The sequence below is a fragment of the Ctenopharyngodon idella genome, chromosome 17 (assembly GCF_019924925.1).
Source record: "Ctenopharyngodon idella isolate HZGC_01 chromosome 17, HZGC01, whole genome shotgun sequence".
In the NCBI taxonomy this organism is placed as follows: Eukaryota; Metazoa; Chordata; class Actinopteri; order Cypriniformes; family Xenocyprididae; genus Ctenopharyngodon; species Ctenopharyngodon idella.
In genome coordinates this window covers 20932488-21004576 of record NC_067236.1, presented here as the reverse complement: position 1 = coordinate 21004576, position 72089 = coordinate 20932488, and positions in this window count along the sequence as shown.

Below are 72089 nucleotides of genomic sequence, written 5' to 3'. Positions count from 1 at the left end.
TACATATTTATGTAATATTAAATATAATGTATTGACAAAATTCATATAAAATATAAACAATTATATTTAATAATGTAAAATTAATAATATTATATTATAATTTGTTTTAATTTATTTATTTATTAAATTTAAATATTTATATAATTACATTATATAATTAATTGACTAATTAAATATTTATACATTATTTGACATTTTACTTATTTATTAATTTAATAATAGATATAATTAATTAATATAATTAATATAAAATATTCTAAAATGTAAGAAACAATGTAATAATATAATATTATAATTTATTTTTCATTATCTTATTTAATATTTATACATTTGAAATTTTACATATTTATTCATTTATTAAAAAATAAATATAATTTATTGATATAATGAATATAAAAATATTTTAAAACTATTATACAATATAAAAAGTACGATTATATTATAAAATATTATTAACAATAACACAACTCTTCCTCTTTTCTAAAGCAGCCCAACATGGCCTCACCCCCTTTGTTGTGTGTTCTTGGGGGCGGGGTTTATGTACATGTTCGGGTTTGTGATGTCACCAACCCAGGAAGAAGCTCGTTGTAGTCCCTACCAGCCATTTGTTGTAGTCCTCAAACAGTGATTTCTTTAAAAGAAAATATCTTCCTTTGCATTGAACTTTGAGCGTCATAACTTTGCAGATGTTGTTTATGCTCAAACAGCAACATTACACACTAACTAAAGTTAAAAAAGTGAAATCATAATCAAGGACCACTTTAAATAAGTAATTTTTCATTATTAAACAAGTCCAAAAACAGACTGAGAATACTATATCGTCATTCTTGTTCAAAACCGTCTAGTGATCAAATTATGGCAGATATCTTTGAAATGTTATTTCGTCTGTATAAGCTTTATTCGTAAATGACATCTTGTAATTTGCATCTGCTGGATTTATTTATGCTTTGAAAGAATTAAGGCCCGAGAGATTAATCGGACTACTTTGAAGTCTTGGAGTGCTCCCTTCCATATTAACTCATGTTTACTTCTAAATACTCATAAATGGCAAAAATCAGTTGAAGACACACACACACACACACACACACACACGCCAGGAATATCCGCTTAAATGCTTGCATCTACATGCATCGGTGTAAACGATATCAAAGAGAACACATTCCCTGGGAAATGTTAGATATTATGACTGGTACTAATTTCCATGGGACAGGATGAGTTACAGAAAGACAATATACAGGGGTGGGCGGGCAGAACACATCTTCAGAGGAGGCAGGATTAAAGTGATGCAGATGAACATCAAAACGTGCTGAGGGACTTGTGTTTTGTGTGGGAACATGAAAAAGAACTTCCTGATAGCGAGGCCTCTCGGCCCATTATGGCATCTCTCTCATAGAATTTTAACGAGCTCTCCAGCAGCGGTAGTTTTTTGTCTTAGCACTCTTAGAGATGACTTTAATGTGCTCCCGAGAAAGGAGACAGCCTCTCTGCTTGAGTTTAACAAACTCGGCTTTACAGAGTCCTCACGTCCATATGCAGTGCCATCACTGAGCCTCTTTTCTAAGGTTACAGCGCTTTCCTCGCCGTCAAAAACTCTTAGCTGCAAATCCAAGTGATAGGCTATCTGAGAATATTCTGCATCAGTACTTCTCGACTCATTTGATGCAGGAACAAGATTTTACATCGGACGTCTTAACGCCCCAACACAGTGCCAAAATTGTTTATTGTATAAAAGTAAACAAAAATGTCCTTAGAATCAAACTGTGCATAAACTGCATGGGCCACACAATATGATAAAATTAAAATGACATAGGAAATGTGACTTGTTTTTTTTTTTCAGATCATCTTTATGCTCTTCACAGCTAATAATTCACAGGCCAGAACAAAAAAACAACATGAAACTGTAATGACGGGTGAACTTAAAAACAAAAGGAGAGCTGGATCCATACGCAAAAGAGCTTAATAATAAAAATAAACATAAAACCACAACAGAGACCAGAGAACAGAATGAATAGCACCAAAAGTACATCCATGTAGGACAAGACTCAACAAGGAACACAAGAAACACTGGGGTTTAAATACTAGAGGGGTAATAGGCAAACAAGACACAGCTGAACTAAACAGCTAGAAAAACTACAAAGGACTATAAAAATGGAACACAGGACAGGGAACAGGAGGGACATTCTTGGGATTCGGTAATATTTCAGCTTGGATTATTTTTTTAAAACTACATTTTTTAAATACCCCACATCATTAGGCACATAACTATGGAAGCTTGAATTGCGTGATATAAAGTCAGAATTGCGAGTTATAAAGTCAGAATTGTGAGATATAAAGTCAGAGTTGTGAGATAAAGTCAGAATTGCATGATATAAAGTCAGAATTGCGAGTTAGAAAGTCAGAATTGCGTGATATAAAGTCAGAGTTGTGAGATATAAAGTCAGAATTGCGAGTTATAAAGTCAGAATTGTGAGATATAAAGTCAGAATTGCGAGTTATAAAGTCAGAATTGTGAGATATAAAGTCAGAATTGTGAGATATAAAGTCAGAATTGCGAGTTAGGAAGTCAGAATTGTGTGATATAAAGTTAGAGTTGTGAGATATAAAGTCAGAATTGCGAGATATAAAGTCAGAATTGTGTGATAAAAACTCACAGTTGCAGGAAAAAAGTCAGAATTGTGAGATAAAAAGTATATGCTTGTATAAAAACTTGTTATAAAACAGAAATAAGACATTACTTTTTGATAAAAATAATTTAAATGCATTCATTATTTTTATTCATTATAATGGACATACCAAAGTATTGTGAAAAGCTTTTAACATTTCATTTTGGTGAACCACCACTTTAAAAAGTCTGGGGGACCAAAATATTACCAAATCCCAGGAATGTCCCAGGAACAGAAACTAAACTAAAAGTCCAATTAACAAACTAAACGAAACCAAAAGCCAGGGAATACATAAAGGACAAAAACAATTATAAACAAACAAACAAATAAATAAATGGGAACTAGTTTATTGTTGATGTCTACAGTATATTAACACAAAGTAAAAGTTGGCTATTCATTGTTAATTACTTTCACATGTATTTGAGGGACACAAAAGCCCCTCATTCTGTAAAACAACACTTGTGAAGTTTTCACTGTGTTTATCCTCGTTGCAAAAGTGAGTTTTTATTCAACATACTGTAGTTTGTTTTGCATTTTCTTTTACCTTTCTATAATTTTGTACGTGGTTTTCACATGGCCACACTAGAGCTACATAATTTGATTAGCTTCAACAAAGTGACAGAAATTGTGCCAACACAAGTTTGATTGGACAAATACCCTTTAATGTCAACTAAAATGTTGATATGCCAATTTATTTTGCTCTGTATAATAGCTTTTTATAATTTGCATTTAGCATTGTTCTACCCTGTTGTCCACAGCCAAATCTCTACAGCCCTGCGGCCAATTTTTTGGTCGTGATCCATCAGAAAACCACTGTTTTATGACCATATGCTTTTTGGGAAGCATATTCCGGCAGTAAAATAACTGAGATAAATACAAATGAAGACATTGTCCATTCTCTCTGGCTGTGGTGACAGTTTTGGAACTGTGTGGACCAATGTTTGTGTATTTTAAGGTCCCTTTTTGTTACAAAACAGGTTATCAATCATGTCCGGGAATGCGCCTTAGAAAATGTTGAATTACACGAGGTTCTTTATCTCTATGTAAATATTATGCTAATAGAGCTGAGCTAGTAATCTTAGATGCTGTGATGCTTTTCATAGTCGACAATAGAATGAAAAGGCAAAATGCGTCGGCTGCCTCGTGCTATATGGAGGCCGATAGAACTGTGGCGACACATGATTGATGAGGTAATCCATCTATAGGGTTATCAGTCGAGAGCAGTTGTGTTGCGTCTTTTCATACAAGCAAACCCACCTCATAGCTCTTTCTTCCTCTTCCTCCCTTTCATTTTCTGTTTTTTTTTTTTCTCTTCTTCAGTTTCCTAGGGCAAATAAACACAGCTATCCAGATGCCATTTTGTTTATGAAGCATTGGAGTGCTGTTATCTAAAAAAAAAAAAAAAAGACTCGGTTTATTGATTCTGCCACCCAGTGGGCTGTTCTTGGGTCAGTGCTTATTCTGGGTTTAGCCCAGACCTATGAGGATGTGTATGATGGCATCTTTTGTGGAAATATTGGAATATGATACACTTTACAAGAACTAGGGCCATTCAATGAAATTGGCTCCTTTTTGGTAAGATGTATACTTGGTAGTAATTGTTTGAAAATATTTATAAATATTCTATCTGTTCTAATGACTTTAAATCTTCAACAATCCAAACTATTCTATTTAAGCTATTTTATGACTGTATCCTAGAGAATAACTTGCCGCGCCTCAAAAACTCGTCCAAATGAGGTGCATAGACAAAAACTCAGAAAAGAAGAAAAACTACTTTAATGAAAAAAATGGCAAACATTTCAGTCACATGACTTTTCGCAATGCCTAATAGGGTAGGGGCCGATGGTCGATGCCATTGTCATACATCACGATGTTGAGCCGGCATCGTGATGTTCCCGATAACAAAACAAATTACATTCAGTTCAATGAACACAATTTAAACAGTAAAGTGCAAAAAACAGCAAACGAATTACAGGCTACTAGATGTTTTACATGAAATAAACCACTGATATTCAAATTATGGGCCCGTCATGTTTCCATCCAGACCGCGAGACAGAATGGTAGCACCATTTTACTGTTTCTAGTTGAAGTGAGCAGCGCATCAAAACAGTGGTGCGGATCACACTACAAGCACTCAGGACCGTTTGTGGTAATGATATTTCGGCGCTATATCCTCTAGTAGTTTTGTCTAAAGCCAAGCATGCTTCATTCAAGCCCTTCCAGCTCTGTGCGCTTTCTCTCTTTCTCCAGACGCTTTCTCCTGTCCATTGGGCGATGTCTACCAAATTGGCGTTTTTAATTAATTAATTCCAATGGAAGCTGAGCTTAGCGCTCAAACGTGAACAAACGTGAAGCTCCTCACCCCACAAAGTCATCGTCCATCGCAATGTTTTACTGTAGGCATCATCTGATGCCAATTTGGTAGACATCTCCTAACCCTGATGCCTAATAATAAAAATTATTAGAAGAGAAAGGACACAGGTGCTGTTTTTCATTAGTGGTTTTATCTCGCAATTGTTAGTTTTTCTTCATTGTTAAAGTGTGCAGGCCCTTTTCAAGATAGTATCCTACACACAAACATAAGAAACAAATGCAGAACACACAAACCAAACTTGGGTCTTCAGCCAACAAAGTTTAAATCCCGTCTGGCTAGCACACTTCCCATAATGTTTACGCATTAGGTCAGTAGGCGGCCTTTAGCGGCTGTTTGAACACATTCGATCACATGAGCATCTACACTATGAAAGCAATTCGGTTGAATGTGTTTTTGACTACCTCTGGAAGTGGTCGAAAATGGACAAGCTCAAAAAGTTTAGACCCAGTTTACACCTGTGTTTAGTATCGTCCACTTGTGATCCGATCGACCAAAACGCATCTTAATGCCAGGTGGAAACTTGGCCATACTCATCCTCATGTCGTTTCAAATCTACAAGACTTTCATTCATCTCCGGCACACAAATAAAGATATTTTGAAGAAAAGTCTATTCACACAAAACTCTCATGCTTCAAAACATTCATAAAGAGATTGTAAAATGAATAAACAAACAAACGAACGAACGTTTCCTTATCTGATATACGCATTTTATAAGCGACAGTTCTGTTTTAGTAGGTGTTTGGGTTGTTTAGAAGGTCAAAATTGGAAAGATTTGTCAAAATTTATTTCTTCATTCTTGGCACATTATAGTAAATTACCATCATGTTTATTTTATAAAGCGATGAGCAAGGGGGCCCCCTAGTGGTTCGGGGGCCCTATGCAACTTGAGTAGGCTCTGGTAATGTGTTACTTTGTTGTTTATTTTATTACTAACTTTCGAATCAGTCACTCAGTGACTTTTACATTGAAATTTACAGATTTTAAATATATAGTTCTAAGCACTTTGCTTCATGCTCTGTCCTGACAGTGATCATTTTTTAATTCATGAATAAATAGGATAGTTTAATATTACAAACAATTTCTTTACATGTATTTTGTATTTATTTTCAGTACTGGGCTCAGTTCACATGAGGGCACTGTGTGTGTGGATGACTGTGTTCGTCATCCACCACCACCGAAGACCATTTCAGACCCTGGAAAAACCCTTCACATTCTGTATTCTAGTGGATAAAACAAGGTGATTAAAAATATATATGTTTGAGCTGGTAGAGTGCCATGTGCCGATGCTAAGAATAGAGTGTGATGTCCTGATCTCACTCTCCTCTCTCAGTCTTATTTTCTCTTCTCACTTACTGTCTTATAAATAAAGAAAAAAACAAACATTTTACTACAAACATCCAGTGCAAAAGCCTCAGAAACCCACCCCTGGTGCCGCCCATGCTGCTAACCCAAAGAAACCATAAGAGAGAGGCTGACATCTTTAAACAAAATGCAAACAAACTGGTAGTATTTCAGGCAAAAACATAGAGCAAGAAATTCCAAGCTGCGCCGTTGCCGTCAGGCGAGCATAAGGGTGGATTCAGCGGTTTGGATGCCCTGTGGAGTGTAGTAATGTGTTTTCTTCATTCACGGGCACCTCAGGAAAACCGTGACGAGATTACGCTGGTGCAGCGGCTTCCGAAGGATATAAAGTGGCCTGGCTATGGTGATGTCACCAAGTAATGGCATGTGTGATGGCGGTTTGATGTTTAAGCTCCTGTTAGCGTGGAGCAGGAGGGTGGAGGGTGCTATCGCAGCTTCTTAGCAGGTGCCCGAGGCAGCACCACAGGCTAGAATTCACTTAGAAAGGATAGTAAACTACTCTGATGCTGTTTGCAACGAAATGCACGCTGAAACTCAATAAATGATGCGCCCTCCTCAGGCTTGTTTGCTTGATAAATAGAAGCGAATAGACAATGGCTACGTTTCGTGCTGGTGTTTGGTGCTGAAAAAATATTCAGTGATTACTTTAGCAGAATGTCGGAGTGTAAGTTTCCCTGGTGTAAACAGTGCTAGAGGGGGGTTACCTGGAAATGTCCTGAATGCTTGAATCATTTTGGCTAACAATCTTACCGCTTACGAAAAACTGCCAAAAACCATGACTGTTTGATGTTTGGATTCACATCTCTGTACTAGCTTGAGCTACTGTGCAACGGTACGAATGTGTTTTTGCTGTATGTTATTTGACACATCAAGATCAGATAGAAAAGGATTTTGTGTTAGGCAGTTTACATTACATAAATTACATGAATGCTTAAATATATTACATTACATGAATGCTCAATTTAAAATAGAGTTTAAAATAATAAAGTGCAATTTATAATCTTATTTTTATGCACTTTGTTCTAAGGTGTAATTATATAATTAAGTGCTGAGCAACATTAATTAACAACATGCACTTACTATATTAAGTGCATGTTGTATAAAATTATATTAATAATATATATTGTTTTTTGTTATACAGTGATTTACAGTGATTGATGACTTTTCATAAACAAATGAATAATGATGTTTGCATCTATCATCCATTGTGGAGAAAATAAAGATTTTATTTTATTTGTAAACAATAACAACACATTATTATTATTATCAATATTATTATAATAATAATTATTATCATCATCATCATCATCATCATCAAACAGGTTCTCGATTCATGAAAGAGCAAAGACCTCACAGAAACCTGTGAATAAACAGATGGAATAAATGTTGTATTGTTCCATCAGCTAGTATTTGAAGTGGAAGGAACTAAAAGACCTCCAATTTATTTAAACAGATTTTTTTTTTTTTTCTAAACAGAAATTTCATTTTCAAAGTTACTACTATAGCATCACAGACTCATTGAAAAACACCACTTAGCCTGACACATTTACTATCAAAACTCCAGAAGCTATTGAGAATGAGAGAACTGGACTGGAATTGTATTTTTTTTCTTTCAACATGTATTAAACATTTTGTCCTTTGAAAACCTCAACACAACATTATGTTTTAATATGCACACACACCAACAACATACTAGATAAACCAATAAACCTTATTGTGAAAAGGCAAAGGTACACTATTATTATGACCATTTATTAACAAAATGAGAATTATGGGGGGTTTGGGGGAGCAGTTTCGCAATCTAATCATAACAAAAATATCATTATGTCAATGTCATTATTGAAACTTTTGATTTCACAGATATATCACAGATATATTATAAAACTCAATTTCCCCTTTATTCTCTATGGCAGCACAAGCAGAAGTCATGATAAATGACATAGATAAAGAAACAATTACTCACATAAGTATTCTTTGCTCTTCGTTTTGTTGCATTAACCTTAAAAAACGTCCTGTCTTTGTCAGTAAATGAATATATATATATAAAATAAATCAACTGAACATCTTAATTATGACTTCCAAAGTGAGTAGTAACTTTCAGGCAAGATTTAAAGGCAACATGACACAGTATGAGTTTATATGTTAAAGGGTTAGTTCACCCAAAAATGAAAATTCTGTCATTAATTACTCACCCTCATGTCGTTCTACATCCGTAAGACCTTCGTTCATCTTCAGAACACAAAGTAAGATATTCTGATGAAATCTGAGAGGTTTTTTTTTTATCCCCCATAGAATATAATTCCCACATTCAAGGTCCAGAAAGGTAGTAAAGACATCGTTAAAATAGTCCATGTGACCACAGTGGTTCAACCTAAAAGGGTTAGTTCACCCAAAAATAAAAATTTTGTCATTTACTACTCACCTTCATGCCGTTCCAGACCCGTAAGACCTTCATTAATCTTCGGAACGCAAATTGAGATATTTTTGTTTAAATCCGATGGCTCCATGAGGCCTACATAGGGAGCAATTTCCTCTCTCAAGATCGATAAAGGTACTAAAAACATATTTAAATCAGTTCATGTGAGTACAGTGGTCCAATATTAATATTATAAAGTGACGAGAATATTTTTGGTGCGCCAAAAAAAAAAAAAAAAAAAAACGAATTATTTAGTGATGCCGAACACTGCTTCAGGAAGCTTCAGAGATGCATCGATGAATCCTGAAAAAAAGTATCACAGGTTCCAAAAAAATATTAAGCAGCACAACTGTTTCCAACACTGATAATAAATCAGCATATTAGAATGATTTCTGAAGGATCATGTGACACTGAAGACTGGAGTAATGATGCTGACAATTCAGCTTTGATCACAGGAAAAAATTACATTTTGAAGTATATTAAAATAGAAAAACAGTCTTTTAAATTGTAATAATATTTCACAATATTACTGTTTTTTTTCTGTATTTTTGATCAAATAAATGCAGGCTCAATGAGCATAAGAGACTTCTTTCAAAAACATTAAAAATAGTGATGTTTCCAAACTTTTGAGTGGTACTGTAGATGCTGAAAACAGCTCATAAGTGTTATGTTTCACCTCAAATGACAAGGAAGTTTATATTTATGTTAATATTAAGCAGCAAATCCTCACACTCATCCTCTCAAATGGCTCAGCAGAGCACAGTTTATGTGGAGTACTAAACACCTGAAACGACAAGGAAGACGCTCGAATTTTCGGATCCAAGTGGACGCATCCAGACCTCTAGAGTGTGAAGTAAAGTTGGGTATTTGGAAAGCAGGTACTGAAGAATTTCCTGGCAGGCTGAAAAAGTTCATGCACTGGAAATGAAATCTGTTTTCTGAGAATAAAGAAAATATGACTCAGTGGCCCGTCTCTGCTCCCTGGTCTGAGATGCCCGTTTCATAGGCCATTAGCCAGTCATGGGGAGAAAGGCAGGCGGTGTCCTCCCGCTGCGTGCATTCAGAGCGATGTCATTTTCCTCCACACGCCGACGACGGCCCGCACCACAGTACCGCGGCGACACGACCTCCATCATCCATTTTCACATGCAGAGGAGTAGTTTAACTGCCACGGCCTCGCACGGCATGCATTAGAGACACACCAGCATACTTATGAGGGCAGAACCAGTGCCTCAGATTCACTCGAGCTCAAAGAAAACTTTTAATGATGGCAGTAAGTAAAAGGGTGCAATTCCCGGAGGGAGAGCGCATTACTTTGTGAAAATTTTGTAGGAGAGACAAAGATGCCCGCGGCTAGCAATGTTGCTGTGATGTTGGTGTCGCACATTCGGTGGCATCGAGTGTGTGACAAATACAATTTATTTTGTGGAGATGCAGCTTAAGGGAAGCTCTCGTGCTGAGGTCCAAAATCACAATCTAACCCAGAGCGATGCTGGCAAATGCAGTCCTGTGGCAAGATGATGTGCAGAACTCTGGGATCATGTAGTGTTATTAGAACTAGCTAACAGGGAGCTACAAATATGAGTAAATATAATAGAAAATTTCCAGGGTAAGAGTTGCTTTTTTTACCTCAGGATTTTTAAAATATACATACTTTTTCAGTGTTTGTGTGTGAAATCCATATCTTGTGTTTGAAATATTGTAAAAAAGGAACTGTTAAGAAAAGCGTTACAAAAATCAAGACATGATGCATTTACATTTTTTGATTTCTAAACAGCCATACTGTTTTGTTTTGCCAATTTAATTTGTTCATTTACTAAATGCCAAATGTCTCAAAGCAACTTCATATTCATATATAATTTCATATTCAGTAAAATACCTTTTGTCAATAATTGACAAAAAAAAAACAATCATCAGAAAAAAAAAGTCTAAATTAACACTAAGTTAATTATGTTAATTAAGTTAATTATTTTTTAAATTAACATTAATAATTTTAATTTAAATAAAAATCAGGCTGAATAATAAGTTTAAATTATGACAAAGTCAAAACTCTGACATAATTTTAAATTATGATACCAGTTTAAAATTATGAGATAAAAACAATTATCAAATAATTATTAATTAATTCAACTTAATACCCTTTGATGTCATATATTACCTCATAATTATGAGAATCTCATGATTTTGACTTTTTATGTGATAATGTAACAATAACTTACTTTAATGTCATAAGTATGATTTACCAAAGCATGCCCCTCCCCCCCACATATATCATATACCAACGTGATCTCATGAGAATACGTGTGTATTTTTATGTAAAGTGGTTCATACACGCAAAAACATAAAATACTTATGTATTGACAGCAATAAAACGTAAATTATTTACGTATCTAAATGTGAATGTGTAAAATAAAATAAAATTCCCATGTATTAATATTAAAATTGTGGCATTAATGTTCTGAATCTGTTGTATTTTTAGTCGCATTTATTAAATGCAGTTTACTCATCTACTTATATAATATATAATATAAAATATATATATAAAATATAATATAATATAAAATTTCTGTAATTGTTTAACCATTTTGTAATATTTAGTTTGTTTGCTGTGAGACACAAAAGGTGTTTTCTCCTATACAGCAACTGACAATACAACCATAAGTTACACCAAAACACAACATAAATTCACAAATCACATCCATTGTATTTGTTCGCTGTATCTAAATCTTTAGAATCCATAAGTTCACAAGGAACAGATCCAAATTCAGCCTTTTATCTTCACCTTAACATTCTCAGCAGCAACCGTCACGATCAAAGCCCGCACTCGTTATGATTCAAATTTGAAAGTTGCGCTCTTGAGAAGCGTTACGGCATGGTTTACGGCACTGATATCGAACGCTCGTTGGTTCTCACCCGCTTCGTCACAGATTGCAACATGACGTGTTTCAGTGGATTGACATTTGAAATGAGTGCACGCTTTCACGGAGAGAAGCCGGATTCATATTTTCATAGATTAATAGCTTAAATTCTGCTCTCTACCCTGTAAAAAACTATTACCGCCAGAGAGGACTGCGACTGCAACTCATCATCATTTGAACTACTTTTGGTACCACTTTTGACATTTAAAAAAAATGGTTTAAAGAAATGGTTATGGGTAGGTATAGGATTAGCAGCTCAAAATATCGTTTTAATGTTATATTGTTACTAAAATTGTCATTTTCCTACACATTTCTGTCCATTATGTTTTATTCTTTAAATATTCTGTATAAAATGGGTATGTTTAGGTTTGGGGTGGGGTTTAGGGATCTTACATTTATCTATAAAATGATAAAAGGGAAATTATACATATATCTATATGACATGAAAGATTCATAAATGTTAATAATAATGCTACGTTTAAATGATGCCAATACGTCCATATTGTATGTTTCAGCACCTTTCTAAACGTACAAAAATGTACGTTTTGTGTCTTTGAAAAGTTACATATTAATACCTATGTATTAACAATAAGACCAGGCTGCACATACAGTAGATGAAGATGCATCTCAAAACTTAATACACAAACCTCAAGAAGCCTCATTAAGTAAAAAGATGAGCTTAAACATCACCACATAAAACAAATATCTAAAAGTATAAAAAGACAACAACATACTGAAAGTCAGCAAAAATGACCTGCAACACTTACTGCATAAATGATTCATGTTACAATGCATGCTGGGAGCTTAAAATCAGCAACATTGTTCAATATGAAATACTGAATAAATTTGCTCAGACAACTCTGTTGGCATTTGGGAGAACATTGCTGGTCTAACTTGTGTTTTTAAAGTACGGGGATCCAAAGAAATAAAATTTTTTCAAATGTCTGTGACTCAAAAAGTCTCATAGTGGATAAAATATAATTGCATGTTTTACAGGCTACACTTTGAATAATTAATTTGCCTAAATGAAAAATTTTAAATATTTAAACTCTAAGTTTGCTTTTTACTTTTAAATGCATTGATGCGATCTTAATCACCATATCTGGAAATTTACATAATTGGCAGATGGACTTCATGCTCTAGGCTTAATGATTCATATTACATTTGGTATTACTTGTTTTTAAACATCTGAAATGTGACCTTTAAAACATGGTAATAAAAATTCTACAGCTTACTGGAGATTATACTGTTAGTACTGTTAAGACCCACATCAATAACAGCATCTTAAGCAGCAGGAACAGGCAGTTGGAAATGCAATGCAAACATCTTTACATGCATCTAGAGCACATATCAACAAATCAGAGACGCTCCAATGTCACACTTTACAAACAATAACTACCTCCATAATGGAGTACATCGTAACGTTAAAGAATGACTCTCTCAGTCTAACACATTTTATTATGGATGTACATTTTTTTTTTTTTTTAAATGTAAGTATCTGACAGGTCAGGGCAGGAAGGGGTTTAGCAACCTGTCTATAAAATGGAGATAAAAAAGCTATACATCTCATCAGCAAACTCTTATCAGGTAATTGTTACTATAAACTACGTCTAAAAGACAGTTCTCCAGAGACCATCACAAATGACTTCAGGATGTGTGTATGTATTTCAAGGAATAGTTCACCCAGAAATGTAAATTCTGTCATCATTTACTCAATTATCATGCCATTTCAAACCTGAAAGACTTGTTTGTTTTTCCCACAAACAACAAAGAATTCTTCTCCTTGTCCATTTCCATGCATTCCCCATGGGGACTGAGGTTTGAAAACTTGCTGAAGTAAACATAATCTTAAAAGTAGTCCATATAAAATTTGCACAATACTGTATATATGAATCTTCTTACTTCATTTAAGGAACAAATTGAATTTTAAAGGCCCGCTGAAGTGCTTTGGAACGTACAGCATTATTCAATGTGTTGACGTAATTTCAACTGAGACAGGAAGACAGGGCGGTACATATCAAACAGCTCCTCCCCTTTTTTAAAAAATAGCCAATAGCATTTCGTTTATATCACAGCTCGTACAGAGCCGTTGAGCTCGATAAAGCTTTAGTTTCCTTCTAATGTCCTCCATATCGCTTTAAAATACAGCATTCTGTGCAGAATTCAAACGGGTCCAATACGTTTTCTGGTCTGCACTGACTTGCGCACATGATCTGATCATGTCTCTGGACCGGAGCTGACTGTGACACTAATGTGAAACCAGACTTCATTTGCTTCAATGGAAAGCACATTTACACTGTCTGAATCGTTCCCTATCCCCTATATAGTGCACTATGTGCCATTCACCATGTAGAAAATAGTAAATCTGTGAACAAGTAACCGATTTCAGCCGCAGCTTCAGCGTCTATTTATAATGCAGGGGGCAGAACGCTTTAGATTCTAGAAAGCATTTGATTGGACAGAAGACGTAATGAGAAGCTCAAGTCCGTGGTGATGTCATGAAAATCCGTGATCCATTTTAGCAGAAGTGAGAGACTGTAAGTTTTGAATGCTTATATCTCCTAAATGTGAATTTTGTCATTGTTTTGGAACACACCAGCTTATTCATAACCTTAAGGCTAACATATTCATACTAAAAGCTAAAAACACTTAAATTTTGATTTCAGGGGGACTTCAAGTCATTATTCAAAAGATAATCTTCCCATCCAATTTTAAAGGGACAGCTCAGCCCAAAATGTATCATTTACTCGCTCTTATGTTGTTCCAAACATAAAGACTTTTTTTTTTTTTTTTCTCCAAGGAAACAAAGAAGAATTCTACTCCTTGCCGATTTCCATTCAGTCCTCATGGGATCCAAGGCTTACAAACATATATAAAAAAGACGCAAATGTAAAATTAATAATGAAAGCAGTCAATTTTAATTATGTGCAATATACACTCTTTAAAAAAAAAAAAAAATGCTGGGTTAAAAACAATCCAAGTTGGGTTGAAAATGGACAAACCCAGCAATTGGGTTAAATGTTTTCCCAACCTGCTGGGTAGTTTTATTTAACTCAACTATTGTTTAAAAATTACTGTATGGCTGGCTTAAAATGAACCTAAAATTAAAAATCAGACACATAATTACTAGAGGCAACGATAATAAAGAAAAGGTGAACATTTATTAATAAGCAATTTAATAAATGTTTATTGTTTAATTATTATTCATTAAACTTATTAATAAATGTTCATTTATTAAACTTATTAATAAATGTTAATTTCCAACATATTTTGGGTTCATTTTAAGCAAGCAATACAGTAATTTTTAAACAATAGTTGAGTTAAATAAAACTACCCAGCAGGTTGGGCAAACATTTAACCCAAAACAAACCAATCGCTGGGTTTGTCCATTTTCAACCCAACTTGGGTTGTTTTGAACCCAGCATTTTTTAGAGTGTAGCATATATAAATCTTTTATATATAAGTTATATGACAAACAGCTCAATGTTCAAATTGATATTCAAAGATATTCTTCCCCTCCAGTGAGCTGGTAATCATTGTGACTGAATCAGTGAGTTGAGTGAGAACCAAATCATTGAACAAACCAAAACTGTATCAACCGATTCATTGTAAAGATCCATCTCAAAAGAACAACACAAACAAATCAGACATCTCTACTTTTCTCATGATCCCCAATGACTCTCAAATAGCTCCAGAACAATGGCTTCAGAATTATATTGATCAATTTTTTTATATTTTATATTTGTGTCTTTTTGAAACTTAAATGGATAGTTCACCCCAAAATTACAATTCTTTCATCATTTCCTCACCCTATTGTTGTTCCAAACATGCATGACATTCTGTCGTTTGTAGAAAATTTTGTTCTTTATTGTTCTGGTCAACATTGACTTATTTCGACAAAAAAAAAGCTGAAACTTTCTTCAAAATATCTCTTTTGTGTTTCGAATAAAACGGAAAGTCATACAGTTTTGAAATGACCAGAGGGTGAGTAAATGATGACAGAACCCTCATTTTCGGTGAAATAATCCTTTAAGGGCCACATTGAATGCTTGTCGCAAACGGATGAACAGACGCCAATGATGAGCCAGCAGAACTGTCCTGGCATCATAAAGGCCTATGCAGCATAATTTACTGTACCCCCATCATCCAGCAGCTCATTAAAATGTGCTTATTGCATGAAGCTGAAATGATCCATTAATATGAGGCAAATACTTCATAGTAAATTGTAGTTTTGTGGCTTTTGTAACACCACTGCAGTTCACATGCTCTCCCGGACAGCAGCACCCTGCATTTCATCCGTTCATCACTATTCCGGCATGTCTGCAGCAGCTTAGGTGACCTTTAATTAACTGTGACTTTCAACATTGTAACAATTATGCCTTGCACACGCCTGACTGGCTTCCATTTACTACAGAGAAGCTTTGTTATGACTGTTTATAATTGAGAATGTGGAGGCTGTTGAGATATCGTGGTTATCATTAATTGGGAGAGCGTGTGTACTAGGAGTATGTAATTGCCGAAGGTTGGCTTGCTGTGTATGGTACGCTCGAGCATCCATGCTGTTGTGATTGTGCCATTTCGTGTTCTTTTCGATGTGGAACATTTTGTGTGCTATCGCCATACTCAAAGCTCCTCCAGCTGAGTGTGTGAATGACAAGAGATCGTTCTGTGGAGGAATGTGTTTCTGTGTGTTTTTGAGAAAGAGACAAAGAGCAAAAGCACAGGTGGGGATAAGTGCATTTGGGAAGGCGATTCTAATATGCAGTTTCCATAGCAAAAAAAAAGAAAGAAAAAAGAACAAGCTGAAGGTTGAAGTTGGACAGCTGAGTGAGTGGATAATGCTAGATTCAAGACATGTCCTCGTCTGAAAGGAAACCAGACAGGTTCAAACAGGTCCGCTGCCATGGTTTGTATGATTGTGGACATGTTCTGAAACTTTGTAAGAGGTAAAGGAGTTGGAATTTAATGGGGAAATATGTAAAAATGCTTCCTCCTGTCCAAGGTTGTTATGCAGAGGCAATCTGCCTCAACCAATGAAGTGAGTTTGGGGCATAGCTGTCTGTTTGCCTGACCAATGAAAGACTGGAAGAGCAATTGCTTTTAACAATGAGCGCTTATCAGGATCAACTAAACGCTGGATTTTCAAAAGTATGTGAAGTTTGTGGCTCCATTGTCGCAGTAAACTTGCACAACGATCTTGAATGAATAATTTATTAGATGCATGCCGGTCTGTTATTGTAAGGACATCAACTTTACATTTTCACACCCCTAAACATGACGTGAAACAAAACTGTGATTGGTTGCGTTACATGTCAGTCAAACGTCCTCTTGGGCGGTCCTTGGCCAAGTAATGCTCACTCAATCCTATTCTGGGAAAAAATAGGAAAAATAATACTTCTCTCTAAAGAACTTTGAGGGAAACATATAATCAATATGTTTTTCTCCAGTGTACAGAAGTGTATTTGATTTTGATTTTGCATACTTTATTACAAAAATAAAGAAATGGTCGTCACAGATTTTTATCATAATATTTTATAATACATAATTATTTCAGGCTGCTTGCATGTTAACAGAATTCGGTATAATTACCTTCTAGAAGCATTTCACATGATGCATCTGAATGCAAGATAACATGACAGCATTTATGACAAAATAGGCGGTGCTTTATTCACAAATATCTTATGCGATATTTCAATTTTGCGCATAAGTTAAATTTGCAACTTTGGATGGAAACATAGCTAATGTTATAACCATATATTTCCAACTATATTATATATATATATATATATATATATATATATAGACATACATACATACATACATACATATACACACACTAAATATATACTATACCGAAAACATAACACAAAAGCACCAAAATGTTATGGTTACTAATAACAAAAAGAAAAAGAAACAACTATTTATACAAAATATAATCGTATGTGATGTGTCAAGCAGCTAGGGATTTCTAGGAATGTCCGTTTACTGTTTTCCACCATAAAAGATATGGTAATTCATAGATTTTACCCTCAAAAAAACAAATTTGACAGTAATACAGTACAATTACATATAATGAGATGTTAAACCATTTACAGTTTTTCATTGTACTGTATATGGTAAAATAACCAATTAACAGGTTTTTTCTGTAACAATATTTAAACTTTACGGTGTAACAAACATGTATTTGTGGCCTCTAGGTGAAAAATGTGCTTGTGCCATATTTAAAATAAATATCACTTGCTTTAAATCTAATGCAATGACATTCATGTATATTACATGTATAAACAGTTTTTTAGGCCACTGTATATTACATTTTTGTCAAAAAGATGGACATTTACTGGGCAGATTCCACCTAAAAATAGAGGTAGAAATGCACATCCTTCCTATTCTCTTTCAATACCAACCTCACATTCCACTAACTTTCCCTTCTTCCTTTTTTCATCCATTAAAATCTTTAATCATCACCATATATTTTTCATCTTCACACATTTTTTATTATCTCCATAATAAAGTCTCTTAAATTCTCAACCAAACCACATCCTCTACTATTTCTTTCTTTTCTTATGTGCTTTATTAGTGTCTGCTATGTTAATATATTCCCGGTCTGTACCAATATTTTAAAATTTACTATGTTAGAAGTTATTTTTTACTCATATGCAAGACAGTACTATCAATATTATATTCATTCCCTTAGAACAGCTACTTCCAGAAGGATTCATTACTGGCAGGATTCCCAGAAAAAAAAGTCTCCTACACTTTGTTTGCTCATTCATATACTTTTTCAAAGAAAGATTTAAACATTTTTAAGGTAGTGAACAAAAAAGAGTGAGTGAATTTTGGACAGTGCTGTAAATACAGCATGGCATAGAACGTTCTGGAGCTGTCATGAATCATATATACAGTTCAAAAGTTTGGGGTCGGTAAAATTTTTTAATGATTTTTAAAGAAGACTATTATGCTCACCAAGGCTACATTTATTACCAAAATTACAGTGAAAACAGTTTCTACTTTAATATATATTAAAATGTCATTTAATCTTGTGATGGCAAAGCTAAATTTTCAGCATCATTACTTCAGTCTTCAATGTCACATGATCCTTCAGAAATCATTCTAAATGCAGACTTGATGCTAGTAGCGACACTTTTTTCTTGGGGTTGCTAAGGGGGGGCTTAACAGTTCAGATGGGGTGCGAAGCATGAGTGTAGCTTGACATCTGAGCTTGGGGGAGGCCAGACCGAGTCAGTCGCTTTGGTCTGTCACCATTTTAATCAAATTTTAGCTTTTCTATAGTAAACCTTCATATTCACATTATGTGTAACTCCATAATTCTGAAGAGATTTTACTTTGACTACAGAGAGCAACAATTACTTGGAAGATAATGGGCTGCGCTGAGTCTGTTTTGCCGCACTAAACTTAGGGTTTCAAAGTGCAAACTTTTGAAAACAATGCTATCAACATCTCTGAAAAAATGCTAATTTGTGAAAATGGTGACGTTGTGTGCATGCATATTATGTGTTCAGTCTACAGGTGCGTAGTGTTTCTTTACAAAGTGACATCGCCAACTACTGGCTTGGCAGAAGAATACAGTGTTTTTAGTCGTTTTTGTAGATCATTTTGACAATGTTGTCATCTGTACGTGAAAAAAGCTATTTTTTAGTATTGCTGTCGTGTAAACAGAGTACCCTTTGCAATAAACACATTGAAAATGCACTATAAACACAATATTTTTTAAGTAGGCTTTTATTAAAGTCTTGAAACACGCAGCATTATTCAATGTGTTCACATAATTTCCACTGAAACAGGAAGACAGGGTGGGACATATCAATTAGCCAATAGCATTTCGTTTATATCACAGCTCGGCCAGAGCCGTTGAGCTTGGTAAAGCCTCAGTTTCCTCCATATCGCTTTAAAAAGCATATAATATGACATTAGATATAATATAATGTCATACGATAATGTCATTAACGACACGAACGTGAAACCAGACTTCATTTGCTTCAATGGAAAGCATATTTACACTGTCTGAATCGTTCCCTATCCTCTATATAGTGCACTATGTGCCATTCACCATGTAGAAAATAGTAAACGTGTGAACAAGTGACCAATTTCAGCCGCATCTTCAGTGTCTATTTATAATGTAGGAGGCGGGACCCTTTAGATTCTAGAAAGCATTTGATTGGACAGAAAATCTGATGAGAAGCTGAAGTGCAGCATGACGTCATCAAAATCGTTGATCCATATTGGCAGAAGTGAGGGACTGTAAGTTTTGAATGCTTATATATTCTAAATACAAATTTTGTCATTGTTTTGGAGCACACTAGCTTATAGATAAAGAGCAAGGCTAACATATTCATACCGAAAGCCAAAAAACTTCAATTTTGATTTCATGGCAACTTTAAGCAAATGAAGAAAGGAGAGGAAAATTACTCACCCTCTGCTTTAACCCTCTGGGGTCAGGTGTTTTCTGGGCCCTGGAGATGTTTTGACATGCCCTGACATTTGTGCTTATTTCTGTTACTTATAACATTTTGTGATTACACTGTATTCAGCATAAACTCTGCTACAATATTATGTTAGCAGCATGTGTGTAAAAGTTTGTATTTTTGAGAAAATAACGTTTATGCGTGGCTAGTGAAAAAAATTATTTTTTTAAGTCACTGAAATAAGGCCATAAAACCGACATCTGTTGTTGAAAGTGTTGCCAATGCATTTTCCCCGCAGAATTGGGCTACTTTTATACTCTTGCCGCAGGTTGTTTTTTTAGCCCGCAGGTTGAAGCAACCCCCCGGAATGTGATTTTTACCCCCCTTACCTGAATAATAAAATAATTAATAAAAAAAACGTACTGGCCCAGACTTTTGAATGCTAGTGTACAGTGCACAATGCAGGAAATAGGGGTTGATTCCAGGACACAGCCTTCTAAATTAAATTGAGAATTGGGATTTTCACATCGATGTGGGACAACAACAGAAAGTGTACTTGCGCACTTTGGACTCTGTCTTTTATTGCAAATATCTCATTTGTAAATCCAAATGAGTTCAAAAGTAGGATGTAGGATCCATCTGGTTCAAGCTGTTTCACAGATAGTGTTTCTATCAAAGCAGAAAAAAAAAAAAAAAGTATTTTACAAATTTTATGTTTGTCTGCCCAGGGCAGTGTCCCAGCTGAGGGCCTGCCCAATCCTGCAGAGTGTATGTGTGTTTGTGCCTCATCTCATCGGTCCTAATGCCATCCAAACCGTCTGCTTCTCATCAGATCTGGCAGAGCTGCCATCTTCAATTCAAGCTTAGCGCCTCAGCGTGTCTCTCTGGCTCTTGTGGGCTCAAGTCTCCTCTCTGTACTGGCAGAGTATGAAAACACTGCAATTCAGGAGGTCTCACTCAATCTTGGCATAATAGCAACACCTGCTTTGAATGATGAAAATTCAGACAGTTCAGAGAACTCACACAGTTTCAGCTTGATGAAATCCAATTCCAGTATCATTTGATGCATATGTGATGTTTCGAGCAGAGACATTCAAATGTCAAAGCTCTGGGACAACGTAAAAATAGTCAATGCAAATTTATGCATGCAATTCTTACAAATTAACTCATGGGTTCTGTTCACGGTGGATTTTTCTACAATGCATTTTTGATGGGGTCAAGTGTCATTAGAATGGATACCAAAAGATAAGGGCAACTTTAATAATATCTGCCTGCTAGTACAGCAAAGACTTTAGATACAAAGATGGTGCACTTATGTTAATTATGAATGGGAAAAAGTGCAACAGCTGAATAAGTCCCGCCTTCTAAATAAAAGAGCCAATCGGCGATTGGTAAAGTCATAGCGTCACTGCAGCTGCTGTAAGAAACTCCAGTTTCTATTGAAATAGTCATTGTTCAGAGACACACCCTTAGGATTGTACATGTGCATTAGTTGGTCTAGCCTGAAAAATATGCTTTTTTTAAACCGCATTTATGGGACAGTTCATTTCACTCTCAATAAAAAAAGTACAAAAGCTGTCATTGGCGCAGTAACTTTTTAAAAGGTACTAATATGTACCTTTTAGGCAGGGCTGTAACCACCGTAGACATTGGGGGGAACAAGTCCCCTCCAATAATTAAAAATGGCCAAATCAGAACGAGTGTGCTGGCCAATCAAATCAAAGAAGGCAGGGCTTACTGTTCACAGAAGACGAGTGCAAATTCCAACGCAACGGTTTCGTTTTAGCAGTGAAAGAGTACATGACGAATAAGTAGCTAAGCAATGACTGTTTTATGATTGAAGTATTCAGCGACCGACAATAATATCCAGTGAAGCAATCACTGAACATCTTTATGAAATTTTTGAAATTGAAATCATGCTATTATTTGATTAATATATGATTAATGTAATTCATAATGAAATGTGACAAGAAAGGTTTTGCGTTTCTGACAACAGACATACAAATAAGAGTGAATACATTTTTTAAAAAAATATTATTTGCAAAATTGAAATATTAAATTGATTACTTAACTACAACAGACCTGGAACTTTTACTGTTTTTAATTTTTTTTTTTTTTTTTTTTTTTTTGTTATTCCCTTAAATCCCTTTTAATCTTTTAATTATTTAATTCCTTTAAAAAAAAAACAAAAAAAAAACAATAACACCTACTGTAATATGTACACTTTAGGCACTTATATGTACCTTTGAGGTACTAATGTGTATCCTTAAAGGATATATAAGATACAAAGGTGTACCTTTTGACCACTCATTTAACCACTTAAACTCAGAGTGGCCCGGTACCGGGCCGAGGGGGGCGCCAGAGTTGAACAAAAAAATTGTGGTCCTGAATCTTCATAACCACTTTTTTGACCAACGAAAAATATGTCATTTTAAAGCTTAGAAGCTTGGCTTTCCAGTGAATATAATGAATATGACTAACTCTTAACAACTGCTTTTAAATTTGCTATAAGATGAGCACTTTTTTTTATAGCATGAAAAATGACCGTTTACTTGAAATGTGGTCTGTAAAAGCATCATAAATAACTTATAGTCTTCTGTTATATATCGTTAAAGGTCTCAACTAGCAGAACACAAAAAGCATATTTGTTTCAGTTTGTGACCAAACTATACCAAGTATTTGTATGAAGAAAAAAAAAGCGCTTCCAACAACAGTACGCAGATGAAGCTTTTGCGTTATGTTTTGCTATGTAACTTTGTGAAACATCAGTAAACCATAGTAAAAATCACAAGTCTTTATTTAGAGCAGGTTGTCTTCAAACGAGCCCAAACAATCCCAAACATGACATAATATGACAAGTAGATCTTGAAAAAAATCCTTATGGAGTGACAAGACATGCTTACTTCCGCAATCCGACGTGTCGCGATCATGACGGAGAGTCATTTGAAAGTTAAATCAATGGAAACTGGATCTCAGGTCAGGTGGGTGGGTATGGTGGGTGGGACGATGTGTAGGGAGCAATCGGAAACTCTCTTCCAACTGGAGTGCGCTTGGATTGGGCAGATCGCCCTGATTGACAGGTCTCTATTTACCATGCGCCATACAATAGGAGCGCACAGTTGAAACAGCACTCATCAACTGGGATCATATTACTTGTTACTTATTCTATGTAATTATAAATATGTTTATGCTTTATTGTGGCGTTTACACATGTAAGTAGTTCTTATGTTCAGTAAAACACTCAGATCTCTTGTTTGGAGAGGTTTTTTTTTTTTTTTTTTTGACTTTTGATAAAAAGTCTACCTTGGTTCCAAATGCTGTAACTTTTGATTGCTTTGAGATATCAACAAAATTTGGCTCAGATGTAGTTGACATGATTGTGCACAAGTACAAACTTGATTTTATGAGCTTCCATATATACTTTCTAATAGTCATCATGTCAATCATCAATAATAACAACATAAATCAATAAATTGCATCACTTTTTCTGAGGTTTTCTCAACAGTGATGTAACATAAAAACCTCCAAACATGATCAAAATCTTTTTTTTTTTTTCCTTCAAAATTTGAAAGGTTTTCTATCAAATGAGACCATGCACTTGTTTATATCTTGTTCTTTGTAGAGTTATAAGCCATTACTTTTAAGTGTGCCACTTAAGTGTGAAATCCTTAATGCCTTCAGGGTGTAAGTGGTTAAATGTGAGTTCGCCAAGCAGTTTGAGATTTCAAGATTCCCCCATTCAAATGGATAGGACTTGGCCTTGGATGTCTGATATAGCTTCCCGAGGCATTGCAAATATGGCCGCAGACTGAACAGACTTTCCTTGAAAGGAACTTTGTAGTACAGCTAGAACAGTTAGGTAAAATTAATGTACAGTGTTTAAAGAGTGTGAAAGGATAATAGGTTAATTTCGAAATTACTATAATTATTTTTTCAAGTTACTCATCAGGGTCTCTGGGAGTCAATCTCAAAAGAACATCAGGGTTAATAAAGTTCATAAACGCTTACAGTATGGTAATTGCTCAGTGGTGCTCTCAAATAAAAAAGTTTAAAATTACAGCGGTAAAACAGTGTATTTTGTATTAAATAGTCTATTTTTGCTTTTAAACTTTTCAATTGTTATATCTTCCACAAAACTGCTAAATGAAACAGTTTGAGATTTAAATATGCATTACTACACATCAATCAGTGAAGACAGTATTTAAATATGCTAATCGAGGATGATAAAACACTAGAGTTTAATTCAGATTGTAAGGGCGTCATTTAATGATTCAAGAATCGACCTTTAAAAAAATGATAAGCACTAATAATGAGGAAACTAATACTTCATGATTAATAAGAAAGTATAGCTAGACCTGTCGTTTCTCTACCAATTAAATGTAATTTAAATATAATTTTACATCCCGTTTGCACTGCAAGAAAGCATCACAGGACAACAACACTATAACAATCCAAACAATTATAATCAACAAGGCCACCCATGCTGCATTATAATCAACACGATCCCTGCAGTGTAGACGGCTTTGTTTATTTCACAGAATGTTATGGGTCAGTGATACTTTTAAAAAGGATAGTTTACTCAAAATTGAAAATTATGCCATTTTATGTCAGTCCAAGCCTGTATGCAGTTTTCCAAGTAGTTCCTCACACAAGGCTATTGCACAACTTCAGATAATGCATGGACAACTGTATGGAGTGGAAAAATAACAGTAAGCGCTTGTGGTAGTCAAGTCGTTAGATATGATCTACAGGGTCAAAGTCAACCTTTTCACAATTGTACTGTGTAAGGCTTTGCCTTAGAACACTCCTGGGAAGGGAACTGTCCTTACTGCTGCTTTAAACAAATAGCATCTACTGGGAGACATATGTACCATATAACCTAACCACTGAAATTTGTTGAACAAGCCAAACTTCAGTATAAAACAGAAAGATGTCAAAACACCTAATCAAAGTTTGTTTGTCAGCTTGGTATCTTGTAAACTAAAACTTTGTTTCCCAGTGGAATGATACAACTTGTAAAAAAACACAAGCTATGTAAAGGTCCGTTCACACCAAGAACGATAACTATTAAAGATAACTATGATGATAAGTATATTTGCATCCACACCAATGAATGATAACGGTCTGTTTATTCTAAGCTCAAGCGCTGTGGATTCAGAATGTATACAATGTGTTTTTTGCTGTTCTTGTTGCATTTACATGGCTTTAACCAGCAGATGTCCTCAGCATGCTATGTTTCGAGTGAATAGCTAGTGTAACCGATCTAATCTAACAGTGAATTTACCTGACGAAGTCAATATAGTGCAATAAAAACAATGCCTTCTTTCATTGCAACTTCAAAGGAAGCAAGACATTAGCTGCGTTTCCACTGTCGGGCCTAAAGCAGGCGTGCCAGTGCGTGCCAGGGCCAGTTGCGGTTCCACTGTCACTTCCGGGGCTTGATCGTGCCTCGTTGGGGCTTCCTCAGGGCCAACGGCCAGGGTTTTTCGGCCAGTCCTCTTTCTTTTGTGAAATAACAGTAAATACGACTTTTGTGACTAATGTTTAATCTTGACACAAATTAATTCATTATGATCAATTTTTTTGGTAAAAGATCGATGCTTGGGTTTTAAAATCTTTAAGTAAACAACAAAATGCCAACTTTTTATCATGTTCACTTTACGATCTTGCTAGTTTCCAGTGATTTCTTTCTGATTATTTTTTTGATAAAACTTCCATTTGTTTGTAAAATGACGGGTTTGTGTGACATTGTTCCAGAGAGGCGTGTTACGGGCGTGTTTTAGTGAAGCGCTGCGGAGCTTCTGGCCCGACGATGGAAATGCAGCGTGATTTTGGGCTCGGTGCTACAAGTCCAGGGCTATTAGCCTAGCCTGGCCCGCTTAAAGCCCTGGCTCGCATTGGCCCGACAGTGGAAAGCAGCTAATGTTGTCGAAACTAGTGCTGGATACCTGAGGTCATTTTATGTTACACTGTTTGCATAATGATCTCATCGTTAATACTTCTCACCATTTATTCTGAGGGTATGACCGATTGTTTTACATATATCAATTTTCTTTAAAGTATCCTTGAAAAGGGGGTTTGACTTATCAAACAGTGGTGGCTTTTTCTGGACCTCTGCGATTAACTTCTCCGCAATGTCGTCTGCCATTTTAAATGCGCAAATTAGAATGGATTCTGATTGGCTGTCAGTGTTTTATCGTTCAACAGCTGGAAAAAAAATAGTTCTGAAAATGATCCCAATGATATCGTTTCTCTATATCGTTATAGCTGTGGTGTGGACAGTGCTATTCTTTTTTATTTAGAACAATTTTTAGAACCATATCGTTATCTTTATAGTTATCGCTCTTGGTGTGAACGGGCCTTAAGAGCCATCGGGGCCAAATTACCACATGACCAGTGTCATTGTTCAGCTAAAGTCAGTTCAGTGTTCTTATGCAACAGAAGTCTTTGAACAGTCTGTTGAGGGTTGTCAATGTAGGTGCCATAGACTACTAAAACCAAATATGCAAAACCAAAAATAAAAATTCTGTCATCATTTACTCAAGTTTCACGTCATTCCAAATGTGTATGATTTTCTTTCTTCTGTGGAACATACAGTAAAAGATGATGTTGGTAACCAAACAGTTTCAGTTCCCATTGACTTCAAATGTATGGGCAAAAAATTCATGCATATACCAAAACTGTTTGGTTACCAACATTCTTCAAAACATCTTCTTAATGTTTCGCAGTCAAAAGAAAGTCATACAAGTTTGGAATGACATGAGGGTGAGTAAATGTCGATGGAATTCTCATTTTTGGATGAACTATCCATTTAACCTTGAAAAACTTGATTAAACTTGGTTTTATTCTTTGTTAAACTGGTCTTAACTTTGTCAGGTATTAATTGATTAAATAATCCGATTCTCATAATCTCTACCATTCAGCACATAATCTAACCTGAAGAAGATCTGCCATTACAATTATGATGCCCAACTGATATTTTAGTGTCCAAAGCCTCTTTCCCATATTTAATCAACCTCTTCACTCTATTCATCTGCTAATGCATTAGATATCTTGGTGGGTCAGATTTGTAATTATTTTCAAATTAGCTCAAGATAAACAATTAACTGCTGCTGTGGCCTGATATAGTAGCTAAACTGCACTGGAGGTTTTATCGTTTTGGTCACGGTTCGAGGAGAGCGTGTCTGGCCATGAAGGCCTCCTTTTGTGACTGAGGCCATTTGTCATTCAATATGACTCCATTCTATTCCGAACACAGCAGGCTAGAAATTGGTGTAACAATGAGGCCTGAATCGCGAACCTTCAAGAATACCCAGCAGACTCTTGAACCTACAAGTTTGTATTCAAATATTGCAATGCTTTTCTATTACAAATCCCAAAATAACACAGACTACATGCACATCTGAAATACAATTATTTAAGGACTTTTGTGAAAGGATGACTGGCTATGTACAAATATGTAGTGGCTTGGAAAAATTTATTTATTTGAATAATCAAGGACAATAGGGGGACTCACTGAGGTCTGTGGATGTTTAGTTTTTCAATTCACTATAGAAAGACAAAACATGTCTTGGAGTGGTGTTGTAGACATAGAAAAAAAAAACAATATTTCACATAAAGGAGAATTTATTATGGATTTCTATAGGTGAACCTCAAGAAACCTGTTATAAAGGCCAAGTTATAACATGCTATAAAATTGTATTTTGGATTTGATGCCTATTTTAGGACCATTAAGAAGTTTTGCATTAAACAGTAACATCATTTTCAAGACAGAAAATGATGCACTTTTGACAGCACTTTGACAGCACTTTGACAGCACTTTTTTTTGCATTATGATAATGAAAATGCATGCTTAATTTATAGTTTTGAGTCGCGAAACATCCACAGAACTGTTACAGGCCTGTCAATCTCAAAAGAAGAAAAACAAAAATGTGTGAATAAAATGCAAGTTTTTTGCACATGTGATCCATATACACCACTGACGCAGTATTTCAATCACTAAAAACAGCTTAAAGTGAAAAACACTTAAAGTGCCTTAATGTACTAAAACAGTAGTATTAAAAGATCAAATTCAGTATACACCTTATTGATGACGCATACTATATGCAGGTGAGCAGATGAACCCAGAATGTGAACGCAACGCGTTAAATGGTTAAGCATTTTCTTGATGGTTTTCTATGCAAAAACGTGTAACGAGAAATTGAATGTTGAGTTTATATTCTGGGAGCATCTGCTTTCCTATACATGGTATGCATCATCAATAAGGTGTATACTGAATCTGGTCTTTTAATATCACTGTCTTACTACATTAGCAGTTGGCACAAACCTGGTAAAAATGACTGGTTGGCAATGGCGTTCCTGGACGTAATGTGAAAACTATGAATTAGCATGTGCTTAATTAACTTTATCTGCACTTATTTGTTTGCTTGTTTGTTTATTGTGAGGTGAAATATGACCTGGATGACATTCACTCTTGTATAAGATGAAAAGCTGTAAATTCATGTTCAATTCATATTTATTTCAAGTCATTCCAGTAGAAATGATGCATCAAAAAGAAGTGGTGCATCAAAATAGCCTGTAACCAAATGCAAATAATATCCTCTATCTTTCTCTGTTTCACCTCTCAGAGACTACTTAAATCTGAACTCAGATCACCTTACTCCCCTAATATTCCCTGTTTTATAGTTAACCCCTCTCATATCCCTCCATTTGTGGTGTTACTTTGCTACCAGTCTCTTAGCTAATTTGGAACAGGTCTTGTTCTTTCCGGCCCACTCAAAACCATGCAGAGAGGTGTTGAATATCTTCTTTTCATGTAGAAATCCACCATCCTGATAATTGACTCAGAAAATGCACTCTCATCTAAAGCCAGATGGGTAAATTGCCATTGATACAACCAACACATTGATACGCCGTGGGAGAAAATGGCCAGAAAATTCAAAGCTACATTTTCTGAATTCATTAGGACAGACTTACATTCATTGTAGACAGACACGCTTCAGATGAAACATGCTTTTTAAGCAAGTCACAGTGTGCTGTGGAAGATTACAATATTAATGGCACTTCTACAACTTGTTAGACAAATTGAAACTATTTTTCTGGATTGAGCCAAAAACAGCATTGCATTACACTATAAATATAATTATGTGAAAAGTCTGTGTGATGCTTGTTGTATTGTGTATCGCTTGATATTAAAGAAGAAGCCCGCTGATACTGGCAGGCAGTAGATGAGAGGCCAGTTATATTTGAATTATCAGTCCATAAGATTGGAGAGTCCCACAGTGACAGTAATCTGAAGTAAAAAGCATCTTATTTTTCTCACTCTTTCCTGCAGCAAATAACTTCAAGTTAAATTGTGATTGCACTGTAAATTGCCCTGTTTTAATTAACATTTTTGTCTGCAGTAGACCTCACAGGACCTGCCATTATGCTACCAACAGATGTTCTCCAATGTTGCTGTTAGACACAAGTTGGAGGGATTTAGAGGTTGCGTTGCGCACTCACAAATGAGCCAATTTAGCATTAGTATGCCTCTGATGACAATCATCCAACTAGAAGCCCACAACCGGGATCCATATTTGTATTGATCACGGCTGTAGGCTTCTAGTTGAATGATTCCAACTTCTAGTTATTGATTCTTTGTTTTATTAGTTGTCGTAGCTCTAAACATAATTTGTCAGATTTTCAGGCTGATGCACGAGACGTTATTCCCAGAGCTGATCCTTCCTATATACAAACTAAGCAAGGTTGCACAGGGCCCTCGAACTACCAGGGGACCCCCTTGCTCCTAAATATATAAAATAAACATGACAGTAATTTACCATAATGTGAATATTTCTTTTTATACAACAGTTCTTTCTGGTTCTCATATCTGATGGCTAAGAGCCGTGCAATATTCTAGTGATAACAGAATTCCTACCTTTTCATTGTTTGTATCACTCTGCTTGAAGCGACTGTCATGGCGGCCGAGCAAATTCACTATTTTTTACACACAAACTGTAGTTTTAAAAGTTTTTTAGGCGAGAATGTAGTTGTTTAAACCTGCGATATGTGACTCATATTTAATCATAGTGCCTACTTTACAATTTGTTTAGATGTTTTCGGAGATGCGAGCTCCAGTCCGTCAGCAGCCGTTCAGTGCTCGAGTACCCGCTGAGAACAGCTTAATTTCGGCCAGTGCTTCTGGAATTTGCCACCGTCTCTTATAGTGGTTAAACATGAGATATAATTGGTCGTATTAATCTATTACTTGTTTCTGAGCAAATCAAATTGGGCTATGTTAAATGTAATAATTTAATAATAAGGCTATATTTAACTTACATCCTGTAGAGCACTGCTTTTTTACATTTCACTGAATTGTACAATTGTGTTTATTTCCTATTGTCATTTATAATGGCTATTGTTAGTTTAAATATTGTTGTTCAATAAATATTATTTTATATAAATAATATGTTGTATTTGGTATTGAAAAAGGGTCCATTAGTGCATAATATGGATTGAGTTAATGTTACAAAAAGCAAACTTTATGAGTGAGTCAGTCGCAAGAGACTTTTAAATTGAAAGGGACTTTTGTAAACAAAGGATGTTGTTTTAGCACTGTTATGGAAAATTCCCTTAACTGTAAAAAGGACAAATACAAAGATCGTGTTCCTCAGCGGACAATCAAATGGATTTTTCTTTTTCAAAATGGATATAATATTATGGACGTCGACCTGAAGAATGAATGTTATATCAGACACAGGTAATGCTCACTCAGGCGATCTCTCTCTCTCTCAACAATACTGTACAAAATACAATGAGTTTCAATGGAGGGACTCAACATTCCTTTGTTACTAATTCTAAAGTGATGTTTTAGAATTAGAAACAGAGCCTTGGTTAAACTGTCAACTTAAGTTTCGAATCCTTGGCAGAAAGAAGTAGTTCTGCACAAAAGAGGGTTTTAATAACACTCTGTTGTTATTTATTATTTATTTACACACTCGTGCCATCAAACTGTTGTATAAACGCAATATGGCTATATATCAGCATGGCTGTGATTCGGCCATAGGTAATCACAGCAGGCTGATAAACGTTTTGCTTAGGGCCCCAGAAGTGTAGTGGTTATTCCCCGCAAAAATTCCACAAAGTTAATAGAATTTTGTATCTAAAAAAACTAAAGTGAGCTGCTACATCCTTCAGTCCAGCATAATTGAAAGATAAACAGCATCCTTATAAAATCAAAACACATCCTACTGCATATAGTGTTAGCGCTCTGCGAGTAACCTTTAACAAGCTACTGTAGTGTCTGTATGATTTCATGAAACGTGTACCTCCTGAGAGTTTAAAGGAGTTGCTTTTTTTCAATATCTTTCTACTGTGAAATGTGTTTTACCACAGTTTGAATGTTATCTCGGAATATTTTTATGTGCTCTAAAGGCCGTATTCCCTCAAAAAAGGGTCCACACAATAGAGCACAGGTAGACAGAGGTGGGCAACAAGACGGTGGGAAGCTTATAGAAACATTCTGCCGTTACGCACGGTATAGTTTTCACAATGAACCCTACTGTGTGCAGCCATTCTGCCACATTGATTCATTTCAACTACAGGTTCATTCAGATGAACCACACGAGCACAGTTTTGCATAATCCGCTTTGTGTTTTTTTTATATTTTTCACGCCAGGAGATTCCTCTGTGTCAATGATGTACTTTGGTTTCAATTAGTCGCTCATTGTTCTTCTATGACGCCTGCTTCCAGAGCTTCTGGGCTGTGAGAATCACAGTTATTCCACTCGAGCTGTACTTTCTGAGGAAATCTTTGCCCGCTGTGCTCAAGTGTGCTCTGGGAGGAGGTACTTCAGGACCTGTAATGTGATGCTAACGGTGCAGGTCTGACTAAAGCCTTTGTCTCCTTCCTTACCGGTGCAATGTGATGGAATGCTATCGAGCATACAAATGCCCAGCTTTGAGAAAACTTCCCAGATTTTGTAGGCCAAAGATAAGGAGCGAGAAGTTCAGGGAACAAAGAAAATGGCAAGTTGGGTTTGAAGAAGAACTAATCAGAGATGGCTGTGCCTTTATATGAACGCATTTTTCTACACTATATTATTATTGTGGTATTATCGATTTAGGATTTATCCACAGATGCCATTTACAGTTATGACAGTAGGGACTAGTCACGAGATTCATTTCCATGAATTAGTTTCAAACAGTTTGGTTCAATGGATCAAAATGAAAATTCAATGAAAATGTATTTATGTCTCTTGACTGAAAAAGTTGTTTAATGTTTTAATAAAATGCTATTAAAACTAACTCTGGTTCATATGTGATTTAACTGATTCAGAGAAGAGGAAGTTGTTGTAGTAGAGTGTTGTTACCATGCCGTCATTTTACACCGGACTGCTTCACAAACGAGGGTCAATTCAACGCTAGATTTGCACAAAAGTTTAACATGCTAGTCGATGAGTTGAATCAACTTCACAGCAACTACATAAGTTTATTCACTAACCATTCAGAACTGTCCAGTTTCATTCTAAAAGTTGTAACTTCTTCCTGAGTCTCTCCATCAGTGTCCGACTCCGGTTTGAACAATGTAAGGCTGAACACCGTTACTGAAAATCCTAATTTTGGCTGCGTGAGATGCTCCAGCTTTGTTGTTGTTGAGCAACCGAAGCGCGAGCTGTTAAAGCTCCGCCCTCTTCTGAAAAGGGGGCCGGGAGCAGCAGCTCATTTGCATTTAAAGGGACACACACAAAAACGGCGTGTTTTTACTCACACCCAAACAGGGGCAAATTTGACAAGCTATAATAAATGATCTGTGGGGTATTTTGAGCTGAAACTTCACAAACACATTCTGGGGACACCAGAGACTTATATTACATCTTGTGAAAAGAGGCATAATAGGTCCCCTTTAAGAAAATACACAGAGATTTTCTATAATTTCTAAATCAGGCACAGATAAAACATGGTCTTAACCAATGGAATCTCTTTGGGGTCCAAGAGGGACAATATCTAAATCCCAAGCTGTTTTAGTCCCAGTCAATCCCTGCACTAGTCACAAGTCTGATTCTGCAAGGCTATTTAGTATGAAGACTAGTTGATTGGCATAGCCATGATTACCTTCTGCTGTGCAACCAAAGGCATTACGTCCTTTCCTTACAGTACATGCGAGACAAGTTCCAATGATGGACAGACAGAAGGAAAGAAAGTGAGAAGGATGTCAACAGGGCAGTGGCAGTGTTCTGTTCACGCTTTCCTGCAGCACAGAGGCAATTAATTGCAGCACTGAGTGTGAGTTGACTAGTGTGGGCGTTGTGACCCTCTGACGTCTGTCTGTACTGCGCTCAAATTTACAAAGACTGAAGCGCCATCTGAAGCCATCATCTTTGACCCAGACCCTCCCTGTTGACATGGTCCCCTCAATTAGAAAGAATGAAGGTCATTATTCAGTCTACATATTTACTAGAAGAGCTGATAATGAGAAGAAATACTGCTGTCATTCATTCAGTCAAAGCTCTTGATGTTGTCCAGGATGCGTCAGAACACATTAGTATGCAATGCTAATATATCCTATATAAATATATATAAAATCAAATTTTACATATACTTTGGAGCCCACACAAACCCTTTCAGAAAACTCTAAGGTTAACAACTGTGAGGTTATTTTTACTTTGGGTTTCTTAATGTAACAGGTTTATTTTTGATGCAAGGCTACAGGACAGATGTTTATCTGAGTTAAATCAGAGTAGGGCATGATCTTTCCATGTTTATTATGAAAGCTCACTTCCACCACATGAAGAAAAAAAAAATCTTGCTTTGGTACATTATAATTATGACGCACTGTAAAAAGTTATGTTATGTTAAAGAGCTCTTTCTACCTTTTTCATTTAAATAAAATCAATTAATTTAGATGTTACCACATGAAGCACATTTTTTAGGTTACCATTTTTTTTTCAGTGCATAAGAAGTCCTAATTATATATATATATATATATATATATAAAAAGTAAATTATGAGATGCCATAATTGAGTTACTATGTTGTAATTTTCTCATAAAAAATTTAAATGATGGCATACGAAATTACATTTTTTTTTTTTTTTTTTTTTTTACTTTTATTTCATAGTTATTCAGAATTTTCATGCCATAATTTGGACTTTTTAATTTTATAATCATGGCTCAGTATGTCATTTTCTATAGTTTATTATTTTGAATACAAACACTCTAAAAAATGTTGGGTTGTTTCAACCCAAATTTGGGTCAAATATGGACAAACCCAGCCTTTGGGTTAAATTTTTAAATTAAAGTTTTAACCCAAAGGTTGGGTTTGTCCATATTTGACCCAAACTTGGGTTGGAACAACCCAGCATTTTTTTTTAGAGTGTAAAGACATACTGAGAGTTTATAGATGGACCATCTCCACTGTGAGAAGAAAGTAGCCTTTTTCTGTACATCAAAATATGGCAGCTTATTTCTCAAACGTTAAGAACAATTCTTAAGTCTAGTTAAAGGGGTATTTCCATCATTAATTTCTCACCCTTGTGTTATTCCCAATTTCTGTTATGTATTTTTCTGTAGAACACAAAACTAGTTATTTAGCAAAATGACCAAGCTCTTTTCCATAAAATGGAAGTGAATAAGTGTTATATAAGCCTTGAAATCATACAGATCAGGGCAAAATGTTATTACTGTATAGCTGATCACATTTGAAACAATTTTTCCCTACAGTATATAAAATACTATATTTTTTCTGCATTTGTCACTAAAGTTTCATATGATCATTTATTTTCCTCTGCGGTCACTGACTGGCTGAAGCTGTGGCATTTCGTTAATAGTTATAAAATGACATCAGCTTCAAGCAGAAGGAAAAGGTTTGAAGGGAACTGACATTGGCTCAGCAAATATTCTCAGACTATTAAAAGAGCTAAAACAAAAAAACCTCCTCTTCATCATAATATTTTCCCCAAATTATGCTTCAAATGCTATCTGACATTGCAACTCATCTTTAAACATTTCATAAACTGAATCCCTCTTTAACTGTGCCTGACAAGGTCAAATCGATTCACTGAAACTTAACAAAAAAAGAAAAAAAAAAAACAGAGGCCAAAGCGTCATTGCTTTACTTCTGGCTAAGTCTAATGCAAAAGATGATAAGGAACACTCAGCTCCAGCGCTCTCTGACAAAGTCATTTGATGAAGACAGATGGTGGAATTGGCTGCCAGCTTGGTTGCTGAAATCGCATTAAAACCTTTTTTTTTTCCAAGGAATGGATTATGATATATGGAAGCCCAGCCTTGAGACAGTCACCCACTGGACTGACCTTGAACCTCCACATATGGGCCGGAGCTCATTCTCTCTAGCATCAGATCCTCAGAGATTCGTTGAGAATTACTGTGCTTGTCATCAGTGCTCCACACTATTGTCCTCTCCTTGACACAAAAATGAGGAATGAATGTTAAAGCAATAGTTCACCCAAAAATGAAAAAATAGATAAATAACCTGTCATTTATATAGTCATATCATTCTATACCACCAGTACGCTGTTGTTGTTGTTTTCAGTGGAACACAAAAAGAAAATAATAGTTTAAATTTATTATATTAAAATAATATATTAAATAATAATTTAGGAAGAACTTTTTACATTGGCAATGGATGCTGATTCACATGCGCAGTGGACAGAAAAAAAGACAATGTGAGGTCCACCATAGTATGGGAAAAAAGTAAACAAGAATAAAGAATATTGCATGAAGACACAAAAAGTTACAATTGCAAGATTTAAAGTGACTAGGTTGCATTGTGAGCTATAAAATAGTAGTTAGGAGAAACAATCTTTCAACTGCGACATCTAGTCACATTGTGAGTTATAGTTGTAATTATGAGAAAGTTGCAATTGTAGAGTTTAAAGTTATACTGCGATAGTCACACAGTGTTCTGAAATTAACAAATGGGAGATATAAAGTTGCAAATGTGTAAGTTATATGTGTAAGACAATGTAAGTTATAAGTTTGCAAGTATGTAAAAGTAGCAATTGGATACATTGAGATATATTAAGATATATGAAGTCACACCATGAGACATAAATTCGCAATTGGGAGATATTAGGTTGCAAATTAGGGATGCACCAATATATCACCAAAAAAACAAATGGGTAGGCTATGCCGAAAAGTGCAATTATCTACACTATCTAGAGATGCACAATTAACCATTAAAAGATTGTGATCTTGATTCAAACACACCATGCGATGCTATTCCTGACTGACAACGATTCACCTGTCTATTAAATCTTTGACAAGTACGATCACAGCGAACATTCAGATCTGTGTTTGCGCTGCCGCTAAGCCACAGAGAGCTGTTGTCGTGTATCGGTATGAAACAGCTTCACAAACACAGTCTTTTCAACCACACAGTGTCATTATTTTTTGTTTTTTACAAATAATCACAGAAGTACTGGGATAAAAGTTTATAGATCAGGTATAAACACTGATGTCTACAGTAGCGATCAAATTAGAGTAAATCACCTTTTGAAAATAACTTGACGCTTCAAATAAAGATCAATTACATCGTCACACCAGTAGGTGGCGACAAGTACCTGCTAAAAATGTATTTGTCATTGAATCACCAGCATCTACCAGAGATTCATTCAACAATACTGATTCATCCAGCAATGAACAAGTGAAATCTTAATGAGTGAGTCATTGAATCATTCATTCAAACCAATGTTTAAAAAAATAATTAATTCAAATTAATTATTTTTTTAAATAGACTGCAGCAATTAACATTTTGTCAGAACCTCTAGTAAATGACATTTTATTTTGTTTAGTTATCTATTCAGAATCATGGGAGAATGGTGATCTCTATTTGAAACAAACAACAACAACAAAAAAATGTGATTCTCATTTGCTCCAGAGACATGCAGCTCTAGCACTATCAGATATCTGCTGATTGTTTAAAAACAGCCGATGATCAGAGATGATTGTATCCTGCCAGTCAAAAGGCAGCAGAAACATGTATTAGACTGTAACTCATACTGTGTGTGAAGAATATGTCCCTTGTGCAGAATTTTGGGCTTTCAAAGTTGCAAATGCAAATTTAAGTCACACTGAGTGACAAAGTTGCAGTAAGACGGTGACACAGTGAGATTTAAAATAGAACTGCAATAGATAGTGAGATCAAAATCAATAAAGTAAAGCCACAATTGACCATATGCACGGAACGTTCTTAAGAACTTCCACAATAATATAAGCCAGCTGAAAAACTTCAGATGAAATGTCACATGTTGGTGTCGGTATCTTCAATGTCCTGAGGTAGCTTTAACAGCTTAAATAGTGTAATACTTAGTTTATAATTAGAATATAGTAACTTAAATAGTCAGGCCTAGTATTAATTTACTTACTCAAATGTAAGATGACATAAAAAAAAAAAAGACTCAGTGCTCCTCCTTGGCAAAATTCAATTCAACCATCATTCAATTCGACCATCAGTTTTCACACATTTCACACACTGTAAATCAAAGATTTATTGTGCACTTTAGTTAGATTCATTGAATAAAATGTGAGTTTTCACAAGTGTGCCAAAATCATTGATCTTGCGCTGCACTGACTGACAGCTGCTGTCATTATAAAGGGAGAGCTCGCTTTCTGTGTAATTCATTCACAAGAAAAGTTTTTGTTTTTCATGAGACTTTGTGAGTACTTTATACTTCACCTTGACAAAATGTATTTTTAAACCTAGTGATTTTATAATGTTTAATATTTATTCAAAAGCGAAAGGGAAATGGCTAATATGAGCCAATAAACATACAATTAAACAATTAATGTCTTTTTTATTTTTTAAAATTGTTTTCTATCAAATGTTGGATTTCCTACATCTTGAAACGTTTGAATAAGAAACACAGTGTCTGTAAAACCAAACGTTCCCATTAGCTTCATCTTTATTGCAATCAATAAAACTGGTTTATTGGCAAATAAGGCAAATGTGATAACTGGATTAAAATATGAATACAACATTAAAAACTCAACCATTGATGGTTTTGTGTCGACGTACATCAGTGAGTACAGAATGACAGCTAACGGTTCACCGGAAATGACCAAGCTGGCTTAACGTAAACCAGGAAGTAACCGTGCATATGGTCAATTACCTTTTTATTAAATGCTCTTGGTAAGAATTGGGGTTTGATATTGGACAGGTGTAAATATTAGAGAACTGGAAAACTGCATTTCCTAAGATATGTACCAGAGTTTATACATTATGCAAAAGTAGAGTGTAAAGTGTCATAAATATATGAATGTACAGTTATGGATTGTGTATATCAGAGCACCTGTATTGGTGTACTTTCTATAACATCCCTGCACAAACATGTCGCGTGTGGCACATGCACAAACCTGTAAACATGTTTCCCCATGTTAGAATGAACATGCATAATTCAGTACAAGCGATTTCTTGAGGATACGGTGGATACCACATATTGTTTTTTTACATACTGCAAAAGAACAAAACAATAAATCAGTCTTCGAAAAACATTACAGCACATTTTCATTATTGATGGTTGCAGCCGCATTGTATTCCAGTCAATATTTGGCTCCTCTACGAACAGCTCCCACATAGAGCTCCCACACATTGGGTTATTATTCATTTACATGAATAATAACAGTGTGATAGGAGGATAGTCTGGCTTGTCTGAAGTGATTAGAGAAAAAGCATAAGGAGGGTTTCATTAGACCCCAATGATTTTTTCATGGTGTGTATATATAACCTTCACATTAATTTTTCACCTGTTTCACCCTGTGCTGGAGGCATTTCAATGTTCGTTTTTCCAAGCCTTTTAATAAAGAGAGGCAGTTCTAGTTCAGGATAATTCATGATACAAAGTAGAAACATCATGGTGCTCTGCTGTGCCATGCTAGAAGAATGCATTATTGAAGCTCTTAGAAGCTGCCCCGCTATTGATGAATTATGGAGCACAACTAAAACTAGAATTTTGTAACTTTTCACATTTATGATATCTGAAGTTTCAAATGAAATGACTCTCTGTGTATCATCCTGTGTGGCTTCCTCTTCAAAGAAACGACATTCATTAATGACATTTTGAATGGTTTCTCTTGCGCGCAGTGCATATAAAGTTATGCAACTAAGCCAAGTTCACACTACAAAACAAAGTTTTGTCTTGAAAGGGTTTGCAGTCCTTTCATGCTTTAAGACTAATCTGCGACAAAAAGTTTCAGACTGAAGTCAACTCATAACTTCAGCTGCTAAACTAGTTTAAAATCTGACTGATCAGTCTTCAGGTGTGCGCACTGTCATTCACAGTGAATCCTGATGGCATCCCTTCCCCAGGTAAATGGCGAACAAGAACACAGCCGTCCATGTGATGCAAAAGAAAACAAGACTGAAAACCACTGATCCATGGTTCAGTTCTGATGCTCGCGAACCCACTGTAGGCACTTTCGACAGTGGACAGGGTCGTCAATGGCACTGGTCTGCAGCTACGCAGCCCCATACATGTGTCGTGACATTCCTCCCGTAAAATTTTCTGTGGCTTGTGCCACATTCGACCTTCAGTCAGTTCGGACGAGGCACAATAGCCTTTGTTGCCCTCCAGAGCTGGGTGGTATGATGACATATATCACTACAGAGTGATGAAATGCATGAATGAGAACATAAAGAGCAGGACATGCTTGATGTTAAAAAAAGTTATAAGTGCAATATATCCTGAAAAGGAACTCGGTGCAGTGCTCGTGCTGACTGGCACACTGATAAAATGTGGGCAAAGCAAGCTGCCTCTCAGAAGGCAATCACGAATTCAGTTCTATTTCATGTCTTATTGCATTTAAATGGTCAAATACACACACAATTACATCAAAATGACCATCGTGTGGAGTATTCATGTAAACACAGCCGGTTATGTCTCAAGTGAAAGTAAACAGTAGGGTGTAAACCAAATTTGTATCGATATAATGGATCCGTGCATTTGGTCTTAAAGTGACAGCAGCCTAATAAACCTGCTGCTCTGTGTCATTAATTTGAATCAAACAAAAGTGAAAATAACTTACTGCTCCTGACTGAATAACTTTTTTTTTTTTAGCTTTAATAAGGATAAATTTATATTACATTTCTGTACTAATTCTAACCATGTTAAATAAACCTATTGTACCTGTAAAACTTTATTCAAGAAATTTGTCTCTTCTCTTTCAGTCTCTTACTCTGTTTACGTTTTAAACACAGTGCAGTGCTTCCGTGTTCTCCGTCAGAATGCCGGCTCTTACTTAATTGACTAATACATTATTAAAATCAATAGTTGTATGTTTATATTATTTAAATGGATCTGAGCTAACATGAACTAACAAACAGTTGATTTTTTTTTTTTTTTAACTAACATTAACAAAGATTAACAAATTAACAAAAATAAACAAATGTATTGCTCATTGTTAATGCATTAACTTATGTTAACTAATGGGACCTTATTGCAATGTGTTACTAAATCTTGTTCAGAATAGATGTAATGTACATGGAAAACAAATATGTGAATCAGCTTGCAAAGTTTAGGGTCCATATCCACCTTATTTTGCAGCAATTTGTAAACTGAATGTGTCTGGTTTGCAGTGTCATCCACCAGTTATTTTTAACTGTACAAAACAGCTTGTTGAAAAAATTGCTATTTCTTACTATATTATTTTAATGTATTATCATAATTACAAACACACTGGTTTGTAGCGCAATTAGTTTTACCATTTACTGCACTTTGTTATTATTCTAGTTATTTACCTGTAGCGGGTAATGAATTGGAAGTCTCGGACATTCACAGAAAATAGTTTACTACCACGTTGCAAAATAAGGTGGATAAACAGAACTTTCAGAACCTGAAACTGGATTGGGTTGACTCAGACTGACAAAAAAAATAGTGCATGCAAACATATTGATCCGATCATGGTCCGATTGCATTTACAAGAGGCATCTTGGTCAGATCAACAAAAACGCATACCAGATGTAAAGATGCAAAAAAGCCCCTCTTTTCCATATTTTCTCTCCTATTATGTGCAAACTGATGAAATGCATGATCCTAAAAGCAGTCGGGTGGGAAAATGATTTGTTGTGTGTGCAACAACACGACAGAAAACAAGTAACGGAGTCTTTAAGTGTGACGTACTTTATGGTTTGAAATGACTATGCCTGCAGAAATGCTTTACAGATAAAAATATGAGCAGAATCTAAATGCTGTATAGTTGATATATTGGGATGTTGAATCTAAGGTGCATTTTGTACTTGGCATTGCAAGTATTTATGCTACATAGATTTAGTCAGATGTCTTTAAGCCCGGAGCTGTATTCATGAAACATCTCAAAGGATCAGGTTCCTGTTTGAAGCGGTCTCACACTGAATCACAATATCTAAACTGCTCTAGCAGTTGATATTCTTCCAGAATATGCCTTGTGAGGTTTACTCTTTAAACAGTTGTGTACAGCTGCTATTTGTTCAAGAAGAACAGAGGAAGCAAGAAAATGGAGGAGAGGTGCTCTCAGTGACATATCGAGGGGGGGAGAAAAAAGATGCCCCCTGTTGTTTTTCTCTGTAATTAAAATGTTTATTTCATTATTTTTTTTCACCAACCAAACAAACACCTCTGTTCTGCATATGTTTAGAGCTAATAATCTCAAAGCTGAATAATAGATGATATTTTCTCCCTTGAAATTCTGAGTGTGTCAGAAATAACAAAGACAGAATGTTTCTGTGGCTAATTGAGATGGATTGCTGATCTATGGACCAATAAGCGTCATACTTAATTAAATATGATTATGATTTCTGTTGGAGCATAGAGCATGCTCTCATTGCACATTAGAGCGGTTGTGCTAATAAGGATGCAGGTTTGAATCTGGCTCGCTTCATTCTCTCATCTCATCATCACTCTACTTTCACATCTGCTGTTCACTGGGAAGAGGAGAGGCGAGGATGCAAATGCAGATTAAAATTATTGAAATACACCAAAAAAGTAAATCCAGACAGGGAGCAGGAACAAAATCCAAACAAGGAACGGGAACAAAATAATCAGACAGGGAACACAAGAGGCAACAGCTTTACAAACGCAAAGAGTCCTTGAACAAAAAAAGGGGAAATAGAAATTGTTACAATTGTTACAACTTTTATATTTCTTATAGATGTTGGTATCTGTCATATCATGTAGAGTGCAACAGTGCCAGTCTCTGTTAAAGCATGAACCAAGCTAATCAGAAACTAGGAGAATCACAACACAAACTTTGATTTGAAACAAAAGTAGTATTTGAAAATCTGACAAAAATACAAAGGTACAAGACTGTGTACTTAGTGGCTTTAGTGAAGAAAAGAACTACAATCCCATGAAGCATTCGAACAGCATCCGGGACAAATGGATTTTTTGAAGGGGCAAATGAAATATAATTTGTTTTGCCTGACTGGACAAGTCGTCTGATTAAAACATCAATAACAAAAAAAATAAATAAATAAATAAATAAATAAATAAATAATAACTAAGGAATCACCAAAACTAGGGCTGGGACATCTGGAGCGATTCTGATGTTTTCCGATGTATCGCGATTCTCTATTGAATTGATTCTGAGCTTAGTTTTTAACAGCAGATGTGCTTTAGAAACAGCCATTCTCTGCTTGCTTCCAGTTCCTTTACATACACCACTTAAACCTAAAATAATCATTCATAAAGTTCGAAAAAGGTTGAAGTGAATTACAAGGGTGTTCGCAGTGGGCTGTTTACATTAATCTTGCGTCATAAAAGCATTCTGAGCCGAGGTGCAAATAAATTTAGCCACTTGCATGACTCAGCCGAACGCATGAGCGATCTCCAGCACTCTTCTTCATGAGCATTTGAGCGTGCGGTTAAAAACTAGCCTAGAGCACCATCTGCTGTTAAAAACTAAGATCAGAATCGATTCAACAGAGAAAATATCAGAATCGATCCAGAATCATTGCATCGCGAATCGAGATTCGATGTATTGTCCCAGCCCTAATAAACAATTGCCTCATTCTTGAATGAATCAGACATTTAAATGAATCGTTTGAATGAATGACTCAATGACTCACTCATTACGACCACCTACTGGTGGTTTAGTTTCATATTTAAAAGTATAATTTTTCCCCCAACATTTCTTACATGTATTTTCAAAAATATTTAAAACAATCTCATAACATTAATGCAGTTTTTAAATTTTTAAATGTAAATTATTTAATTTGATTGGAAACAGACCTATAGTGTTATTATAATTAAATTCATTGATCAAACTTAAGAATTTAAAATAAAAGATGAAGCAAACATTTTTGATAAGATTTGGGGGAAATACCCTTCACCTCAGAGTAAATCAATCACAAATATGCAGATTTAAATATGTCAAATCCGATAGAACACTTATTTATTGCAAAATATGCACATATATGTAAATATTTTGAGAGTTTACAGAGATCGACTCGATTATGTCTTTCACAGTGCTTCATGGGAGTGGGCAGAGCTAAAGAGATATTTTGGTGCGTTTTCCGTTTTGATTGTGGTGGAATTTTTTAACCGCATCATGGGTTATGTAGTTTTTCACCACAAATTCTGTTGTTAAACACAATCATTTTAAGAATAAGTTGAAATAATGAGGGCTGTCGGCTTCAGCAGAATCAAATACCATTAACAACCTCATGGCTCACAATATCTAGAGACAAGGTCTGTCTCTAAATGTTTATAATCGTTAAGAATTAATATCCCTTCCGGAACCCGACTGTTGCACTCTATATAGTTCTAATCCATGATTGAAACATTAGGGTAAAAAAGGGATTAGGAAAATCCTTCGTATCACATTATGAAATAGGCAATATGAATAATGTCAAAAAATGTCTCATTAGAAATCCTAAATCTTGATGAAGGTGACAGAATATTCTGGGTTCAGTACCAGTAAAGCTCAGTCGACACACTTGTAGCATGATGTTGATAACCACAAAATTAACTTCCATTTGTCCATTCTTTTCTTTAAAAAGGAAACAGTCTGGGTTACAATGAGGCACTTATAATGAAAGTCATGATTTTAGTGTTTTTCTGTGTATCTAATTTTGACGAAACTGCAAAGCCATAAACACTAAAACACTAAAACACCTAAAGCAAATTTAGAATAATACACAAAAGTACTAATGCACGATAAGTGCTTTTATGAAATTATAAGCTTTGTATTTCTGCTTTCAAATCCTCCAAAAGTTGTCCCTATTTACATATATTCATTGTAAGTGCCTCACAGCAGCACAGTCAAAATGATTTTTGTGGTAATCTACATAATGCTGTCAATTAAGCTTCACTTGTATTAAACCTGGAATATTCTAAAAGTTAATGCTGATAAAGGAAGGACAAATTAAGGTAAAGTACCTCTGTCTTTGTGGTATTTTGTAGTTTTATTACAACATGAAAACTGTGATGACATTATTGTGAAACAGTGTCTTATTTCCTGTTGTTGAGAACATCACGAAGATATGGAAGCCTATTTTCACCTCAAAAACAAATTATGCAATTGTGAGATTAAGATTAAATTCAAATAATAAAGTCCCAGTATTAAATGTAAAGATGTAATTATGAAAGTTGAGATTAAAAGTCGCAATTGTCAGATATAAATCGCAATTACAAGAAATAAAGTGGCAATTATTAAAAGTCACAATTAACTTTTTTCGTTCTGAGGCAGAAACATGCATCCAAGAATAAAATATTCATTTCTAAGAAATTAATATTTATATGAAGAACATGAAATTCTTCATATTTAGGACTTTAGAGAGTTTTTCATGACATTCCAAACATGTATGATTTACATTCTTCCATGGAACACACAATGAAAAGGTTTTCTTTTGATAAAATACATTAAATCTGCTTTTTTCCCCAATACAATGACAGCAGTTGTTGTTAAAAACAAACCATTCAATAGAAATTGTACCTTTTGTTATATGGAAAAGAGCACTTTAAGCTCATTTTTACGCTACACAAAGAGCGCATAACCACTTTATGCTGTCATTTGATTGTTTTCTCTTTTGTTTCCCTCCAGATTCATGCATACTAAGCCTACTTAAAGAGTTCTTCCTTTTTTTTTTTTCACGTGTTTGTGCAGCTGTATTCCCAAAGCTTCACGCATTATTTAGAGGCTACTAGCTCTCATTGTATCCGAGCAGCAGAAAACTGCCTTGCTTCTAGTTTCTGGTAATCTTCAGTGTGGTATAGCATTAGTACAGCTGTCATCTCGCATTCACTCTTCTATCGAGACTAATGATGCATTAGGGAATGTGCTTTAGGGAGCCAGAAACTAAATTCACCATCATCTAAACTAGCAATGAAGTTTTGTAAATTAAATCTCTGCAGAGTATAGCAGGCTTTGATGTATGTAATGGAAAGATCTACGAATTGAGTGAGGGTGCAAATCATATTGGCAGAATCATGCAAGCTTAGTTTTTTTATCCTTGTATTAGATTGGCATCCTTAGATGTAATTTACCTCTTGCTGAAAACATTCCCGATGCAATAGTTTCTCCACAGCTGTCAGGGTGGAAATTAACACTATGCTTTGACACATTGCATCTAATTTGGTCTAACCAACCAAATCATCTCAGCATTGAGCAAGGAAATTGATTTTGGATTAAAATATGAGTGCTTGATACCTGTCTATTTAATTGTTACTTTGAGAAATAATTACACAATATTTGCCATATTGTGAAAAGAAGGAAGCACAAAAATCTTTTCCTTCCAATGGATTGTGGGTAATGTTGAGGATTTCAAGTGCTTATACTGCATCCCGATTTGAATATTATCCGTCCTAAATGGTATTCGAAATTAGAATTAGTTTGTCACAAATCGTAGCATATTAAAATGAGTATACTGTATTTCTGGTTGCAATCCGAAGTGCAGATCCATGCACACTCTAAAAAATGCTGATTTAAAAACAACCCAAGTTGGGTTGAAAATGGACAAACCCAGCAACTGGGTTGTTTTAACCCAGCAGTTGGGTTAAATGTTTGCCCAACCTGCTAGGTAGTTTTATTTTACTCAACTATTGATTAAACATGGATACATGGATTCAATTAGAACTACAAACATGAATAAAAAGTATTAAAAAACTACAAACATGGCAGATGTGTGAGACCAACGGTTAAGTAGAGAGGTTTAGATAAAGGGGTTTGAGTGATTAATAATCAGTATCTAACCTGACAAAAAGATACTTATTCAGTGTTATCCACATTATATTTCTACTCCAACAGCATTGTGAACTTTTATAAAGGTACGTTTGGTCATTAACAATTAAATCCATCATGCAAACACATGAGGAGAGTCTCCGCATGAAAGACCCACGACTGGCAGATCAATGTGCTACTATATTTCTCTCCAATACAGTAGGACATTAAATGAAATTTAATGTGGGGGATTTTAACTGTGACAAGATGATTGACAGGGCAGTTTAAACGGTGACAGGATGCACATAAGCGTCAGAGTGGTCTGTTAAAGACGCAAATGACAAAGTATGTCACAAAGCTTGCCTACTATTCAAAAGTATGTACCTTTTCTTCACAAAAACAGTATATTTTTAGGGCATAGTATATGTAGGCAAATTGGAACGCAGCATTAGTGTTGGAGGAAAAATTGTTCCTTTTTGGTAAACATCCAGTTTGGCTGCTGATGTGAAGTCGAACACCTGCAGCGAGCTCCCAGACAATGTTGGCTCAGCAGGTTAATCCTGTTCACGAGCCTTGTGCTTCATGGCTTCTGTCTGTGTCAAATTGGTTAATCTTTTTTTTTTTTTTTTTCTTCCCTAAATAAGTACAGATTTTTGAAATGCTGAACTAAGCTGCGTTTGAATACATAGATTTAGTCATTTCAATGGAATAGTTCAGCCAACTGATTCTATCGTTTATTTAATCCCTGTAAACTTTGAAAAGGTTAGAAACAAGTATGTAGTTATTTTTGCAGAATTTATGCAGATCAAAAAACTAACAACAGAAAAAAAAAAAAAAAAAAAAAAAAAAAAAAAACGTACAAAAATAGAAAATAATAATAAATAAAGGTCCAGTAAGTGATTTCTGAGAAACACTGTTGAAAGTGTATGGAATCGAGCACGACAACAAACTTTTAGCCAGGATGGGAAGGAGAGAGAGGAAGAGGGAGATTTGAAGAAAGACTGTAGAAAGAGAGATGGCTGAGAGACATTACAAAAGAGTAAAGGTCACTGCATATCATACCAGAATATCACTGGAAAAAGAAGGGTTATGATCAAACAAGAGCTTTAGGATCCACATTATTATTAGAGAAGCCTTCCACAGACAGAGAGACAAGACAGACAGAGTAAATAATGACACACTTTTCATTTTTGAGTGTGAACTTGAAACGATAAAATTGGAAAAGTGTGAGTCATGTTGTGCCCGGCCGCCATCAGGATTATTTTTGTCTCACTATATTGTGACAGAATTGGCTGGAACGCTTTCTTTTTGACAGTTAATGTTGTGAGAGTGCAAAACATTCCATGATTAAGAATAAATACAAAGCATGCTTGACATCATACCAATTCCATGCAATTTCATTGTGTACAAGTCTTATCAAAGTGCAAACATTCTCGAGTGAAATGGAAGACCATGCAAGCCAAGGCATGTGAAATGAAATTTTGCGTTGTCACTGCATTACAGTGGCTTTGAGAGCTTTGGCAGACCATAATTATCCAGTCTCCATCTGTACTCGCTGCGATATGCAACATTAATGCAGCAGTAACCTGATCCAAACTGTACGCAAGCATAATTCAGCCCATCTGGCCATTATTCAGAATGCCTGCCACTGATCCCAAAATAGAAAGACAAAGAAAATCACCCTAAGACCTACAGAGATATCAATTTGTGCTCTAATCTGGAGGAAAATAAGGCTGGAGGAAGTCAACATGATACAGTGTTTCTGTTTCAGTTTTGCAATTGGATGCATTTCAGAGTAAAACAAGATATTTAACCAGATAAAAGGACAGGAAGTTATTTTATCCACTGAGAATTAATTGGATATTATAGACCCATTTGGAGCAGACGTCACAGTTACGTCACTTGCAGCTGCGTGCGCATAGTGGTTGCAGAAGAATAGCGGTAGCAAGTGGAGGAAAATGGACAAAATCCACAGAATAAGAGAAAAATGTTTTGTTGTGCCTCCGGATATCAGAATCAGAATGCAAAAAATATAGTCTTCATTTTTATAGAATACCGTCATTGGAAATGCCCTTTGAAGCTAAACGGCGACGTTTATGTTCAGACTGGACTGATGAAACGTGCGATGATTAGTTTACTATTAAAGCATGAATTTGATGTAAACTACATAATATTCACATATGCGGTTCATAGGGGACATATATACATAGCCATACAGTTACAGCATGAAATAATATTTAAACCTATAACATTTTACATAGATAATTTTAAACGTAGCCTATAACATTTTTATTTAACAATTCTGACTTTTTTTTTTCTTGCATTTGCATTTATCTCTGCCAGTTCGGACTTTATACCTCGCAATTGTGAGTTTATTTCACAATTCTGAGGGGAAAAAAGTCAGAATTGTGGGATAAACTTGTAATTCTGAGGAAAAAAGACAGAATAACGAGTATATCTCACAATTCTGTTTTTCCTTCTAAGAATTGTGAGATATAAACTCGAAATTAACTTTTTTGTTCTTTTATTCCGTGGCTTCCATAGACTGCTACTGCACAACTGTCATTTTGTGCAACCAGGCAGGCTCCGCCCACAAAAAAAAACATCATCGCTGTTTGCAAACACCAAATTGGTCTATACCATGGTCTGTCTGAATACTGAAATCTGATTGGTTGGAAGGTGTGCATTAAAACCATTTAATAATGTGCCTGTCTGATTCAAAGCGGGTGGAATGCTAGATCTAACGAGCCGTATAACTGACGAAAATAACCATAATTTTTATACTTCCGATCAAATATTGCCCTGCAAACATCAATAACAGCTTTAACTTGTCAATGCTGGCAAATGGCCATAGTATAAGCGTGATAATCCACGGCTAGCTGTGCATTAAACATTTTGAATGCACTCGGACGCTTCACGTCGAGATGTTCTTTGCCTCCACGGCGTGAATTAAAATCATTTAATGCATGTTTGATTGGCTGACTTACTGCTTGGATACATTGGCTTTTTAGTATGAAATACAAGATGCTTAACTGCATACTACACAATGTATAGCGTATTTTTTTTTTTTTTTTCTCTTGACCATTGATGGCACAAAATCTCGTCTCAACACATTTAATGAATGGCTGAGCTCTTCATTTCATCAGAATATCAATATAATGAGATTTAGTCAGTTGAAATATTTTTGAGGTTAATCAACCTAATTTTGTGTCTTTGGAAAGTCATGATCTGACACTGTTTGTGTCTCTCTGTTAATGAGGGATTTGTGGATAAACTCATGTTTTGAGATTTGTGGAGTAAAAAATAAAGTTTTTATTTTGAAGTAAAAAAAAAAAAAAAAAAAATTAGACACTTAAGGGTAATATGAGCAATATGAGCACAGGGTAAGATGACCCTGAATGGCATGTTGTTATTTTTAATGTAATACTTATTGTAAATCAAAGGATTATTATTTTACACGTACGTTAGATGTGTATTTCAGACATATTTGCTATTCAGTCAAACCTAACTGAGTGAAATCATTCAATTTGCAAATATGCACAATTAAATATACCTGCTTCTAAGTCATGGAATAAATTTCAGTTGGATTTCTTTTACTGGGATTCTGCCTTGTCTGTCATCAGTTACTCAAGTAAATTGTCAAAGCACAAATTTAAATAGAATATCTGATTTAGTATGCTATATTAATTACACTTTTAAAAAATATAAATATTAATAAGAATGATATCAAAAGTCATTTACTAGTAGTGCGGCAAGATGGTATAAATTCATAACATAAATGCATGTTGTTCTGATGAGAGGCATCTTCTCCTATCCTTACCTACTTTTTGAACAAGTTTTGTTCAAAAACATTTGACATTTCAATCAAATAATGTGCTTATGATTGATATTCACATTACTGTTAAAAAGGGGGAGTCAAATGCATTGCATTGTGGGATATATGAACAGTCCAGATTCCCTTAAATTTGATTTAAAAATGCATCTCACCAACTCATTTACATTAACAAATAAATTTGTTGCATAATTTCCACATTAGTCGTAGTCTGAGAAGCAGTTTTTAGGAGCAACACCGCAGACACAAAAATATATATTGGTATATAAAATCAATCATATTTTGCCATTAAATTGACATCTTTGCTTCCTCACTCTTTAAAAGCACCAGCCGGCACTGAACGCTGTATACAGGAATAGTACAGTGGTGTAGAAATATGCCATTCTGCAGACTATATGTGTTTTATAGTTATGTTTTTTCTTTTTTTATTAAAGCTGCAAGATCGCACAACATGAATAACATATTTCATTCTTCTAAATTCACTTAAGCCCTAGGGTGTGATGCTTTGGATGTTTTATGTTCACACAAGTCGCTATATTTTATAAATAAGAATGAATCAAATGCTGTTTTAATGAATTTGAGTGTGAATTATGAACTGCGTGGGTGAGAAGGCCTAATAAATACGATATTTACCATGACACCAGAAAAGAGTCTCCATAAATATTGTATAAACATTACTAAATCTTTAATAAATGCAAATGTAAATCTATGAAAGGAAGTTTTCGCTCTCTCCCTTCCTTTAGTGAGGGCTGAAATACGTCTACAGTCAGGAAGGAGTCACTATCCACGCAGTCTCCTTGTCTGAGGCCTCTGCAGTTTTTAGTGTCAGAACATGCTGACATTGCATATTGGTGTAAAAGACACACGCTCGGTGACAATACGTCAGAGCAGCTGTCAGAGAGCAGCTAATTCCCCATCTGTATTCATGCCGCCTGTCCAGGTGAGGCATAACTCTGAACATCCTGAACTGTACTCTATTTAATGCTTGTGTTTAACTGCCAGGTAATTTTCTCATATGACAACAACAAACCAGATAGGGTTAGTCATCTGGTTGAATGGAATCTACAAGACAAGTCAGTAATTTATTTCCAACAAAAACAGAAAGCTATATAATTAACCTGAAACAATGAAACAGTAAAAGTATTAATCCCTTACTTATAATACTTACGTTACTATGAACAACTCTTTAGTTTTTCAAAACCTTGCATGACCACCTCATGTAGACCTCTGGTGCATGCATAATGCCAAATGGGTCTCTGAATCTGCAGTTGTACGATACGATCCAGCTCCTGCAGAAGGGCCTGATTAACTTGTTGGCCGGTGTGAGAGGGTCATATCTTCATTTTGGAATGGTATGCCAGTTCTGCTCTAATGTGGTCGCTCGAGGGCAGCCAGATCTTGGTTGGTCATTTGTCCAGCCAGCCTCCTAAATCCTGCTATGTGGCTGAAACAGTGACATGGCTCCCTCCATATGACTGGCACTGCCTGCAGCATGCCAATGGCCCTTTCCCTTGTTAAAACACACAGGAGACATACTAAGTGTGTCCTGTACCTTAATTTACTAGTGTGTTTGTAAAAGAGCCCCGGAATAATCCCATGATTTACTCACCCTCAAACCATCCTAGGTGTATATGACTATCTTCTTTCAGATGGACACAATCAGAGTTATATTTAAAAAAATATATATATATACACTGGCTCTTCTAAGCTTTATAATGTTAGTGAATGGTGCTCATGATTTTTAAACCCAAAAAAGTGCATCCATCCATCATAAAAGCAATCCACACAGGCCCAGGGGGTTAATAAAGGCCTAGGGTTAATAAAGTGAAGTGATGGGTTTTTGTAAGAAAAATATCCCTATTTAAAACTTTATAAACTATAATAACCAGCTTCTGGCAAACATCTGTACGCAAGTCGACTTATGGCGGAAGCATAACCTTTGAGCTCTAACCTCTGTTCGTCTGAGAGAAGATAGTCATGTACACCTAAGATGGCTTGAGGGTTGGTTAATTCATGGGATAATTTTCATTTTTGGGTAAACTACCCCTTAATAAGCCAAAAGTGCATGTGGTCATGTAAACGTGTCATGTTCGCAGGACAGAGTTCACCAAACTTGAACTTTGCGTTTCTGGTTTGACCCACGGAACGATATGTGTAGAGTGACCGCCCCTCTTACTTGTACCACCTGACTGCTGCAGATTCATTTAGCCGTTGATAATGTTGACATAGAAAAGCATAAATCCAAGTCTGAGGACGTAAACAGCTCCGGGTAGAACGTCACGTCTTGTAATTACCATTACGACATGGTGTGAACGCAGCATAAGCTCGTTGTTTTGAGGAACTGTAAAAGGCAGTTGCTGTTTGTTTGTGGCACTCAGTGACTGTCTGTCTACAACTCTGCATAGCCGTATGGAACACACTGATGATGTGTGAAGTCTGGGGCGCACAGAGGTATGCAAATGCAGGACATCGGGCCAAATGCAATGACTGGTCGAACATTTTTTGATCCTGCAACTTTTTTTAATATTTAGACCACTTCTATTATTGATTGCTATCAGGATGTGAAGAGAGTTTCAACCAGTGTTTTTTTTAAAAAAATGCCTGCCCTACCGTTAATAAAGTTTTGTAAAAGCAGTTTACTTGTGTTGCCAGGTTACTGGTTTGCATGTAAACCGGGACAATGGGTTTTATAAGCTTATCAGCATACTGGTGTGTATGTAAACATGCATTCACTGGCTTTATTAGAGAAGAAGCTTTAGTCAACTCCACAGTATCATCAGTGTTTCAGGATCCAGATATTACCATGCTGGAAGATGTATGCTTAGATCATAAATTGTTTTTTCTTGTGATCATTTTAAAGTGGATAATGATCTAGTAAATTCCAGGAAAGGAATCATTCAGGTAAATGAGAAATTACTCACAAGACCCTCTCACACTGCACAAATTACAATGGTTTTCATCCTGATTTTAGAGGACATCTGGGTATTCTACAACTGCTAATGCATCATTGCAGACAACATCTGAAAATGGGTGTTTTGTGTTAAGGATTTTTTTTACATTAAAAAGGTATATTTGTGTACAAACAAGAACATATATATAAAAATATAAGTGCTAAGAGACTGAACAAACTATATCAACACAATGTCTGATATTTTAACGTAATGTGCTGATAAAGTTTGACAAAGTCTGCCAACAAACTTTTCTGTTTATGACCCTTTTAAAATGTGCTTGTCTGCAAAACCTGTTTTTACCAAATGCAACATGTTTCTGAATCAACATCTTGATCCTGGAACAACATTCCAATTTGAGGGACAAGTTTACAGTTTATGTCAAGTTTAGGCTTAAAACCAGGGTTAGGTGTTGTTTCTACATCATCAGTTATTCACCTACCATTCCCTCTGATTTTAGGGATAACTTATGGGTAAGTTTAGGTTTAAGGGTAGGGATATGGTTAGGATTACATTTTCTGTTTCAGGATCAACAAAACATGTTAACCCAGGACTGCGTGGTGGACAGAACTCGGCAAAATCAGGACGTTCGTGATTGGTTTTACATCAAAATAAGAACCTAAAAAGTTGTTAGATGTGTCATACAAAATGGATAAAGTTATTGAATCACTGTGCAGAAAGCTGCTTCGTTCAATAATGTTCATTGTTATTGAATAAAGTAGATATATTCAAGAGCTTCAAGGCATTTTTAAACCATCATTCGCAACATAAAAAGTGAAATGGATGACAAACGAAATTTGAAAAGGATCATTCACTACATGAAACAGTAAAAAGAATGAAAGTTTTAGAGCTGATAGCTGCTGTTTCTTCTTTAAAAAAAAAAAAAAAAATCAATTGTCAGCATCATTGCTTTCTTCCTTTCCCTGCAAAAGTAAGAGACATTGCTTTGAAGAATATTAAAAAAATATGCCAAAGGATATTAACCAACCATTAGCCAAAGACATGCTGAAATATTTACATTAATTGCATATCATATGAATTTAACAACTCACACAGGGAAATGGAATGTGTATCGGGCAGGGCTGCATTGTTAAATATGACAATTTATCTTCATTTCCACTATATAATTGCCTATAAATCGTTCTGTTGCTTTGTGATCTGATTTTGTGCAGCAAAGTTAATTCCTCCTAACTAGCCTCAGATTGGCTCATATTGCACTTAATGCATTTTGCTTATTGAAAATATATTCACAGGTGCTCAAAACAAATTACAAACTGCTGTGTGGAATGCTCTTTAAAATTGTTTTTGAGAGAAGCATTTTATTGTAAAGGGAATAAAGAAACAATTCAACAGGTAGACAGAACACTTAACACTGAATATCTCTCAAAAAGAAGCTACATACAGACTCTTTTTTAAATGCATCTTATTCATCATATTGTGAATGATTCATCTATGCATATGTTTATTTATTTGTTTGACATATTTCAAAATGTCATAACTGTACTTTCCAGAGAAACGACAGACTTCTCTCTGATGATGTACATCAGATGTTTCTACAAAAGTGCCCATCCACATTTTCGGCTGTGTTGGTTCCGGAAGAATTTTTTTCCATTCTTTTCTCCCATAGGGATTTCAAAAAAGTCTTTGTTAAAGCGTTATAAGCCATAAACCAAGCCAATCAGCTACGAGGTGAATCATAACATTACAAACTTTGATTTGAAGCAAAAAAGTATTTGAAACTCAGACAAAAATACAAAGGTACAAGACTTGTGTACATAATGGCTTAAGTATTTTGATAGCGAATGGGAGACTTGATTACATCATTTGCCATGCTTTATGGGAGTGGGCGGAGCTAAATAGGTCCTATCTCTTAACAACCTCATAGCTCACAGTAAGACTGTCTTTAAAGGTTTATAAGTTATCATTTTCCCTATGGAGAAAATGAATGGAGTTTTTACTTACAGAACGTTACACTCTATCGTTTTGTCTGTGTAAACTCTGCCCCTCTTACAATCCACTGCGAGCTTAGATTCAGATCTGCCTCTATCCAATCAACAACCAATGGATAGAAAGTCCCACCCTACATTTTTTTTCTTTTTTAATAATCTATTTCACTATATGAAAGAAACGCTACTAAAATTACGTCGCAGACTTAATCTTTCTCATTCTTTTTTCTAGTTAGCTTATGTTACTAATCACTCAGTGTGCTAGTTTAGCATACTGCTAACATTGTATAGCATTCTAGCTTAGCCTACACCCTATGAAAATCACAACAATCCTTACTGCTTTTGATCAAGGTGGACTGAATTGATTATGACACTGGCAAAAAAAAAAAAAAGTTTTAGCACGACCGTTGAGTGAAAGGTGAGTAGGGAGTTTTTCAGGATATATTCATGTTTACACTACAAATGCGATTTAGTCTGAATGTGGTTGAATGAACACAAAGCCTTTTTAACCTCATTTTCTAGACCTATATTCAACTTTAGATCACTGGAAACTGCTGTTAATACTAGGTGTAAATGAGTATTTATTTAGACGAACAATAGGACAAGCTATGTTTTTTTTTTTTTTTGGAAATGTAAGCTGTTCCACAAACAGAACATTAGCCATGTGCTCCTCAACATTAGACCTGTGCTCCTCAATCATTTAACATTGTGTGCCCTTAAAGAGGCAAATTATGTTTCCAAAAGTGTTGTTTTGGGTAATAACTTTCCTGTGGCCCATTTCAAAGTAATAAAGCTGATTTATTAGAAAAGGGCAGAGCAAAAGCAGAGTAGTTCTCTGTTGCTAGCTTTGTTCGTTTCCCTGAAGGTAGAATCTATTAAACACTTAGCTTTACCTCGCCCTTCATTTCATTAATAGGAGGCGCAGATGCCGAGGTCTGCTCCAGTGAGATAGGATGGGTGGCAGGAATAGCAAAACTACATTAGGGATTACTGGCTTTGAGGAGGTCCACACCACTCAATCTCACATTCTCTCCACATGGCGGGAGAGACTGATCAGTGGCACTGCTGTTTTTGCAGAGCCAGCACCGGCCCCTGCTTAGGTAATACTGGTGTCGTTATTTAAGCTGTTGGTGATTAATCACCGGCTTTATTAAAAAAAAGAGAGACAGAGAATAAAATCTCAGGAAAGAGAACTTAAATTATCTCACCGAAGCAGGTTCCTCCCTCTCAAGTATCAAGTGCAGAGAAAATTACAGCTTCCATCATAGTCCGGATGCATTCTCTGTCTCTGCGTATGATATTATCTTTCTATACCCTGTGGAATAGTTTCTGAATTGATGTTCAGTGGATCCAAAAGTTTGTGATCACCAGTGGAAATGCAAGTGGTCCAAAACCCACCAGTGTATATAACTTTTTAAACAAAAATTACATAACAGTGGTTGCATGTATGAAAATTAATATAAATTGTATACGAGACGATGACAAATAAGAGTATCCACAATAAAGAAAAGAAAAATGTCTCAGTTACTAATGTAACCCTCATTCCCTGAAGGAGGGAAGAGAAATGTTATGTCATAACTGACTGACGTATTGGGATCTCACCTGAGAGCACAAACACCTTTGAATGGTAACAAAACAAGATAACGCACTTTGGCGAGTGAGATTTGCATCACAAGTCACTCCCCATCCATACGGGTATATAAGGCAGTGTGTAACACTCACACAGTTAAGTTTTAGGCTGAGGAGCCAAGACAGGGACCCGGCCATTCAGCGGTGGTACATGGGTTGTGGTGACGGGACATAACGTCTCTGTTTCCTCCTTCAGGGAATGAGGGTTACATTAGTAACCGAGACGTTCCTTATCAGTCATTACGTCACAACTGACTGACATATTGGGATCCCTATGGAAAGTGCCACAACCACTGCCCCTTCTGACCTGGTGAGATGGGAAGGACAGGACTCTTCAAGGGGGATGTCAATAGCCACTGTTCATTTCAAATACCCTTATCCAACCAGTGGTGGCTGTATAACACTGTGAAAGCATGCCAAGTCCAGATGGAAAGGGATGCTACGGAGACCACATCCTGCCTGGAGGGAGGGTAACGTGGAGTTACACATATGGACTGACCCTCGGGGCAGTGCTACATATGGAAGATCTCTGCGGTAGATCCTGCGTTGACAGGGACGGAATCAATACCAATACAGAGATGGGCAGAATGTAATCTGCCAAGGAAAAACATGGCCAACAGGGAAAGGGTGGGCCAGTAAGGCACAACCATCGAGACTAGCTCCTCATCCTCCCTCACCTTGCACAGTGTTTGTGCAAGCAAGCTCACTGGGGGAAACAGAAATAAACTCTTTTTGAAACAAAGGATTTTTTTTAACCGGCCCTCTTCCGGGGGGAAGGAATGGTGCACCAACAATCTCCTGAAGAGCAGCTCCTTCCATCTCAGGGTCGTTTTGCCGGCCACTTGGAGGACTTAGCAGTGGCTGAGACGGGTTGCATTGCGGCCTGGGTGAAGGCTGCTGCTGTGGCTGCAGCGGAGCAGATGTAGACGCCGCTTTTGTCATTTGTGCGGTCCATTGCTGTCCGCAGTTCCTACATCAACCCTGGGTCAGAACTACCCTTGTGCAGCTCTTTGAGCGCTTTGGCCAGGCAGACTTGCAGGAGGACCATAGCATGCAAGGCAGAGACGGCCTGTCTGGCCGCTCTGTAAGCCTTGGCGGCAAGCGCGGCCGAGAACTTAAAGACCTTGGATGGAAGCCGTGGATGACCCCACCAGGTGACAGCACTTTCTGGGCATAAATGCACTGCAACTGCATGCTCCACCTGTGGGATCTCCATGTAACCCTTGGCTGCCCCACCATCGAGGGTAGTGAGAGGTGGCAGAAAACAACTTTGTAACCTCTCATGCACCTCCAGAAAGAAAGGAACAGTGGTGAAACACTGCTCTTCAGCATGCCCCGCACCGAGAAACCAACTATCCAAACGTAAACATTTAGGACAAGGCGGAGGCTTTCACTCAAGTCCAACGCTCGCAGCAGCCCGGGAAAGCATGGCAGGCAACTCTGGGTCAGACTCGAACTATGCTGCTCACCCCGAAGGGGGCAGTGCATTAGAGTCTTCATCCCCAGAGGACTTCAGCCCTCCCTCCGATGCAGCAATTGACATCTGGTCCTCCGCGGGAGCCCCAAATGAGATGCTAGGTCCCCCATGAGAAGGACTAGCAACCTCACCCACAAGCTCCACAGCCTGCGATACAAAAGAGGAGTGGGGAGGGCCACGGGGACTGGCCTAGCGGGAGAGCTCCCACTGTAACCCATAGATCACCCTGTGTTTTAACCGAAGTGGCTATCTGTGGGGCAGAGAAACCAGATCAGGAATAACAGAGGGGACTCCACCTTTTTCAAGGTATTGGAGTCTCGATCTCAACATCGCGATGGTCATCCAGTGGGTACATGACTCATCTATGAATGCTACATCAGTGTACAGCCCAGACACGTGAGGCAGTGAGCGTGGCTGTCAGATGGGGCCAAGTAATGACCGCATCCAGAAACACAAGTTTATCACACATATTTGACACTTTGACCAATAGAAAGCTGTTCGGTTTGAAAACGACTTCTGTGTGAGCTGTGCTTCATACTGCGCCACACTATACAATGGACCTTTTGTTGCCCACAAAATTTTGCTACTGTGACCAGACCTTAAGAATATTTGTATGAATGTCTGAGTATACAACATATAGCATGTCACTGTCAATAATGATAATTGGTTTGGCTCATCAATGAGACATTAGTTGTAACTGTAGCTGCAGTATGTCTCTGCTGTCAGATACGAGCATGTTCACTTCCTCTGACCTTTTCCTTGAATAGTTTAGCTGACAGGAAGTTCACATGCAACATTTCCACTTCAAAAAGGATTTATAGTGAAATTAAATTTTCTGCCTTCATTTCCACAATATAACATGGTTTTGACACAGCTGACCTTGCCTCTACTTTTCAATTTGAAACAGTCCATTACAATGTTTCACACTGGTACTCCATACTTCTGCTAAACCTGATTGCCTAAATAAGACTGCTATTGTGTTTTACTGTTGATGTAGTTCCCTTTTATTACACAAAATTGAAGTAAATCTTAATAAAATTGAGACAGCATCAGTACGTAATAGCTGTTTGAAGCTCATAGCATTATCATAACAGACCATAGCACCATTAAGCATAATTGTCTAAATTTCCAGGCCTAGAAATGCTTTCTTTAATTCCTAATGTGATTTCTCATCTCTGTGGGGGATTACGTTTTAAAGAAATGTCTCCTCTTTTATTGACAGGAGAAATATTTCAGTTGGCTTCAAGGAATTAAGTTATTATGTAGAAGAGATTAGGAATGCAATCATTGTGGGCTTTGAGACAATTTTGCAACGTTATTGTGAAGTAGCCTGCAGCGCATACACCCTCAAAAAGTCTTTTGCACACTGACAGAAAAAACATACTAAAACCACTGTGTGCATGCTAAAAACGAATTGAAAATATTATTAAATTTTTATAAATTATATTTTTAAAAAATATTAAATATCACAAAATATTACACAAATGCAAACAGCATAATCAGAAAACAGCATAACGTTTGGGGTCTTTGTGTTTTGAAAGAAGTTTTTATTTGAACAAAAATACAGTAAAAACAGTAATATTGTGAAATATTACTACATTTTAAAATAACTTTTCTATTTTAATATATATTTTAAAATGTACTTTTCTTTGTGTGATGGTATTTCAGCATCATCCTGAAATGATCCTTCAGAAATTATTCTAATATGCTGATTTGCTGCTTATTATCATCATGAATGTTGAACATTCTTGGACTCAACCTAAAGGCCGGTTCACACCAAGGATGGTAACTATACATAAATATATAGTTCAAAAAATTATTCTAAATATAAAAGAATAGCAGAGTCCCCCACCACAACTATATCAATAATGGCACAGAGAAGTGATATGTTTGGAATCACTTTCAGAATAATTTTTTCCAGTTGATGGATGATAAAAACATTGACAGCCAATCAGACTCCATACTGCTTTAAAGAGCGAGCATTTAAAGCAGCAGACGATAAAACTGCAGCGCACGCTTAGAATAAACAACTATATCATCCGCTGGTGTGGACGCTGATATAGTTATTGTTATAGTTATCTTTATAGTTATCGTTCTTGGTGTGAACGGGCCTTAAGGCTTTTTTTTTTTTTTTCAACAGGAAACATGCCAAACTGTCATAGTACAAGTTGTTCAAGAGCCCTGATTTTGATGCAAGGCCCCAGGTTCAAAACCTTTGGTGAATAAATCAAGTGAAATTGATGCATGGCAAAAAAAAAAAAAAGTTCTCCTGAAGATCTAGGCTGTGTCCAAAATCACCCCCTATACCCTTAAATAGGGCAACTATTTGAGGGAACTGCCATTTGTAGTGGTGTCTGAAACCATAATGGACGTTATCGTGTGCACTCATTCAATCCCACAATGCACCGCAATAACGAGCATACAACTGATGCATGCTCAATGGCTAGAGAATATCCATAATGCACTGTGAGAGTTGCGTACCGAATGAATTTTAACGCCTGACCAGAAGGCGGCGCCCACAGCTGAATCATACCTCCATCCATTTTCCAAACCGCTGGTCCAATGTGGGTACAGCATAATATCATACAGGTATAAATTCCTTTTTCATTAATTATTAAATTGTTTAATTGAGGGTTATACATATTTTCCATGACAGAGTTAAAGATAATCTTTTTATTACTACAAGAGCTGCCAGTTTGCTAAGTTTCAAATAATTATTAAACAGCAGGCACAAACTATGCTAAAGCGGCAGCCCTTCCAGCGTACTGCACTCAGTGTCCAAATACACTCACTCGCTTTCATTCACTTCCGCAAATGAACTATATTAGTAGACTAATGTAGGTAACAGTGAATGAGGGTATAGGGGGTGATTTCGAACACAGCCCTAAATTAGCTGGTTCATATGTGTTTGATCAGGGTTGGAGCTGAACTTTGCGGGAAGGTAGATCTCCAGGAACAGGATTGGGAACCCCTGCTCTAGACAAATAGGCTGCCTAGAGGGACACATTATATTCCGTGTAATGAACTTTTTTTAAGCAAGTGGTATGTACAAGAAACAGAATGAACTGACAAACAAACACCATTTTTCTTTCATTTTGAATCCAAGGCCTAACTTGACCCTTGAATAATCAAGTCCTTTTGATTTTATAAATGCTCTGCTCAATTTTATCCTCATGTAAGGAGTCTGACACTGTTTATTTGCTGTAATAGACTCCAGTAAGATCAAAGGCACAGCAGAATAAGGAGTTGTAAGAGTGCAGCACTCGGAGAAATTATCTCTTCATGGATGTAGATTATTGGACAAGGCCTTAGGGGACATTAGCTTCATTTGCATCTCTGCCATCTCCAGCTGAGCATGTGCAAGGGTGGGGTTTGAACCTGTCCGGTTGGCAGTGTCTTCTTATCAGACTTTAGCTCTGCAGTGGTACAGAGGCCAATCTAGAGAGTGTGTGTGTTCCATATCAAATTCAGTATGCTCAGGGATAAACTGAATGGAATAGCAAAAAAAAAACCAGGAAGTTGTGATATGGGGAGACAGCCCAAGGGAATCCTCCTTTATTGATAAGTAACGACTTCTAAGTTTGAAGTCCTGCTGTGAGCGTACGTGTGTGTGTGTCGGTGTGAGGGGAGAAAAGGTTCAGAATATCATATTGGGGGGATACAGAACAACCTAGAGCACCCTAGAAATGACAAACAATGTGCTAACACATAGTGACATGAAAGAGACAACTCAAAATGCTCTCATGTTGCAAAGCAGTAGTCTCATATAATCAGACTAAAGGCATGAGGTCTGGTCCAAGCAGCAACTGATTCTGGCCGATGGATGGATGGACGGACGGACGGACGGACATTACTTCATTTTAATTAAACTGAACTTCAGCCTGCTACAAAGTTCCTAAAACAAAAACTGATAGTATCTAAGAATTGATGCCACTAACCTCACAGACTTTGGCAAATCCAGTCATTAGATCTTCTTCCTCATTTTATCACCCTGGCATATTACAAACATGATTTTGTTTCCACACAAGATAATCTTCAGAAACTTCATAAATCTAGCCAGTCAGATTAGAGGTTGCTAGCTTGAGAAAGTGATATCCAGATTTGTGTGCATTAAAGCCTATGCATAAGACTGCTCTGCCAACCACCCACAACACCATAAAAAAATGGGTTTGCAGCACCTCTTATATTTCACTCAGAAAATGTACAAATTCATTGCTGTGCCTAAAGTGCTTTTGTTTATCTGAAGTTTTGTTTTCACTGTGTTGTCTTTTCTGCCTTTGAGGATTGTTGCATGAGACTGACAGACATTCGGTACATTTAATATTTACACTGGCATCCAGTACTGCTTGTTTAATCAGCCAATGTCATTTCTTTCCCCTAATCGTATCTTCTGTTGTGCCACTACCTGCTCTGATGCTGCCGGCCGCCATCAGCAGCAACATCGCTTCCATCTCCAACTGTACTGACACACAAATAGCAAAGCATTGCTTGTCAAGACTGGCATTCTCATCTGTTTCCCATATTCCCCCTTCTAGTTCAATTCCCATTGGATATGTATCTATAAATCTGAAACGTCCCCCTCCAATTCCATCACCTCCAGGAGATCTATTTTCCCTATTTCCGCCTCAGCATCATCTTATCATGGCTCCTGCTTAGATAAGTCTACAATCCGCAATAATGGTTACAACACAGCTGAACACACTGAACTTGCTTTGCACTTTTTATCCTTGGAGTGGCAGGCTCATGCGAACCAGGCTAACCTGGTCACGCTAACCAGCAAAAGCTCTTGGCTTCCAAACCTTTTTCAGAATCCAGCCAATTCTCAATGGATACAATCAAGCCTTGTCTATTGTCATCGTTGAAAACAGTTTCACTCAGAAATACAGATTACAAATGCGAACTGTGTTGCATTTGATTTTAAGGGTCACAGTTCAGCCAGCGGCACACTGACCTCCAGCAACTAATGAAATTGCAGCGACAATCCTGCTGCAATTCTGAAGAGGTGAGTTGTCCTTCTGAAGGGTTCAGCTCTTGTTTTTCCAGGTGTGACAGAGGTAATCACAGTCTTCTTGCTTCACCGTCTTGCGGGTATTAAAGCTCTGACCCTGGTGCTGACCAGTAACTCTCACAGCTGGTTATTTAATGGTGTTCTTTCATAAAAGCATATTGATTATAAAATAAGTGCAAAGCAGTACATGATTTTGATCAGTTACAGGTCAGTGAATGCACTGTTCTTTGCTGGAAATGGTTGATGCAGCAAGCAGGTCACCTGACATGGAATAACTCAAATCATTAAACCACTTTTGTTGTGGATAATCACTACTACATTGTTGTCTCAGGACTTTAATAAAGCACTAAGCCACTCAAGCAATGTGATGCATGTAAAATCACTGCAATGCATGGCCTGGAGTGGTTTATTACTTTTATTGAATGGGAACAAAAGCAATTTACTACTACTATTAGTACTAATCATTATATGATTACAAATCACTTTTTAATGACTATTAATGTTATTTAAATTGTTTTATAATATTGTATTCTAATATATAGGCCTATATACACTAATGTTCAAATGTGGAGTCAGGTTTTTTTTTTTTTAAATAAATACTAGTAACACTTTACAATAAGGTTCAGTTATCTACATTAGTTAACATGAACTAATAATGAACTGCACTTACACAGCATTTATTAATCTTTGTTAATGTTAATTTCAACATTTACTAATACATTATTAAATTCTTGTTAACATTAGTTAATACACTGTGAACTAACATGAACAAACAAATGTATTTTCATTAACTAACGTTTACAAAGATTAGTAAATACAGTAACAAATGTATTGCTTATGGTTAGCTCGTGTTAGTTAATACATTAACTAATGTTTAACTAATGAACCTTATTGTAAAGTGTTACCAAAATACTTTTATTCAGCAAGGATGTTGCTAAAAAGAGAGACTTTTACATTGTTACAAAAATGTTCTTCATCTTCAAATTTATCACTATTCAACGAATGATGAACAAAAATGTATCATGATTTTCACAAAAATATTAAGCATCCCTGAACTGTTTTCAACATTGATCATAATAAGAAATTTGAGCATCAAATCCGCATATAAGAATAATTTCTGAAGGGTCATATGACAACTGGAGTAATGATGCTGAAAATTCAGCTTTGTCATCACAGGAATACATTACATTTCAAAATATATTAAAATATAACACTGTTATTTTAAATTGTTATAATAATATTTCACAATATTACTGTTTTTGTAAATTTGATCAAATAAATGCAGCATAGGTGAACATAAAAGACATTTCTAAAACATTTAAAACCTCATACCGACCCCAAACTTATATATAAATCAGTTTTACCAGCAATTAAAGTTAATAGTAAAAAAAAAAAAAAAAAAAGTGTCATTAGAAATGACAGAACTTCTCTCTCTTCTGCACTGTAAGAGTTTTGCAGATCTGTAACAAAACTTTTCATGCTAAACACTTAACAGACAAAAACACACAAACTGCTAAAGTGAAATGTGTCTTTAAAAAATACATTTAAAGGGGGGTCTAATGCTATTTCTTGCATTCTGACTTATTTACACTGTTAAAGCGATGGATTCTCTTGCTAAACATGGCCAAAGTTTTAAAAAACGAGTTGGACGTATGACGGAGTATTTCTGTGCCAAATACACTCCTTCAGAGTTCGTACAAGTTTCTGAAAGTTTTTTTCGAGTACGGCCCTGTATTACGTAATAAACAGTGGAATTCCTTGTACGTGCACTTCTCCCGAAAGAGCGTGTGCACACATCAACCAGAGCGAGAGCAAGAGCACGGCCATCAATGTGCTTCGTTCGGGTTATAGAAGTCGTCAATACAGGACATGCTTGAGAAAGATGTCACTTTGTTTTTAGACCACGAAATCTACAATGTCAAAAAAGAAGTGTGTTTTTGGTTGTGAGGGAAAGATAAACTTGCTTCCCAAAGAACCCAGCGTTAAGCAAACAGTGGAGCTGAGAGATTTGTGCTCAGGCATTACATTGATGCGCTCTTGACATATGTCATTAAAATAACCATAGAAATAACCATTAAATTAACTATCAAAGTAAGGGAAAAGTCGTGTCTGAAAGTTACAATCAATATTTTATTGGTTAAATGAATGGATGAATGGCTGCTCGAGCCCTCAGGATCGGCACTTAAACATAAACAAGGCCCAGTTCTACGCTGGATTTACAGATCGTTTGAAACTGAAAAATGGAGAGGCCACAGCGGTAAAAGTTACCTTTATTTATATAGCGCTTTTTACAATGTAGATTGTGTCAAAGCAGCTTTACATTGATAACTGGTACATTATTTGGCTGCACAGCAGCTCTTAAAAGAATAGTGTCAATGCAGGCAGATCAAAGCACTGTTGAATATCAAATGTCAAGTCAAATGTCAAGTGACACGAATATAAAAGATCCCGGTCGTGAGTCGGAACCGCATGTAGTAAGTAAAACCGCATCAAATGACTGTTTTGTTGGCAATCGGCAGGCATATAATGTAAACAACACGAACGTATAGCGAATCAAAAGTTATCCAGGGATAATGTGATGGTGTGTTTAAATACATTTGTTTAGCTGACCATCGGTAGCTTGCAGATGATCGCTTCGCCCACGGCACGCCTCCAGGAGCACGGCTGTTTTCAGAAAGACTCAGTACAGCATCTCTTTCTTTTATAAATCTTATTAAACTAAAGAATCTTCAGAGATATGAAGGATGCTATACTACTCTATAGGTACTCAAGATTAACATGAGATTGGCTGAAACTGTGTGTGTTCTGTACCCTTTAAAAATTAATTCCAGGTCAACTTGTTCATGTGAGCTATTGATTTTCAATATAAGCCAGCATTTCAAGATCATGCTGTTAAGTTATTGATTCTTCTGTCTCCCTATCTCCCAACACTTTGCTTTCACTGTTTGCTTTGAAAAGGAAAATAACACCGTAAAACCACTTATGCCATTTGTCTTCAACAAAACCATAGAATCAGAACTCATGAGGCCAGATAGTTGAAAATGTTAAACGGAAGCAGGGAGCCATCATTTCAGCATCTATTGCTTGCTCATGAAACGTGTGAATAACAAATATTGAAGCCCTGGATGATTTGTCTTGGCTTGAAATTGGTTACATACACAAAAGAAGATGATTTCATGACCTACTTGAACATCAGTCCAGATCTGATCTGAGTGCTGGTAACCATCTTGCAGGGTCATCAGGTATGTCAGGTGACTGGGCTTGTGGTCTCTGCGTTCTGAGCATTACAGCTGACAGAGTTGCTTTACGTCGGCCGGCGTTCTAATGAACACACGACAACTCTTCATTTCCGCTGCCTGATTGCTCTGCCAAAGCCAATGGAAATGACTGTCCGTCATAACAGAGTTCAAACAGAAGATCAGCAACCAAAGAAATAATGAAATAAATCTTAAGAATTCTTGTGATTATATTCAATCCGCACACAATAGCATTTGTTCTAATGTAACACAGGAAAAATAGCTGTTTACCATTTCTGTAGAGTCACTTTCATTAGGACTAATGTCCGGTAGAGCACAGTTATTTCGGGATAATTATTTTGAATTCCCGTCTGCAGTAAACCCTTGAATTGATTGGTACACCCTAACTACAGCACATACCTAGCTGTTCAGATGATTCATAACAGTACACAATGCTGGAGTGTGTAATGCTGAGCACAAGAGCACAATTCAAGACTTTCGTACATTTTCTGGCTCCAGAGGAAGGACACATATTTATCTATCAGACGGTGATGTTCACCTCCTGTTCTCTCAAAGCAGCAGTGGCCTTCATCTTTCAATGGAGAAGGCTGCACTAAAATTAACAGCTGCTTTTTATATATTTCTCTCAGGCAGTAGAGGTAATCTAACAGTCAATGTGGAAGATGACGTCAACCCCAAAAATGGAAAAAATAAATAAATTAATAAATAAATAGAAACAGTGACTGCAAACTCAGCATTTCAAGTCTGCAAAAATATGAGTCTATTTGAGGATCTGGTAAAAATTTTTTGGAGATTTTAACTTTTAATCACGGATGGGAGGGGGTTGTGTCAGGGGGTCAGGAACTACCCCATCTGAAGATGTTCATGTCTTTCTTTCTTCAGTCGAAAAGAAATTAAGGTTTTTGAGGAAAATATTCCAGGATTTTTCTCCATATAGTGGACTTTAACAGTTACCAACAAGTTGAAGGTCCAAATGTCAGTTTCAGTGCAGCTTCAAAGAGCTCTACACGATCCCAGCGAGGAATAAGGGTCTTATCTAGCAAAAACGATTGGCCATTTTTTAAATTTTTTTTAAAATGATATACTTTTAAACCACAAATGCTCGTCTTGCACTGCTCTGTGATGCACCACGCATTACGTAATCACGTTGAAAAGATCACGCGTGACGTAGGCGGAAGTACCGTGGTAGGGCAAAAAATCTAATTTTCTCCTCCAACTTCAAAATTGTCTGACATCATTGTTTTACCTTTTTTAGTAAAGGGCGTTTGACTTAGTCTTTGCATGTTTGCTTTGTAGACACTGGATTGGTACTTCCGCCTACATCACGTGTGACCTTTCCAACATGATTACGTAATGCATGGCGCATCGCAGAGCAGTGCAAGACACACATTTGTGGTTAAAAAGTATATATAATTTTTTTTTTTTTTTTTTTTTTGAACCAATCGTTTCGCTAGATAACACCCTTATTCCTCGTCTAGGACAACTGTGGAGCCCTTTGAAGCTGCACTGAAACTGACATTTGGACCTTCAACCTGTTGGTAACTGTTGAAGTCCACTATATGGAGAAAAATCCTGGAATGTTTTCCTCAAAAACCTCAATTTCTTTTTTCTTTTTGAAAATTTTGGATGACATGGGGGTGAGTAAATTATCAGGAAATTTTAATTCAGAAGTGAACTAGTCCTTTAAACATCGCATGAAGTGATTCTTTTCTCTTTAATACAGATGATGCTGAGTCATTAATAAATTAGTCATGACAAAAAAAATTATGATATCCAATGTATTTTAGCGATTATAATGATACCTAGCTTGTTTGGTAGCTTGTTTAATGTCGTAACTTTGCAAAACATTGAAATAAATAAATGGTTTTGAAGAAAAATATTTTGGTCAATTTAGTCAGCTTTTTCATTGAACCAGAGGGAAACTTTGAGAAGAAGGATAAGATGTCCTATGCTATAAGTCTCCATGCTACAGTAATAATAGTAGTAAGGCTTTCCTCTTTGTACACATATCCTTAAAAGTGCAATTTTGGCTGTATTATTTGTGTCCCCTTGAAAAAAAAATTGATTTTGATTATTGATATTGATTTTACAGTGAAAATTCCTTTAAAATCTAGATTTTCATTGTTCAGACAGACAGGCAGATCCACATTGGTTGTCGATTCACCCTGGATGTTCCGTAATTTATTTATTTATTTATTTTTTGGAATTGTTCATTGCAGACAACGGCAAAATGCAATGTTTCCTTCTGCTAGTGTTTTAACGAGTCATCCTGTCATAATACTTAGCATCCTGTTGAGCAGCAAATGATGGAGAAAAAAAAAATTGGATCTGATCCTTTACACAGAGATGAATCAACAAAAATCTGATTTGAAACATTTCCAAGCACCTCCAACGGGATTTTTTTCCCGTTCAGACTACAAAAAAAAAAAAGGATATGGAGAAAAAAAAAGGTTCAAGGTCTTGTCTGTCTGAACAAGGCCTTGGGCAATGTGCCATGCAATGATATAGAAAGTTACAATGAAACTGGCAAGCCGTAAATGAAAACATCAAAGAACTATTTAGCAGAAATGATATGCTGAACCACTATCATTAAAAAGTCTTAATAAGCTTGTACACAATTATCAACTTCAGAAACATCATACACACAATATACATAACTTATGCCTCAAAGACTTTTGGCATTAGAATAAGTAAAAGGTAATAAAATAAAAACCTCCTGTACTTCAACAAAAGAGACACTATTAGGTGGAGTAAAATGGAGTCTGGGAGATAAAGGGCTGCATATGAAGCCGTGCCTCTCCAGCAGCACAGCAGGTGTAATGTGACAGACAACTGATTAATGACGCGTAGTTTATTTCGGTGTCCATTAGCTCGGAGGAGAGCAGAAGGTTCAGCCTCTTAGACACCAAAGTGCTGGAAAGAAGCACAACTGAGTAAGAAGGTCCTTTCACTGGCCTCTGCTCCCCGAGGGTATCTTCCTTCACTTCATCAAACACCTCTGGCCCCCTGTGGATGGCCACTCATCTGTTGTCAAATTGAAGCAAAGAAAGTCTAGCTGTCTAAGGCATTGCCCACCCAGAATCTTTTTATATTAGGGGTGTAATGGTATATGTATTCATCCCGAACCGTACGGTACGGACGTCACAGTTCGGTGCATACAGTCAAACGATGAACACAGTCAGTCACAGGCGATCCACACTCCAATCCAGAAGAGGGCATGCGGTAATGCAATGCTTCAAAAACATTTGAATCCACCTTGGTAAGCTGTACATTTAATTAGATTAACTATATCAATAGGACAATACATGAATACATACATCTTGAGGGAACATCAGTCGTTTTATTATTTCTATGCCTTATATATATATAAGGAGACAGTGAGAAAAGTAATTTCTGCAATGGCTCAATAATGTGACATGTAAAAATGTAGCTGCTGAGAATCTGGCAATAAAAGAGTGTTCTTTCAAAATTGGATTGTATATTTCATAATGTTCAATAAGAAAGCTTATACTGCTGTCTTCGTTAAAGATAGCCTCAATTATTACACGTTATTGGACCTCAACTGTAAATTTCAAGTTATTGTATTGAGTAGTGTTTCATCTCGAAGAGGGAAAAAAATGAAAATGTCATATTGACTTTTATGGGATTTTTTTTTTTTTTTTTTTTTTTTTGTCTCTTTTGGATCTTGACAGTGGTGGTTATCAGCCTCTTTCTTTGTATGGAAAACAACAGCCTTTTCAGGGTTTTTAACAAAAAGTCCCTAAAGTACAAAAGTGAAGTGCTGCCTATGTATTTTAGGACTGACGTGAGGGAGAGTGAACAACTGCTTTAAGTTTGTCTCTCTGGAGTGTCTGATTGAAAAGTTTGCGAGCATCATAAGCTCTGCAGTGAACAGGACACAAACAGAACAGGGGCATTTTCATTCCACCTCTGAGGGATTATTACATGGACATTAGGTGGTCCTCAGGGACGGACTGGCCATCTGGAGCACCGGGACATTTCCCGATGGCCTGACGGTCGTTCTGACCTGCCGTGCAGTCGGCTTGACGTGGGATAGCCTTATATGTAGCTAGGAATGAACTGACAGACCTCTCAGAATCTACGAATCAAGCAATCGTGGTGTGAAAATGACACCACCACATGACCCAATGTCAGCAACGCATTGCCTGTTTGGATATCCGAGAATTGTGCAAAAAAATGGAGTGTAAACACAAAGGAGCAGCAGAGAGGGAGCGGACAAAAAAAAAAAAAAAAAAAAAAAAAAAGAGAAAAGCTCTGGCCACAGACGCAGCAAGGTGCTGCAAAATCACAGCCATTTTCGCCAGTAAGGGAACAGGTCGGTCAGAATCACCTACACACACATCTACAGCATGGCTAGCTATCACCTAATAAGTCCATTTTGTGAAAGCTAATGTTGTTCCCAAAATATTAAAAAAAAAAAATAAAATGATAGAAGTTTTAAAAGAGCATGTTGCAACATCTTAGAAAATGGTAAACAAGCACACCGTTTTAGAGATGTTTTAGATATTTAGATATTTTTTAGATATTATTTTTTTTTGGGAAATGGACAGTAAATGTGTACTTCAAAGATTTCTTATACTGTTGTGCCCTCTATAGGACCAGCGACTAGTCAACGTCAAGCTAAAAGTGTCATGGCAGAGCATTAAAGTCGACTAGTCGGTGCAACCCCTACACTATAAACCTTTAAATTATACCATTTTGAACTGTAAAATAGACAGTAAACTAAGTGCTGTCCCGTAAAACCTAAAGTGTTGCTAACATTTTTTACGATAAAGTTCTGGCAACCACAGCTGCCATTTTTTTACCGTAATTTTTTTTTTTTTTACAGTGTAGCCTACAATGTACAGGGTTTCTGCAGGTCTTAAAAACTCTTATATTTTGTTGTATCAAATTTAAGGCCAAAAAAGTCTTAAATGGTACAAGAAAGTCTTATTTATCATTTCATGGGACGGAAAAACAAGAATTGCGATATATAGCTTTATGATTAAACTTCAAAAGGCTATGATTTCATTGAATAAATATGAGCAAAATCAAAATCAGGTGCTGCGTTGCTTTGTGTACAGCCATTACCAGGGAAACCACTGTATGAATGCCGTTCCAAAAGCACCACCTGCTGGCAGAGAATGCATTTGCATTTTCAATAAGCCTTTCTGCCGTTTTTGAAAAAATTCATCTGCTAGTCTACCTGTTACATCAACTAATAGGGTTAGCCTACAAGATTAGCATGATCATGGTAGCGGTGACGGCAGCACCTGGTGGCTTGGGATGGAGTCAAATTCCTGGCCTTAATTATTGTCTCAGTCCACCACTGGTGGTCCTTCCCTCTTGACTTCCTTGCAAATAGGTTGGTCTAAAGGTCAAAATAGCGTGACTAATATCTGAGTTATGAGAAAGAGGAATCGCGCCCCCACCTCCAGCTCGCCACCACACCTATGACATCACATTCATCACCTCCTTTCCCAATCTCTGATCAGTTCTGAATAACCGCAATCAAAACAACATCTTTACTGGTAAGCGTCTGCATTAATTTAGCAAGTGCTGTTATATCAGGAATGATTTAAGTGACTTCCATTTGAATACCATTGCGCATTATCAATCTGTTGTCTATCTGTTTTGAATGCCAACAGTTTTAATTTAAAAATGCACCTCTTAAAAATGGGTCTTCAAGACACTTTTTTTATATT